The following is a 72,089-nucleotide window of genomic DNA, read 5'->3' on the forward strand; positions in this document are numbered from 1 at the left end:
GTTCAGCTCATCATTTTCGGCTTGAAATACCGAAGGAGTGTTTCTCTCAAAATCTTGGTCCATTCTCTTGAAGATTCATCATTTTAGCTTTGTGTTATCATCTTGAATTGTTCCCAATCATGAGAATATCTTTCTTTCTATCCGGTGCATTTCCGAGTTCTTCTTTTTTTTGATCCTCCGAAGACCATCATTTCAGAAGATTTCTTCATTCTCAGCTTTCAGCTTTCGTTCTCAAATTTTTCTCAATTGTTGTCTCTTCGTTCGTCTCTCAATTATTCCGGTGCCTCATTCAAGTTCTCTATTCTTCTCAGATCTAGTTTCTATTCTCTTCTTCCGGAGTTGGGGTGATGTTGCTCTCTTCTATCTATCATCTTGTTCTATCAAGATCATGTTCTCTCCTTGCTTATTCAATTTAATTAGTTTGTTGTGAATCTTCTCAAGATATTTCCATTGTTGGGGCATAGTTTATGCCTAAGTAATTTTGGTGATTGATGACAGTACCGCAAAGGACTAACGTGTGTGTTAAGATTTCAGATAACACACGTCAACGGCACAAGACGACCCGCCCCCTCTTTCGTGGAACAGAAGCACGGTGTTCTCTACGATTCTCTTTATTTGAGTCATAGGAAAGTCGTACTATTAAGAGGGGAACCGTAGTGGAAAGGTTTGGGTGGAATCAATCTTGCACGCACACACTTCACCTCTTTTCCCCCTTGCCGGCAACTTTGGAGTGGCTCCCGCCTTGGTGTTTCTTTCTTGTTTGCAAATGGTCCCCCAGCGGTAGTACCACTGGCCCTAGCGGTAGTACCGCTCGCCCTAGCGGTAGTACCGCTGGAGTGCTAGCGGTAGTACCGCTGCAACCAGCGGTAGTACCGTTAGCTGGCGGTAGTACCGCCCCTGGTCAGCGGTAGTACCACTCCAGGAGCTTAGTACCGCCTGCCTAGCGGTTGTACATGAACAGACCTTTTTGCGAAGACTTTCTCGGCGGTGGTAGTGCTTATGCACTACCAGGGGCCCATCGGTAGTACCGCTGCAGCCAGCGGTAGTACCGCTGGAGTGCCAGCGGTAGTACCGCTAGGCACGGGCTGTGAGTGGGAAAACGGTTGGATTCCCCCCCACTATATAAGGGGTTCTTCTAGCTGTGGAACCCTATCTCTCACCCTCCCAAGCTCCATTGTTGCTCCCTAAGCTCAAAAGTGCCCGATCTCTCTCCCTAGCCAATCAAACTTGTTGATTCTTTAGGGATTGGTTGAGAAGGCCTAGATCTACACTTCCACCAAGAGAAAAGTTGATTCCCCCACCAATCCCTTGCGGATCTTGTTACTCTTGGGTGTTTGAGCATCCTAGACGGTTGAGGTCACCTCGAAGCCACACTCCATTGCGGTGAAGCTTCGTGGTCTTGTTGGGAGCCTCCAAGCTTTGTGTGGAGTTTGCCCAACCTCGTTTGTAAAGGTTCGGTCGCCGCCTTCAAGGGCACCTATAGTGGAATCATGGTACCTTGCATCGTGCGAGGGTGTGAGGAGAACACGGTGGCCTTAGTGGCTTATTGGGGAGCATTGTGCCTCCACACCGCTCCAACGGAGACGTACTTCCTGTCAAAGGGAAGGAACTTCGGTAACACATCCTCGTCTTCGTTGGTTCCACTTGTGGTTATCTCTAACCTTTACTTTGTGTATGCTTATGTTGTTGTCTATCTCTTACTTGTCTTAGTAGCTCTCGTTGTTAGCTTCATTACATTCACCCCATTGTTGTTATATTTGTGAACTTGTATGTTGTTTACCCTAACTTGCTAAGATTAATTAAAAAGTGGTCGTTGCCTATTCACCCCCCCTCTAGTCAACCATATCGATCATTTCAATTGGTATCAGAGCCACGTCTCTTTATTAAGGGTTTCACCACCCGAAGAGTATGGAAGGCGAAGAGGGAATTAACCATGGGCAACCCGATGCCATGGACTTGACTTCGGTCACAAGGGACGACTTGAATACGGCTATGGCCGCCCTCAAGACGTCCTTGACGAACGAAGTCAAGACCATGCTTAAAGAGTTAATTGAGGGATTTAAAAGTCCACCCGAACCGGCGTTAGTGGTTAAACCCACCATCACCGATTCGGAGGCCAATTCCTCTAAGGAAGCGGCTAAAGGTATGCGACCTTCCTCATCTCACGAAAAGGATGGGACTGGAACCTATGCCTGAGTTCCACCTCCCATGGTCTATGGAGGATCCGTTCCCACACCGCGTCTTAACCCTATTGGTCCTCCTCCTAAGCTTGTGAAAGGTGACTTTGCTAACTCGGTATTTTCTATTAAGTCTCATTTGAATCACAGCTCAACAAATTTGTGGAGAATCATCGAGCAAGGATATTATCCCCATGATCCAAGCAACCTCACTCCAAGAGAAGATGTAGACAATCAATACAATCACTCCGCTTTGTTCATTCTCCAGTCCGCAGTGCCACCTGAAGATCTTCCTCACCTGCGTCCCTTCACTTTGGTCAAGGGTTGTTGGGAGCATATTATGGTGTTGTACAAGGGAAGATCAAGCATTCAATGATCCAACTATGAAGTGATACTTGATAAGGCCGATGAGTTTGTGATGAAGGAAGACGAGGACCCTCGTGATCTCTATCGGAGGGTGACTGCTATTGTTGTGGCACTCAAGAATCATGGGAGCAAGGATGTGGATGATACATGGGTCAAGCGCAAGTTCCTCAAAGCCATCATGCCTTTAAACAAAGCCATGTCATCTGTCATTCGTCAGCGGCCAAACTTCCACTCCTTGTCTTCCAATGAGGTGTTGGATGAATTTATTGCTATGTCAATTATGAATGAAACAGCCGACAATGCACTTGCTCGTGTTCGCTCAAATACAACTTCACCCAACCTTGCGTTAAAAGCAAAAGCAATGTTTGAAGAAGAAGAGGATGAGGAAGAGGAGAGCTGCCCTGAAGACACAAAGTATGCCTATCATGAGCACATGGCTCTTGCGTCAAGGCAATTCTAGGGCAACAAGAGGAACTCAAGACCCACCTTCACCAAGAACAACTCGAGTGGATTCAAACCCAAGCAACGAGTGAGGACATGTTATAACTGTGGTAACGTGAGCCACTTCATGGCCGAATGTCCTTATGAGAAAAGGGAAGACAATGGGGGCAAGCTCATTCGCAAAGACAAAACCAAATCATTTCCAATCAAGAACAACTTTGTGAAGAAACCCCACCCAAAAGGGATGGTGGCCCTTGAAGAGTACCCTTCCGATGATGATGATGATGATGATACAGTGGCAACGGCAACTGTTGCCATTGCCACTACCTCTCCCCAGAAGGTGTCTCTCTTCAATGCCCCCAACGAGAACCACATCACCAAGTGCCTCATGGCAAAAGGTATCAATCAGGTAACCCCCATCATTAAGACCAACATCGCTACTGCTCCTTCATTGTTAAATTGTGTTGATGATAGTGATGTTGGGGAACTTAATGAGCATGATATTGACAAGTTTCTATGCACTATTAAGGGAGAATCCAAGAAGCACTTTGTTGCTCTCTTGGAACAACTGGGTGAGGCCACTGACCTCATTGAGTCTCATGAGGATACCATCTCCGAGCTTCAGGGACACAGTCGTGACTATGCCGATGAAATTGCTGAATTATCTATTGCTCTAGAAAAGGAGCGCACTCTTCGTTTGGCTCTTGAGGAGTCATATAACGATGACAGCGCTAAAATGCAAAAGAAACTAGATCATAATGTTGTTCTTACTCGTATGCTTAAGTCTGAAAAGTATGCTCTTGGGGTTGGCCATGACAGACTCAAAGTGGAGTTTGACACACTTGACAAGGCCCACAAGGTCTTGAAAGGTGTTCATTTCTCTCTGAAAGAGTCTCATGATCAACTCCAAGCAAAGCTTACCAAGGAGATCTCTACTTGTCCTCTCTTTGTGTTAATTGATAATGCTTGTGCAACTAATCCCTGTTGTGAGCATGTACATCTTGTGGAGGAAAATGCCAAGTTAAAGGAGAAACTTGAGAAGGGCCTTGTGGCATGCATACAAGGTGAGAAGAGCCTGAACGACCTCTTGAGCACTCAAAAAGGTGTTGTAGGAAAGGAGGGACTTGGACTTACATCCAAGTCAAAAGGTAAAAGGAGGAACAGGAACAAACGATCTCCTACCCTCATGGACATCTTTGTCAAAGAGGGTGAGGGAACTCAGAAGGTGAACAGGAACAAGGTGGACTATGGAAACCTCAAGAAGGGCAAAACCATTCCCACTAACACAGCCGACAAACTCAATTCTTCTTATGTCTTATGTCGTGCTAGTGATGGGCATGTTTATGCCAAATTTGTTGGTTCCTACGATGAGTACATTGAATGGGCTATCTGGGTTCCTAAGACCCTTGTCTCTAACATGAAAGGACCCATTAAAAATGGGTACCTAAAACCAAGCCTTGATCTATTGCAGGAGTTTGCTTCCGATGGGGTGTCATGGTTGCTCAATAGTGGAGCAACAAATCATATGACCGGAAGCAAGGACCTAGTGGTGGATGTGCATCCTTCTCCATCTATGCCCACCCATGTCCAATTCGCCAATGCATCCTCGTCAAAGGTATTGGGATTTGGTAAGGTGGTCGTCTCTCAAGAGTTATCTATTGAGAAGGTCATGCTTGTTGAGTCACTTGCCTACAATTTACTTTCGGTTCGTCAACTTGCAATTATGGGGTTTTCCACATTCTTTAATCTTGATACCATGGTCCTCCTGTGGAGCAAGACTCTTAAAGTAGCCTATGTTGGATATGTCGAAAATGGTCTTTATGTGGTGAACTTCTCAAAGCGACCCACTAAGACCGCGATGTGTTTAATGGCTAAAGTTGATGTGGGCTGGCTTTGGCATCGCCGTTTAGCTCATGTCAATATGAGATCTTTGCAAAGTCTTCTAACAGGGGACCATATTCGTGGACTAACAAATGTGAGTTTTGCTAAAGATTGTTCTTGCAGTGCCTGCATTGAAGGAAAGATTCATGAAACTGCTCATCGTCCATCGACTCTCATCTACACTAAGAGACCATTGGAGCTCCTCCATATGGATCTGTTTGGTCCTCCATCTTTTGATAGTCTTGGAGGCAGAAAGTACTGCTTGGTGATTGTTGACGACAACTCAAGATACACCTGGGTATATTTCTTCAAAAGGAAGAGTGAAACTCAACAAACTATCATCAACTTTGCTAATGAAGCTCAATGTCAACATGAAGTAAAGATCTTGATGATTAGAAGTGACAACGGCACCGAGTTCAAGAACTACACCTTGGATGAGTTTCTAGGTGATGAGGGAATAAAACATCAATATTCAGCACCATATACCCCTCAACAAAACGGCGTGGAAGAAAGGAAGAACCGGACCTTGATAGACGTTGCAAGAACAATGATGGCAGAATTCAAATCTCCATACAACTTTTGGGCAGAGGCCATCAACACAGCATGCCATGCGTCCAATCGGCTCTATATCCGCAAAGGCTTGAACAAGACTCCATATGAGATTCTAACTGGAAACAAACCCAATCTCAAGTACTTCTGGGTATTCGGTTGTAAGTGTTTCATCCTCAAGAAAGGTGCACGTTTAGCTAAATTTGATTCTAGAGCACATGAGGGCATCTTTGTTGGTTATGCTACAAACTCTCATGCTTACCGTGTCCTCAACAAGTCCACCGGACTCATTGAGGAGACGTGTAACGTGGAGTTTGATGAAAATAATGGCTCCCAAGTGGAGCAAAGTGGTCTTTGTGATGTAGGTGATGAAATTCCTCCCCAAGCCATAAGAAGAATGGGGATTGGTCAAATACTCCCCATTGAGGAACCCCTTGTGGCCGAAGGAGAAGGACAATGCTCTACTCAAATGGAGCCATCACCTCCACAAGCCCCACACGCTTCCGATGAACAAAGAGAAGACTCTCAACAAAATGAACAAGCTCAAGGTCAAGATAAATTGCCCAACAATGATGATGTGTCCCATGATATTCAAGCACTCACCCAAGGCTCCGAACCTGCTCATGATCAAGATCAAGTGCAACCACGAGATCCAGACCAAGTAGAAGCACAAGATCAAGATCAAGAGCAACCACAAATACAGGAACAAACAAGTGAACGTGCTCAAGTCGAAAGTCACGATGATCAGGATACTGTCTCACAATTCCCTTCTGCAGGACCAACAGCCGGTGCCAAGGGAGGCTCAAGACGCAAGGGAAAGCAAAGTAAACAAGTCGATGCTCCCCAGTTATCTAATGAAGAAATCTTGGAGCGTCGAGCAGCCAAGATTGCGAACAAGCTGAGAGTCAAGTCACATCTTATGAAGAATGTACTTGGCAATTTAAAAAGGGGAGTATCCACCCGTCAACAGATTTGGAATTATTGTGAGCATCACGCGTTTGTTTAGTATTGTGAACCTCAATAGGTACAGGAAGCGCTCGATGATGAGGATTGGCTTATGGCCATGCATGAAGAACTTAACAACTTCGAGCGCAACCCTGTCTGGGATTTAGTGCCAAGGCCAACGGAGGAACATAATGTCATCGGGACCAAATGTATATTCAAGAACAAGCAAGATGCCAATGGGATTGTGATTCGAAACAAGGCAAGACTGGTGGCTCAAGGCTACTCCCAAGTTGAGGGTATCGACTACAGTGAAACCTTTTCCCCCGTTGCTCGTCTAGAATCTATTCGCATGTTGCTTGCATTTGCTTCTCATCATAACTTCAAATTACAACAAATGGATGTGAAAAGTGCCTTTCTTAATGGTCCTTTAAATGAGTTGGTCTATGTCAAACAACCCCCGGGATTCGAACATCCTAAGCTCCCCAATCATGTGTACAAACTTAATAAGGCACTCTATGGCCTTAAACAAGCCCCACGTGCGTGGTATGAGTATCTTACTGAGTTGTTACAAGATCGTGGGTTTGAAATTGGGAAGATAGATCCCACTCTTTTTACTAAGAGGGTTAAGGGGGATTTGTTCATATGCCAACTATATGTTGATGATATTATCTTTGGCTCTCCTAACATTTCCTTCAATGAAGAATTTGCCGCACTAATGATTGAGAAATTTGAGATGTCCATGATGGGAGAGTTGAAGTTCTTCCTCGGGTTCGAGATTAAACAAGGCCTAGAAGGGACCTTCATCAAACAAGCCAAGTACACTCAAGACATGCTCAAACGGTTCGAGCTTGAAGATGTCAAACCGGTCAAGTTCCCCATGCCAACAAGATGCAAGCTTGACAGTGATCCAATGGTAACGCAGTGGATCAAAAGGTATATCGCTCCATGATTGGATCCCTCCTTTACCTTTGTGCATCTAGACCAGATATTATGTTGAGTGTAGGGATATGTGCATGGTTTCAATCCGCACCAAAAGAAAGTCATTATATGGCTGTTAAGCGAATCTTTCGATATTTGGCTCATACCCCAAACTTTGGCCTATGGTATCACAAAGGAGCAAACTTCAACCTAGTTGGCTATTCTGACTCAGATTGGGTAGGAGATTGTGTGGAGAGGAAGTCAACTTCTGGAGGATGCCAATTCCTTGGTCGCTCACTTGTAAGTTGGTCTTTAAAGAAGCAGAATTGAGTCTCTCTATCATCCACCGAAGCTGAGTATGTGGCAGCTGCAAGTTGTTGTGCACAATTGCTATGGATGAGGCAAACTTTAAAGGATTACGGTGTCACTTGTGACAAAGTGCCTCTTCTATGTGACAATCAAAGTGCTATCAAGATTTCCCTCAACCCAGTGCAACATAGCAAAACCAAGCATATTGATATTCGCCATCACTTCATTCGTGAACATATCAAGCTAGGTGATATTGAGGTTCACTTCATTCACACTGAAGAGCAACTTGTAGAGATTTTCACTAAGCCCCTAGATGAAGAAAGGTCCCGGGAGTTAAGGCATGAGCTAAATATCATTGATTCAAGTAATGTGGATTGAAGCTAGGCACGTTGCACCTTACTATGCATTCTATCTTGTTCTAGATGTAGGCATGGACATAGGGGGAGTGTTGTTCTCTCAATGAACTCTTCCTCCCCCCATTATGCATAAATCGATCTAGTCTTTCACTTTTGCCATTACCAAATGGCACTTGTGCTTCAAAGACGAGCGTTGGTCATGAACCCAAGGATAATTCTTCGCGGTGTCATACCTTTGTCTCACACATAGGTGGCCTCGGCCACCGCCCCCACCTTTCTCTCATATGGAAGAAATGATACAAAATGACAAGTCAATATATCTTGCTGGTGCTATCTTCTTATTTTCACTATACTTGTCATTTGCCCATGTTCTTCTCATCTCCTAGGTCCCATTCTGACATTTGCAGCGGTACTACCGCCAGGACCCCAGCGGTACTACCGCCAGGGGTAGCGGTACTACCGCCAGGACCCCAGCGGTACTACCGCTAGGGATAGCGGTACTACCGCCAGGACCCCAATCTACCACGACCTAACTAGGACATTTTTTTAGGGCTGTCTCGGGGGGAGCGGTACTACCGCCAGGGGGAGCGGTACTACCGCCAGGACCCCAGTGGTACTATCGTTGCAACCAGCGGTACTATCGCCAGGTAGCGGTACTACTGCCAGGACCATAGCGGTACTACCGCTGGCCCGTACCCCTTGGGCTATATAAAGGAGGGGGAGCCCGTTTTCCTGCCTCTTTCTTCTTCCTCGTGGCTCCTCCCTCCCCAACCCCGAACTCCCCCTATTTCGATCTCTATCTGTGAAGGCCCGTCTCTCCATTGAGTTGGAGGGTTTGCTCCACTTCTCCTTCCTCCTCCAAGTGCCATGGACCCCGGTAAAGCTCCTTCCCTTCTTCTCTTGGTTGATGTTCTTGTTCTAGGGTTAGGAGCATTGGTGGTTTGGATCCATGTCTTTGATATTTTGCCTTGTTCTTGGATGGCATGAAGGAGATATTCGAGGGGAGTGTAGGTCCTATGAATCTTTGCTTTTATATTGCCATGCCCTAGGATTTACATGTTTTAAATCAAGCACTTGGACTATGTTTGGATTAGATCTAAAACTTGCATTCTCTTGACTAGGCATGTCCTTATTTAGATGGTACTTGTGATCCTCATGTGGTTAGGGCTGTGGTGGAGTTCTTAGTGATTATACACAGCCCATGGCCCTCGTAAAATCCATGTAGCCATCTCTATGGGTTCTCTTCATATTCAGATCTGAAAATCAAACCCCAGCGGTACTACCGCCAGGGGTAGCGGTACTACCGCCAGGACCCCAGCGGTACTACCGCCAGGGGTAGCGGTACTACCGCCAGGAGGATTCTGTGTGTATTCTTTTCATTTGCTTGGCAATGAGTGTTTACTTTTCTGCCTTTTCTTGTTCATTGCCTTGACTCCTTTTGTCGCTCTTTTTCGGTGTGTGTTTTGTGTCACAAGTGGTGCTCGCCGCTCGAACCCCCCACGGGACACACAGTCAAAGCATTATCACAATCCAGAGACTCCAGAGGGCTCCGGCACTTCAGGTCTGCAACCCAAAAAGCAGGCCTTCAAGAAGACCGCTCACAAGGACAAGGGGGTCAACGTTCGCACCATGCCCCCTAAGGATTTTCTGCAGTTCCACAACCAAAACCACTATCTCCAAGAGAGGGCTGTGATCAAGAATGTCGAGCACGTTTGGGCAAAGGATCACTGCAGGATCTATTGTGATATCATCAACCATTTCAAGAAGAGTTTTGTTCCCGTTCAGTGGATTGACCTAGCTCACCTTCAGCGGAACCTGGATTACTTTGGTGACGCTCTCTCTCTGATTGACAAGCTGGGCATTAAGGATATCATCTCCTTCAAGATAGACTTTGATACCGATGTTGTTGCCCAGTTCTATGTCACGGTTCACTTCTCGCCTGATGACGAGCGCTCCCTGGTTTGGATGACCGGGACTCAGAAGATGACAGGTTTCTGGCGTGAATTCATGGCATTCCTCAAGGTTGATTTTCAGGGAGCTGACACTCCACTTGGGTCGCGTCCTCATGCTGCAGCTCCCACTGATAGGGCCTCCGCCAAGGACAGGTTGGAGCAACTCTATGTGAAGAAAGGTGTGCTCCCAAGGCATCTGGACATCATGCATCGGATCTTCCACAACACCCTCTTTCCTCGCATTGGCAACTTTGACGAGGTACATGGCTCTCTGGCTGAGATGCTACTGCTCTGTGAGGAGGCTATGACTAAGGAGTCTGCCCCTCTTGATATTTCTGATGTGATGTTCACTGAGCTCTGGAACTGCTTCATGATGCGCAAGGTTCCCATCTACGGCCCCTACTTGTTTGCTTATATCCGTCAGAAGTGGCAAGACACCTATCCGCTTGAGGAGTTATACATTCAGGCTGACTACTTTGTGCACGATCATGTCAAGCTTCGCATCAAGGACAAATGGGCCAACCCATCAACTTCATCTCAGCACATGGACACTGACACAGAGACTGCTGCTGACAGAGGAACCGCTTCTCAGTCCCGCTCTTCTGCCATGCCATCTTGGGCCATGAAACTACAGGATAAGATGAAGGCTCTCTTCTGTATGCAGGCTAAGGGCCAGTATCAGACGCACATGGCTCAGAAGGAGAACCGTCAGCGGCACAAGCGTGTCCTCAGGACACTTGATGTTGACATCTCCACGGATCAGAGAACGACATCACTCCAGAGTCTGCTTGGATGCGGGCTCAAGGTTACCAGTGGTCTGGCGCAGAGGAGGAAGAGGACAATGAAGAGGAGCAGGACGATCCGGGTGCTACGGACGAGTCTGGGGATGATGAGGATGAGGAGTTACCACCTGTGTCATTAGGTGTGCCCCTTTTTGGTGTCTTATGCCAAAGGGGGAGAGAGTCTAGGAGCTGGATTTGGATTTGAGAGTTGAACTTTGCTTAGCTTTGCTTATCTTTCGTGTTTGCTTCGAACTTGGTTTGCTTCTATTTTGCTATCTTTTGCTTTGTGTGACGTGAGACATGAACTAGTGTGAGATTTATTTCCATCATATTCTGTGAGTCATATGCTCCTTATTTTCATATATCTCTATCTTCTTGTTCACATATTATTCACTGTGCAAATCCGGTATTGTCATCAATCCACCAAAAAGGGGGAGATTGTTGGGGCATAGTTTATGCCTAAGTAATTTTGGTGATTGATGATAGTACCGCAAAGGACTAACCGTGTGTGTTAAGATTTCAGATAACACACGTCAACGGCACAAGACGACTCGCCCCCTCTTTCGTGGAACAAAAGCACGGTGTTCTCTACGATTCTCTTTATTTGAGTCATAGGAAAGCCGTACTATTAAGAGGGGAACCGTAGTGGAAAGGTTTGGGTGGAATCAATCTTGCACGCGCACACTTCACCTCTTTTCCCCCTTGCCGGCAACTTTGGAGTGGCTCCCGCCTTGGTGTTTCTTTCTTGTTTGCAAATGGTCCCCCAGCGGTAGTACCGCTGGGCCTAGCGGTAGTACCGCTCACCCTAGCGGTAGTACCGCTGGAGTGCTAGCGGTAGTACCGCTGCAGCCACCGATAGTACCACTAGCTGGCAGTAGTACCGTCCCTGGTCAGCGGTAGTACCGCCCCAGGAGCTTAGTACCGCCTGCCTAGCGGTTGTACGTGGACGGACCTTTTTGCGAAGACTTTCTTGGCGGTGCTAGTGCTTATGCACTACCACGGGCCCAGCGGTAGTACCGCTGTAGCCAACAGTAGTACCGCTGGAGTGCTAGTGGTAGTACCGCTGCATCCACCGGTAGTACCGCTAGGCACAGGCTATGAGTGGGAAAACGGTTGGATACCCCCCACTATATAAGGGGTTCTTCTAGCTGTGGAGCCCTATCTCTCACCCTCCCAAGCTCCATTGTTGCTCCCTAAGCTCAAAAGTGCCCGATCTCTCTCCCTAGCCAATCAAACTTGTTGATTCTTTAGGGATTGGTTGAGAAGGCCTAGATCTACACTTCCACCAAGAGAAAAGTTGATTCCCCCACCAATCCCTTGCGGATCTTGTTACTCTTGGGTGTTTGAGCATCCTAGACGGTTGAGGTCACCTCGAAGCCACATTCCATTGTGGTGAAGCTTCGTGGTCTTGTTGGGAGCCTCCAAGCTTTGTGTGGAGTTTGCCCCAACCTCGTTTGTAAAGGTTCGGTCGCCGCCTTCAAGGGTAGCTATAGTGGAATCACGGTACCTTGCATCGTGCGAGGGCGTGAGGAGAATACGGTGGCCTTATTGGCTTATTGGGGAGCATTTTGCCTCCACACCGCTCCAACGGAGACGTACTTCCTGTCAAAGGGAAGGAACTTCGGTAACACATCCTCGTCTTCATTGGTTCCACTTGTGGTTATCTCTAACCTTTACTTTGTGTATGCTTATGTTATTGTCTATCTCTTACTTGTCTTAGTAGCTCTCGTTGTTAGCTTCATTACGGTTCACCCCATTGTTGTTATATTTGTGAACCCGTATGTTGTTTACCCTAACTTGCTAAGATTTATTAAAAAGTGGTCGTTGCCTATTCACCCCCCCTCTAGTCAACCATATCGATCCTTTCACCATTGTATCGAATTTTTGTCCCCCTTTTCCTATCGAAGTGCTGCCGAATTTTTGTGTGAATTCTTGCTTGTTTCTCATGTCATTCTTCATCTCTTTGCAACCTTCAAGAGTCATTTGTTTCACTCGTTTGTCAAAGAAGCAACTAAGTTTTACCTCCTCCTCTTTCTCATCCTCTTCCCATTTCATTCTTGGATCTCGGGTCGAGATCCTCTTGTAGTGTAGGAGAGTTGTGACACCCCGAGACCGACGCTCCAGAAAATTCCCCCTTTATTTCATTTTCGTTGTGTGGCTTATTTGTTTGTCGCACTCATCATCGCATCATCAACATTGCATCGTCATCCCATCGCTGCCAGTTTTCAACTTGCATCCAATTAGTTGCCGGTTCTCCCCGTTCTCATCGTTGACCATGTTGAGCCCGACCACACACGCACGTGCCCGCGGCATCGTTAAAATATTTGGTTTTAAAAGTGTGTATAAAACTTCCTCTGGTTGGGTTGAAACTTGGCGTGCGGTCTTATTTTAATATAGGTAGGCCGCCTGCCAATTTTTGTCGCAATCGGAGTCCGTCTGGTACCCGAACGACCGACCGTAGCGGCATCGTATTCGGTTATAGTTCGACGTTTTTCGGTGTTTAAAAAATACGTTGCCGGGTGCCCGTTTTCCCTCTCATCTCCGGCTAGCCACTCGACACAGCCCACCTAGCCATTTCCGCGTCAGTGACCGTTCGATCGCGATCCCGTGGTCGAAAACGGAGCCAGATTCGGATAACCCTAGCCCCGTGTCTATAAATAGACAGCAAATTCCCTCTCATCCTCGATTTTCGTGCCTAACCCTAGCCAGTCGCTGCTCTCTCTCCTCCCCAGCGTCCTCTCTCCCCTCAGCGCCGCTGGGCCCGCCAAAGCCCATCGCAGGCCTGCCCCGGGCCCGAAACCCTAACCCTAGCGGCGCCCACGAGCTCTCCTCTCGAGCTCCTCCCATGCGTGTCGTTGCTCGCGTCGCCGCTGGCTGCAGCCATCGCCCCGCTGCCGAGCTCTCGCAGCACGGAGCGCCCCCGTGCCCTGACGCCGCGCCGCCGTGCACCTCGATGCCTCCCGCCCCCGTCTTGATCTGCAGCCTGCCGGCCGTCGCGCCAACCGCCACCGCCCCGTCACGGGTTTTGGATCGGGATCCAGATCCGCATCACGTGACACTCGGCTGCCGTCGTGGGCCTCGCCAGATCCGACCGACGCCGGAGCGCCGCCTGCCTCCAAGTCCCGTCGTCGCCTCCCATAGCTCGCTGCCTTGTTGCGGCAGGAGGGCGACGACCGGCTCGTAGCCTCGCTCGCCCGTCAGCGCTTCGCCCCGTCTCGCGTTGGGCCGCGCCTGGCCTCGCTCCGCCACGCCTGCCAAGCCCCGAGCAGCCCAGCTCCGGCCCAAGCCGAGCCACCCCCAAGCCAGCCTCTCCGACCTGGGCTAGGCCCACGAGTTGAGGACCCGCGCAACCCTATTCCCCACCGCCGACGACATTTATTTAAGTTGCGCTCGCTGCGTGTTTAGGCCCGTTAGTCAATAAGGCCCGGTAGTATCTTTTTAGGATTTTCGGATTTAATATTTTTAGGAGATGTCATATTTCAAACACCCGTAGATAATTAACCGTGCGTCGGATTGCAACGAGTTGTACATGTAACTTGTGTAGTTTTTCGCGTATAATAATATTTTGCAACTTGCATGCATAATTTGAGTAGTTTTAACAATGTTTGCCTAGATTTGCGTGTTGTCCTAATATAGTAATATTCCGTAGATATTTTTGTGCGCGTCCGGTTTGTTCAAACCCCGTAGATAAAATGTTCATGTTGTTCGGGACCCTTTGCCATGTATTTTAGAGTAGTTGTTTGTTTTTGCATCTAGATTCCGTCGCTTGTTTGTTATGTCGTGTTTAGGACATATTCTCGCATAGATGTGTGGCGCAAGTTTATTATTCGAACCCACATATTATAGATGTTTTCGGGGTAGAAAAATCCATAGAACTTACTGTGCATTTAGTTTTGTCTTTTGAGTAAGTTAGCATGCATGATATTTCTGTCATGTTGCCCTCTTGTCTATTTTGTGGGATATATTCCGTGCATGATATGGATTAGTTTTGAACTAGAGGTGTGCTCTTGGATGTGTAGGCTAGCCCATGGTATTTTTTGGTTTCCTTAGAAATCCATGTTTAGGTGTTGTTTGCTTGTTGTCAACATGCTAGAGAATAGTGCTGATTTGGAGATGCTAAAATATTTCTAAGTCTGAAATCTGTTATATTTTGTTGCTGTCTTGCCATGAGTTTTGCTAGTGATCTACAACTCCTTTGGGGTTGGTGCAATGGAGTTAGTTGTAGTCCTTAAGATTCTTTAGCATGCTGTAAATTTTCATGCCACTCGATGCCCTGTAGCATATAGTTTTGCTGCTGCCAATATGCCTTCGGATTGAAAACTACACTATCAAAGTGTGATTTTCACTAAGTCTGAAACTGTGTGTGACATGCCATTTTGTGAGTTCTTTTCCTAGTGATCCATGCTGCTATGCTATATGTTATTAGCAGGGGGTGAAGTGAATCTGGACTACTACTGTCTCATGTCTTGTGTGAGCATTTTAGAATTATGTAGCTTGTTGTTTTGGGGTGTAGAAAATGTCATGTTGCTGTTTTTGGCAGATTATGACCATTTCTTGTGTAGCTTGTATTTGTTGAACGGTTGCTCCATTTTGATCGTGTCCTATATGAAAATTGTTTAGAATCTTGTGTAGGTTCATATTATCTTGATGGTTGTATGTTTTGGGATGCTTGTGAATGTCATTGCATACATATTGCATTCATGACATCATATCTTGCGGTGATTATATCTTTTGAACCGTAGCTCCGTTGGAGATGTTCCATATGTGTAAATTGATTGGAACGACGCGTAGAATCATGTGAACCTATTTATTTTGCTATTTAAGAAATATTAAAATGTGTTAGTTCAGATCTACATAGAATTAGAAATTAACGTATGAGGTCAGTTCGGAGATGCTATATGTCGTTTCCGACCTTATTTAAAATATCTAGATAGGTAGCTTAATTACGCTTCACATCTTGCCATGTTTAACCAACATTTATTATTGTCATGTACCTAATCGGGATAGAACTAAATAATTCATATGTGGAATTTTGTCAATATGCAACTAGTTGCATATTGAACTTCACTTAATGTGTAGTGTTTGATTGGAGTGAATTACCATGTCATGCCTTGCATTAGACCGATCATGCATCATACGTGTTGAGCATTATGTCATGCATGTGTCGTGGTGAATATCGTGTGTTGATTCTTGTTTTCGGTTTGCTTCGTCTCGATAGAGTTCGGCAAGCGTGTTGAAAAGTGAGGACCTGTTCAACTACATCGGTTCGTCTGCTTCACGGAGTTTCTCTTCTTCCAAGTGGGATCTCAGGCAAGATGACCATTTCCCTAGATACCATTACTAGCATTGCCATGCTAGTTGTTTTCGATTCTATCGTTATGTCTCACTGCCTACCACCTCTTAAATATCAGCCTCTCAACATTGCTATGAAAACCTTCAACCTATTCACAACCTAGCAAACCACTGATTGGCTATGTTACCGCTTGCTTAACCATGTGTTAGCGTTGCTAGTTTTAGGTGTAGTTGCTTCCATGTGATAACATGGGTTCCTTGTTATATCACCATATAATTGCTAATTAATTTAATGCACCTATATACTTGGTAAAAGGTGGAAGGCTCGGCCTTCTAGCCCGGTGTTTTGTTCCACCTTTGCCCCCTGGCTATCGGTGTTATGTTCCATAAATGAGCGCTCCTAACATGCTTGGGGTTGTTATGGGGACCCTCTAGATTCTCGTTATAGGATAAAACTCGTCTGGCAAGGCCCAACATTGGTACTATATTTGACCAACATAATAAGTCTGTTAATACTGAAAAACATAGGGAGTTAGCGCTACCCGAGGAGTAATTCAACATAATACAGGGAGGGGCAGTGCTGAGGGTGCTGGTCCAAAACAGAGCAGCTTATTAACGCTACCCGGGGCAACTCGGTGTTTGGCGTGGTAACCATCGCTCATCCATCGTGTCCTGAGAACAAGATACGCGGCTCCTATCGGGATTGTCGGCACGTCGGGTGGCCTTGCCGGACTTGTTTTACCTTTGTCGAGCATCTTGTGCGAGGGATTCCGAGGATGCTTTGAGCTAACTCGAGGTTGAGGTTTTCCAATAGGAACCCGAGGAGATCACGGGTTTGCCTCATCGAGGTCATTCCGTCGCAGCATGTGGTAGTTTGTGATGGACTAGTTGGAGCACCCATGTAGGGTTAAATCTTTAGGAAAGTCGTGCCCGCAGTTATGTGGCAACGTGAAAACTTTGTTTAATATCCGGTTCTAGATAATTTGAATTTAACCTAATGAAAATATGCCAACTGAGTGTGTAACCGTAACTATCTCTTTTGTGAGCTCCTTCTCCGATCGAGGACACGATGGGGTTATGTTTGACGTAAGTAGGTGTTCATGATCATTCATTTGATCATCATTAATTCACGTCCATTATGCGTAGATCATTCCCCCTCTTATTTCTTGTACTCGTAAGTTAGCCACCTCACATATGCTTAGTCGCTTGCTGCAACCTCACCACTTAACCATACCTCACCCATTAAGCTTTGCTAGTCTTGATACCTTTGGAAATGAGATTGCAGAGTCCCATCTGGCTCACAGATTACTACAACACTAGTTGCAGGTACAGGTAAAGGATATTAAGATGTGAGCGCGATGATTGTTCATTTGGAATTTCTTCTTCTTCCTCTTCGTCGATCTAGGATGGGTTCCAGGCCAGCAGTCTAGGATAGCAAGGATGGGCGTCGTTCTTTTCTCGTTTGTTTTCGTTCGCAGTCGGACCCTGCTGTTTTTCGTGATATTTATGTGTTGTACTGATGTGACTCTGATGTAGCTTGTGGCGAGTGTGAGCCAATTTCATATACTCTTCTCTTCAGCACATGTACTTGTAACGATATTCATTCTTGCGAAATGACGAGATGCGGTTCTATCCCTGTCGAGGCCCTCATGCCAAAATAAGGATAGGGTCGCATCTTGGGCGTTACACCATATCCCCCACTACAAATTCTCTTTCCTTTCTCTTCTTATCAGCAAACCATTTCATCCTTGCCTGGGCCTTGATAAGGTTTTGCTTGATCACTTACAAAGCTAATTCTCTGTTTAGGAGTAAATTGTCAGAATCCACAGAAATAGTATCAGGCAATGCAGACTCGACTACCATGGGAGGAGGAAAACCATAAAGAGCTTGAAAATGTGTCATCTGGAAGGAAGTATGGAAGCTAGTGTTGTACCACCACTTAGCTAAAGCCAACCATCCATGCCACTTCTTTGGCTGCTGAAAGCACATACATCTCTGGTAATTTTCCAGGCATTGATTCACCCTTTCAGTTTGCCCATCAGATTGAGGATGGTAACTAGTACTTATGTCCAGCTTAATCTTCAGAGACTTAAATAATTGCTGGCATAAGTTGCTAGTAAAGATTTTGTCTCTATCAGTGACAATTACTACTCGCATACGATGCAACTTAAAAACTGTTTCAGAGAAAGCCCTTGGCACAGATTCCACTATGATAGGATGTTTCATGGCAATGAATAGATCATACATAGTAAATCTGTCCACAACCACCAAGATTATATCCTTGTTCTCAGAGAGAGGTTGACCTTCCACAAAATCCATACTAACATGGGCCCAAGCAAAATCACGAACAGGAAGTGGTTCCAACATGCCTGGATAAGGACAGTGTTCAGCCTTATTAATTTGATAGACTGGGCAAGCCTTGACAAATGCAGTGACATCCTGTTTTAATCCTGGCAAATTAAACACTAATTTCCCCTTTATAAGTAGCTCTTTCTCTAGAATGACCCCCTAATTCAGAGCTATGGAAGGTTTTCAATAGGTCTTGCCTTAGAGCAGTTGCATTCCCCACTACTACCTTGTTCTTGAACCTTAGTATACCATTCCTATATGAGTATGAAGTAGTGTTATCCTTGTTCACAGTGCACTGAGCAATCAACTCTTTAATCTTTCCATCTTGAGTATAACTTTTAACCACTTCTACTACCCAAGTGGGAGTAGTGCTGCTAGCAATAAGCATGGAAGCTAAATGCTTCACTCTGGACAGTGCATCTGCTGCTTTGTTTTCTTTGCCCTTCTTGTATTCAATAGTGAAATTGTATCCTAGCAATTTGAGTAGCAACTTTTGCTGAATTCCCTGAGTGAGTTTCTGCTCTTGTATGTATTTCAGGATTTCTTGATCTATTTTGATAATTAGAGAAGTTGCTAGGAAATAATGCTTCCATTTCTTTACGACCTCAATGATTGCCATAGGTTCTTTATCATAGGTGGACAAGGCAGAATCTCTAGGCCCAATTGTCTTACTGAAATAAGAAATGGGTCTTCCTTCTTGCATCAATATAGCTCCCAAACCATATCCACAGGCATCAGCCTCTAAAATGAATGGTTTGGAAAAATGAGGTAAGATCAAGACTAGAGAGTGAGTGAGCTTGTCCTTAACTTCAGCAAATGCCTTGTCCTGATCATTGCCCCAATGGAAGGCATCTTTCTTTAAGCAGTCAAATAGGGTCCCGCATATTAAGCCATAACCCTGAATGATTCTTCTATAGTAACCACTCAGGCCCAAGAAACTCCTCAATTTAGTAATGTTGGTAGGAGCTGGCCAGTCCAAGATTACCTTGATCTTGGATGGATTAGTAGCTACTCCCTCTTGGTTAATAATGTGGCCCAAATATTCAACTTTGTTTGACCAAAAGAACATTTTTTCAATCTTGCATATAAATTGTTCTCTTGCAGAATATCAAACACCTAAGTCAGATGTTGCTTATGTTCTTCCAAAGAAGTGTTGAACACTAGGATATCATCAAAGAATGTTACTACAAATTTTAGCATGCCAAAGAGAAAATTCATTAAGGCTTGGAAGCTAGGAGGGCCATTGGTAAGACCACAAGACATGACCATATACTCAAACAAGCCCATATGAGTGATAATGGTTGTTTTGTAGATATCCTCTTCTGCCATTCTAATTTGGTGGTAACCATTTCTGAGATCGATTTTGCAGATATACTTGGCTCCTTTCAGCTGATCCAATAAGTCTTCTATGATTGGAATTGGGTACTTGTTCTTGATGTAATAGAGTTCAGCTTCCTATAATCAGTGCACAATCTCCAAGATCCATCTTTCTTTTTGACTAGAAACACAGGAGAAGAAAAGGGATTGGTACTGGGCCTAATCACCCAATATTTTAACAATTCCTTGATGATCTTCTCCAATATTTCCTTCTGGTGATGGGGCATTCTGTAAGGTCTCTGATTCACTACATTTGCTCCCTCCACTAATGGAATTCTGTGATCACATGGTCTGCTGGGAGGTAGCTCAGTTGGTTATTGAAAAACTGCTCATACTTTTGTAGTAGAGTTTGTAATTATGCAGGCAGTTCCTTAGTTGTGCTTCCCATGTCAACAGCACAAGCAGTAAACAAGACAAACCCACACACTGCTTGCTCCATCAATTTACCAGTACAATCTTTAGCTTCTTCAGGTTGTGCCCCTGGCACTGTTTCATTAGAAAATGTGACTAACTGGCCATCCAAAGCAGATACCTTCATTTCCATTTTGATGAAATCCATGTGTATTGGGTTGTACTTCTATAACTAGTCAACTCCCAATATCATGTCATACCCTTTCAGTTGCTGAATTCTAAAACTGTGAGTAGACTGTTGACCTTGTATTTCATAGAGGCAATCATGTACCATGAACTCACTCCATAGTATCTCTCCACTTGCCACCGCCACTCTAACTTTAGGGGTGGGCTTGGGTTTTACTTGTAGTTGGGTTGCCATCTCTGGTGAAACAAAAGTAGAGGTACTACCACTATCCACTAATGTTGTCGCAGAAGTGTTGCGCACCTTAACTGTCAGAACAAAAGTATTTTTGATTGCTCCAATTCCCATAGCTGCATGCATAGATACTTGAAGCATTGCATTAGCTGGAAGTTGGTCAATGTTCTCCAAGTTCGGGTCAGCAAAATCAGTAACATAGATGGTCTCAGGTACTTCTTCTTCTTGTGCTTGTAGAGCTTGAATCTGTGCTCTTTGACTCATCTTACATACTTGCCTATGCCCTCGGACCCAAGGTTCCCTACACTTGTAGCAGACTTGATTTTGTTTTGCTTGATGTATCACCACATTTCTGTTCTGTACTGCAGGACTCCCTTCTACCTTTGGTTGTTCAAAAGTTACTTGCCTCTTTGGTTGTGGCACATAAGCCTTAGTCTGCACCATATGCACTGGTGGTTGTGCTTTTTCCATTCTCCTGGCATACCATATAGCAGTTTGCATATCCTTAGGCTTGAAACATTCCACATGGCTCTTAATGTAAGTGTTAAGGCCAGACACAAAGCTAGTCACTTCTACATGGCTTGATCTGTAATGTAAGTGTTATCACCACATTTCTGTTCTGTACTGCAGGACTCCCTTCTACCTTTGGTTGTTCAAAAGTTACTTGCCTCTTTGGTTGTGGCACATAAGCCTTAGTCTGCACCATATGCACTGGTGGTTGTGCTTTTTCCATTCTCCTGGCATACCATATAGCAGTTTGCATATCCTTAGGCTTGAAACATTCCACATGGCTCTTAATGTAAGTGTTAAGGCCAGACACAAAGCTAGTCACATAGTAGCTATTTGGAATACCATGGTTTTCCCTTCTCAAGGTGTTCATTAACTGCTCAAACTGTTCCACATAAGCTGACAAGGTAGAAGTTTGATGAATTGCATGGAATCAACTCACTATATCACAGGATGAGTCAATAGCAAATCTTCCAGATAAGTAAGAACAAAATTTGTGCCAGGGTACATTGCTAGGTGCATAACCAGTTCCTCTCCACCATTGAACAACATGCCCCTTTAAATAAGATATTGCCAACTTAGTTCTATGCTCAATTGTTGTTCCGGCAACAACAAAATACTGGTCCAAATTCCGAATCCAGGCCTCGGGATCCTGTCCATCAAATTCAGAAATGTTCAGTTTTGCAGGTTTCACTGTGAGAACAGACCTTCTATTGTCTGAAGGAGAATACTGACTTTGCTTCTGCCCATCTGGACACTCTTGCATAGTGCCCATATCAACTGGGGGTAACTACAGTTGATGTTGTTGCTATGTTGCTTGATTTCCCTCATGCCGGTTGCTGGTGAAGTTAGGATGCCTGTATGGGACCTTGTGTAATGCCCCAAGAGTGTATCTTTCCCTTTTTGGAACCTTCTCCATGTGGGTCCAACTTGTCATTGATATGAGAGCTCAATGCATATGATTTCATGTGATATCACCTTGTTTATTCTTCCTTTGCATGCATGCATCACCATCATTTCATCCTTGCCTATTGTGTTTGATGCCTTGTGGTCCTATGTGTTGGAGTGATCCATGTGATGTGGTGATGTGATGTGTTAGCTTGTGTGGGGTGTGCATGTGTTAGTAGGAACCATGTTGGTTTGCACTAGGGTTTTGGAAAACTCCCCCCCTCTCTATTTCATCTCAAGGTCAAGTTTCACTTGATCCTTTTCTATTTCAAAAATGTCCTTGATTTAGCTTATTTTGTGGTGGAGATGAACATGTGATTTTGCTGTTTTGAAACTTTGTAGTGAGGGTGCAAATATTCACAAAACAGCCCAACATATTCTGTTTTGTAAATATTTAGTGGCTCCTAAAATTCCTTTTCTATTTTTTTTAAATAGGTGGTATTATCTTATGACCAGGGGTGTGCTAGTTTTATTTTTAGCATCTATAGATTCGTCTGTGCTTTCTTTTCTTCTCTGGTCATTTTTGTAAATGGAAAACCCGAGGGAATTGTTTTTCATTCTATCTGGCGCTACTAGTGGGCTCCCTCCCACTAGCAGGCCCACTCCTCCTCTCCACCGCGTGGCAGCCCACCTGCGCGTCCCTCTTTCTCCTTCCTAACACCGTTCCCTCCCCTGCATGCTTTCCGTTAGACAACCAAGAGAGAGCGAGCGCCGTGAGGGATCACAGACGTCGAGGCCCCCTCATAAAGCGTTGGCGTCCGTGCCCCTCCTTTCCCTAGGGTTCCGCGTCCCCCTTTGCGCCGCCGCCACCTCTCTCCATCTCCCCCATCTCTCCTTCCCCCTGAGGTGAGTGCTGTGTAGCTAGGTTGCAGAGAGAGAGAGAGGTAGTTCCCCGCGACGTCCTCAACGCCTCCGTCGTCTCCGGCGCCGCCCGCCATGTCCACGGGCTTGGGGCTGCACCCCGCGCTCCATTCCCATCCTCGGTGAGGCCGGGGAGCGACCTCACCGACGGGCAGATCCTCGTCAACCGCGTGCACCCGGTGTCTTCTTCCCCTGCTTTGGACTGCAGCAGGCCGTCTTCTTTAGAACAACTACTTCCTCTCCAGCCTGCCTCCTCCTCCGATCGGTGCCCCCTCCTCCTTCCCTAGGTGAGCTAGTGATTCCTCCTCCCTTCTCCCTCGAGTAGATCGGCCTAGAGATCGTCAGCACACCTCTGTCCCGAGAGGAGTTCTTGCATGTGTTGCTGTGTGTTGTGTGTGGTGTGCTCGGTAGTTGGTAGATGCAGAGTAGTGCAAATGTTTCCCTCGCAGTAGGTGTACTCCCCCTTCCCTGCGGGCGTGGCAGTAGCGTCAGTAGAGTAGCGTCCATCTCCGGCGACCTCTCTGTCGTCGACTAGCAGGTGCAGAGCATAGCATGGCGTTGTGTTAGTATACCTTGTTCACTAGCTTGGTTCTGTCAAGTCTTCGAGCGTAGCGTAGTGGCACATGATGTGTGTGTCTGTCTGTTAGTTGCAGGTGGCCGTGGGTTCGAGTCCCAGGGGTAGCACCCCCCCTTCTTGATTTGTTTTCGGCAGTAGTATAACAGTGCAGAGACAGATCAGCTTGGTTGCAACCCCTGTTCTGTCGAGCAAGGGCACCTAGCAGGGTGGTGTGTAGCTGAGTTGTGATACACGGGGTCTGGGGTTCCACTCCTCCCGTGTCCTTTATTTTTGTTGTTGTTGTGTTTACTTCCTGTTTTGCTTGATTGCTGCATACATACATGAGGTAGCCTTGGCACCTTGTAGTATTTATTTTCCTTGCTCTCCATAGTAGGTGTTCTTGGCATTTGCAGCTAGCATGGTAGAAGAGCACGGTAGTGATATTGTATATGTGGTGTAGTGGTGAGATAGATCTTGTGATGTTAGTTATGCACTAGGTTTTTTATGTGGAGAAGTGTGGCTCCATCCATATATAAGTGAGGGTTTTTTCACTAGCCTAGTGATGCTTATGTGTGTGCTTCTTATCCCCTTGTGTGATGAACTCATGCACCATGTTGTGCAAGTGAGTGCTTGTGTGTGTGTGTGTGTGTAGGTGCACATGTGTGTGAGTGGTAGTTGTTCTTGTGGAATTGTGAGTGCTTGCGTGTGTGTGTCATACACATGCCAAGGCAAGTTGTGCCTTGGGAGCACATGTGCATGTTATATGTATAGGTGAATAAGTGCTTATGTGAGTGCAAACTAGTAGTGTATTCCATTTAGCATGTGTAGGGGGCTTTTATGCTTGTGCTTCTTGAATGTGTGTGGGAATGGGAATGTGCTATGGCACACATACATGAGGTCAAAACCCTCATGTCACCATTGGAGTTGTGAGAGTGTGCATAAGCTTGTGTAGTTGTTGATCTAGTGAATTGCACATGTGATGATGCACTATTCACTATATGTGATTCTATGTAGGTTTTCTTTTCTAGTTTGTGCCCTTTTGTTCTATGCAAGTACACTTTCATTGGCGAAGTCAGTTTTGCCTTTGGAACACTTTCTCGAGATGACTTATTTCATATTTGTTCTATGTTTGGAGCTTGGTTCCATGAGATGTGGTGAGCCCAAGAGGTTGATTCCTTGTTGTGGCATTAGAGGGTGACCCCCTCTATGGCATGTAGGTTTTGATTCATTCTTAGTAGTTCATATGTGCAAGTGGTGCTTAGTCAAAGTAGGCATGTGGCTGAAATTCCACTTTAGTGAAAATATGTGATTTTCCCTAAGTCTGAGAATCTGTTTATATTTTCCTCTCCTGTTGTTGAGCTTGTAGAGATCCATGTGTTGTGAATCAACCTTAGCTATCAACTGGGAAGTTGTAGCTTTTGTATTTGTCTAGCTCCTTGTAAATTTTCATTCCATTTGGTGTCCTGTAGATATTGTTTTGGGAGCTGTCAAAATGCCTCACAGCATAAACAGCTAGTGAGAATCTGGAATTTTCACTAAGTCCCCGAAAACTGATATTTTTGGCCAAGTTAGCAGTTGTGTAACTTTCTGTGTGAAACTCCTTTGCATTATCTTTTTGCTTGTGCTTGTATTACTTTAGAATAGCTTTTTACACATATCCTATTTGGCATGGTTAGGTGGCTGTAGGTGCTTTGCATGTAGCTCTCAAAAGGCTATGATGCTGTTTATGGCAGATTGTATAGTTTTGATGTTTTGATGCTTTTGAGTGCATAGATGATGGTGTGGTGATATTCCTTGCACCACCCCATCCATGTTGGTTTGTTTTATGTCTTGGCAACCTGGAAATACCAGAAGTAAGTCATTGGTGTGTGTTGTGATGATTTTGACACGTAGGACGTCATTTCTTGTTTTGTTGTTTCCCGTTGATCCGTAGCTCCATTTCTAATGTTCTTTATGTATTCTTGCATCGTTTTCACGTGAAGCATATGATCATGTCATCCTCATGCATGTCAAGATAGCTTAGAGTGCAGTTATGTCGAGGAACTTGTATTATCTTCTTATGCTTGTGCTAGTGAGTAGAATTGGGATGCATGTTCATATTCATCTCATGCATCATGTGTTTGTTGCATCTTGAGGTGCTGTTCATTGGATGTTATTTTTATGTTGGGTAGTACCGGGATCGGAGAACGAGTACGTGGATCCGGGAGAGTACGTGCAGGACGAACAAGAGAAGTTCCAAGCTAAGGACATCACATGCAAGATGATATGACCTTGATTCCATCTCTAGACTTGTTATGCTAGATTACGTTTCCTCGTCATATGCTCCCTCCCTACCATTGAAATAATGGCCTCCTGATCTTGCCATGAAACCAAACACTTATCCCTTCCTAGCAAATCTTGAATGGCTAAGTAGGCTTTGCTCAGCTACTAATGTTAGCGTTGCTAGTTGCAGGTGCTTTATCTCATGTGATAACATGAGCTTGATATCATTATGTTAAATGTGTTATTTAATTAATGCACCTATATACTTGGTAAATAACGGAAGGCCTAGCCTTTTGCCGGGTGCTTTGTTCCATTATTGCCGCCATAGTTACCGGCTACCGGTGTTTGATTCCAAAATGATCGCTCCTAACATGTTCGGGGTTGTTATGGGGACCCCCTTAATAAATTGTGTAGTGTTAAGACTTGTCCGGTAGGACCCAACATTGGTGTTAATTTGCTAATCACTTTATAATAATCTGCATAGGGAATAGCTACCCCGAGGAATTTAATCAACAACCCGGGCCAGTGCTCCTCATGAGTGTTGGTCCAAATTGAGCAGACTATGGGGCCACCACAGGGCAACCTGAGGTTTGGTATACCTGTAGTGTGACTCATCCGTCGTGTCGTGAGACTGAGATACACGACTCTTATCGGGGTCGTCGACACGACGGGAGGTCCTGCTAGTCTTGTCTTACCTTAGCGATATATCTTGCGTATATGAATCTCGGTGAAGCTTTGGTTCTCCCGAGAGTTGAGGTTTTCCTCTAAGGAATCCGATGAGATCACGAGATTCGTGATAGAGGATTACTTTGCGGCCCGTGACCGTTTGTGATGGACTAGTTGGAGCACCCCTGCAGGGTTTAATATTTTGGAAAGCCGTGCCCGCGGTTATGTGGCAACTTGGAATATTTGTTAACATCCGGTTATAGATAACTTAAACATAAGCTAATAAAAATTGCCAACTGTGTGCGTAACCGTGACTGTCCCCTTCGAAGACCTCTCTTCGATCGGGAACGCGGTGGGGTTATGATTGACGTAAGTAGGTGTTCAGGATCACTTAGTGATCAGTTAAACATTGATCGCTAGTATAGACCACCTTCAAATCATGTTCTACGTTAGTTAGCCACTATAAAGCTTAGGATGCTGCAACCTAAATACTCCACCTTCCTTACCTAATAATTTGACTAGTTCTGGCACCGAGGTCATAGATTGCTGAGTCCCCGTGGCTCACAGGTTCCTTCAAAACACCAACAGGTTCAGGTACCCCCGAGGCAGGTGATCCCGACGGCACACAGCTGGCGTGGCAGTACGATGAGGAGAACGACTGCCTGTACGTGAACTATCCAGAAGACTGAGGCGTGGTCGTCATCATGGGCAAGCATGCAGGGTAGCATAGTCATTTCTCATGTTTTGTAGTACGTAGCGGAACTACCTTGTTTGGATGCGTGATGTAACTCTGATATATTTATGAGATGGCAGTTGAAACCCTTATTGTCATTCTTCTATTATTATGTATGTGCTATGTTACCGTGCTTGCGAAACGCTTAGATGCGCTTCTTTCCAATTTGGGGCCTCGTTCCCTAAATCGGAAAGGACCGCATCTTAGTTGTTACAAGTTGGTAATCAGAGCCTTACGACCATAGGAGCCTTTGTGTGATCGTACTTGGCCGAGTCGAGTCTAGTAAATGTTTTGAGTCTTAGTTATATCGGAGAGTAGGATTGTTTTTTCTCCTCTTCCATGCTTTGGTGAGGTTCCCGACTTAGGAAATCTTAATTCTACTCCTCTTCTCCCTCAAATTTCTTTTTAGGATCACGCGGGTATTTGTGAAATCTATATGATTACGATGTGACAGAGTTCTATCTTGGTGCCTCCTGTCTGCCTTGATTTCTTCCGGGGAGTTGAGCTCCACGGGATTCTTGCGCACATCGCCATCATTCAGATTTCTGAGTATCTAAGAACGTAGGATGTTCGTAATTGCTTCAATACTAGTAGTGGCGAGATAACCCCGATGTCCCCAATACTGGTGCAGATTGTTCGGGAGTACTGCCATACCTTGTATCGTTGTGATCACGAGGGTCTGTTGTAGATGAAGGTCCGAGATTCTGGTTGTGTGTTGACGGATGTGATACAGGTGACGTGTTAGTATAGGAGTTGTGTGAATATTACTCCTTGTATCCGTGTACCAGATTGCATGACCAAATATTTCGGGAATTCATAGGTGGGACATCAAGTAGTAACTTATAGGACAATCTTCCTACAGATGCATGATGTTCAGTGGGTGTGTTTGTTCATGGTCGTCTGATAGCGGTTCTCGTTGTGTCTTAAAGAGTCCTTGTAGTTCGCTACGACTCAGGGATACTTTGTAAGTCGTGTGCACTACCTTGCACATGATGGCTACTGTAAATTCGAGCCCGTGCGATCTTATCCACGAAGATATCGGATGAAATCTCGATCATATGTTTGTTCCGAGCAGTTCTAGCTCATACTTATTTGCAAGTGGTCTTAATCAGAATTTTGACGACCATCACTTTGAGGAAGCATTCTTACTATTTTGTTCGAGTGCAATTACTATATTCCTGTTCAGATATTCCTGTCATTTTGATTCAGCTATTCAGTCAATTTATTCTGTGGGCTAATGTGTTGTCCATCTTCAGGATGGCTCCACCAACACGTCAGAATCCAGGGCGTGAGGATGTGCTGCCACCACCTCCTCCTCCGCCGCCTCCTCCTGCAGAGGCCTGGCAAGCGGTGATGGCTGCTACAAATGCAAACACTCAGATGGTGCTTCAGTTGTTGCAAGAGAGGGCTAATCAGCAGCAAGGAAATTTCCAGCATGGTGGCAATCAATTTGCTAATCTGAGTCAGTTCCTGTCGAATCAACCGAAGACTTTCACTTCCTCTGACCAGCGTTTGAAGCCGAGGATTGGATCCGCGACATGAACAAGCATTTTGAGTGCAGCAATGTTTGTCCTGAGGATTTCGTTAAGTTTGCTACATTCCAGCTGAAGGGGCAAACATCTATCTGGTGGCAACAGTTGAAGGATTCCAAAGGCACTAGAGTGATCACTTAGGATGAGTTCTGCCGTGACTTTAGATGCCACTACATTCCATCCAGTTTCGTGGAGGAAATGCGTGATAAGTTCAGGCGCTTGAAGCAGGGTGGTAACTCCGTGTACAAGTACAACATCGAGTTCCACGATCTAGCCCGTTACGCCTTGCAGGATATCCTTGATCAGAAGAGCAAGATTTATCAGTTCAGAGGTGGCTTGAAAGAAGATTTGCAGGTAGATCTTGCTTTGCATGATCCCGAGGAGTTTGACAAGTTCTACAACTTAGCTCTCAGGGCAGAGGCAGCCTTGCTCAGGGTGGAGAATTCTAAGAAGCGCTTCAGAGATTCCAGCTCTTCCTCTACTCAGGTAGTTCAGAAGCAACATAAGTTTTGGGTGTCTCCTCCTCCTCCTCGGCACTCGCAGCAGCTCAAGCATTCTGGTGGCCGTGGTTCTTCCCACCCACCCAACCTAGTCTTTCAGCACAGATTCCACCATCAGAAGCAAGGGCCTCCTCAGACACAGTACCGTCAGCCAACAGAGGTTACTTGTCACAAGTGTGGACAGAAAGGTCACTATGCCAACAAGTGCACTTCTCAGCTTCGTCTGCCGCCTCCTCCTCGAGGCAAACCTCCTAGCAATGCTCTCGTGAAGTTCAACCCCACGTAAGCTCGAGTCAACATGGTGAATGCGGTTGAGGCAGAAAACTCGTCAGATGTGATCATGGGTAACCTCCTCGTTAGTGATATTGCTGCTAAAGTGTTGTTTGATTCTGGTGCATCGCATTCTTTCTTGTCATATCCTTTTCCGACAAAGCATGATTTCCATCTTCAAGAGTTGGCTAAGTCTTTGGACATTGTTTCTCCGGGTATAGTTATGAGTTCTCGTTGGGTTGTTCCGAATGCTTCTGTAAAGATAGGCAGTTATTCATTTCTAGATTCTCCGTATGTCTTAGGAAATTCCGACATTGATTTGATCCTTGGTATGGACTGGTTGGCCATGAACAAGGCATTGATTGATTGTGAACCTAAAGAAGTGAAGCTTACCCACTCTTCGGAGGACGTGATTATATTCGCGGCGCGCGATGATACAATCCATCTGTTCTCTTTGAATGAAAAGGGTGAGATTAATCCTATTTCGCAAGTCCCAGTGGTCTGCGAATATGAAGATGTGTTTCCAGAAGAGCTGCTAGGCATGCCTCCGCACCGACAAGTTGAATTTGTCATTGAGCTTGAACTAGGTACTGAGCCTGTGTCCAAACGGCCATACAAATTGGGTCCAAAAGAGTTGAAGGAACTTAAGAGGCAACTCGATGAGCTGGAGCATTTGGGTTTGATCAGACCGAGCTCGTCTCCGTGGGGCTGTGGAGTTCTGTTTGTCAAGAAGAAGGATGGCACGAACCGCTTGTGTGTCGATTACCGTCCATTGAACAAGAAGACAATCAGGAACAAATATCCACTTCCGAACATAACTGAGTTGTTCGAACAGTTGAAAGGGGCTAAGATCTTCTCCAAGCTCGATCTCAGAATGGGCTATCATCAAATTCGCATTCGCGAAGAAGATATTCCGAAGACTGCTTTCAGGACTAGTTTTGGCTCGTATGAGTATACGGTCATGTCTTTTGGTCTGGCAAATGCTCCTCCGACATTTTGTCGATTGATGAACTACATATTCTCTCCGTTCAAGAATGACTTCGTCTTGCTTTATCTCGACGACATTCTGGTCTTTTCTGAAATTGAGGAAGAACATGAAGAACATCTCAGATTGGTGCTTGATAAGTTGAGAGAGTACAAACTGTATGCCAAGTTTTCCAAGTGCGAGTTCTGGTTGAAAGAAGTCGTCTATCTTGGGCACATTATCTCTGCTGAGGGCATCAAAGTTGATCCGTCGAAGGTGCATGCCATTGTTGAATGGGAGCCTCCGCAGAATGTGAAGCAGCTTTGAAGCTTTCTCGGGCTCGCAAGCTATTGCAGAAGGTTCACTGAGAACTTCTCCAATATTGCTAAGCCGCTCTCAAGTCTTCTTCAGAAAGGTGTGAAGTATGCTTGGTCTCCAGAGTGTCAGTTGGCCTTCGACACACTCAAAGAGAAGCTCACCTCTACTCCAGTCTTGGTTCCTCCGAATGATTCCAAGCCTTACCAGGTGTTCTGCGACGCTTCTATCCAGAGTCTTGGTACAGTTTTGATGCAAGAGAAGAAAGTGGTTGCTTATACCTCCAGGTAGTTGAAGCCAGCGGAGAAGAATTATCCTGTGCATGATCTTGAGCTAGCAGCTGTGGTACACGCTTTGATGACTTGGAGCCACCTCTTGTTGGAACGAAAGGTTGAAGTGTTCACCGATCGCAAGAGTCTCAAGTACATCTTCACTCAGCCTAACCTAAATATTCGGCAAACTCGTTGGGTCGAAATGCTCCAAGATTTTAATCTGAGTGTTGAGTAGACGCTAGGCAAAGGTAATGTCGTGGCAGATGCCTTGAGCAGGAAGGCGTACTGCAACAATCTCATTCTACAACCTCTCCAGCCTGAGCTTTGTGAATCTTTCAGGAAGGTCAACCTTCAGTTAGTACCTCAGGGTTTTCTTGCAAACCTTTAGATCTCTCCTACCTTGGAAGATCAGGTCCGAGAAGCACAACTTCTTGATGCAATGGTGAAGAAAGTCAAGATTGGCGTGGCAAAGAGTCTTCCCAAGTATAAGTGCTTCAGTGTTGATGCCAGAGACATGTTGTTCTTTGAGGATCGTCTTGTCGTTCCGAAAGGTGATCTCAGAAAGGTAATCATGGCAGAAGCTCATAACTCTCTGCTCTCTATTCATCCTGGAAGCTCCAAGATGTAACAGGACTTGAAAGAAACCATTTGGTGGACTCGCATGAAGCGTGAGATTTCTCAGTTTGTAAATGAATGTGATGTATGTCGAAGGGTGAAAGCAGAGCATCAACGTCCAACAGGTCTTTTGCATCCTTTGCCCATTCCCGAGTGGAAGTTCGATCACATTGAGATGGATTTCGTCACCGGGTTTCCGAAGTCCAAGAAGGGTAATGATGCCATCTTCGTTGTCATCGACAAGTTGAGTAAAGTGGCTCATGTTCTTCCTGTCAAGGAATCCAATTCGGCAACTCAGCTTGCAGAGTTGTACACTTCCAGGATAGTGTCTTTGCACGGCGTGCCTATGATGATTTCTTCGGATCGCGGAAGTATCTTCACTTCCAAGTTCTGGGACTCTTTTCAGTCTGCGATGGGCATGAAGATACGCTTCAGCACAACTTTTCATCCTCAGACTAGTGGTCAAGTGGAGCGAGTCAATCAAGTTCTTGAGGATTTGCTGAGAGCTTGTGTTATCTCTTTTGGCATGAAGTGGGAGGATTGTCTGCCTTTTGCTAAGTTCTCGTATAACAACAGTTATCAAGCTAGTTCGGGCAAGGCTCCGTTTGAAATTCTCTATGGCAGGAAGTGTCGTACCCCGCTCAACTAGTCCGAGACCGGCGAGCGTCAGATTCTTGGGAATGACTTGATAGAAGAAGGTGAGGAGATGTGTCGCGTCATTCGTGACAACCTCAGAGCAGCTCAGTCCTGTCAGAAGAGCTATTATGATAGCAAGCATCATGACATGTCTTATGAGCTTGATGACTTCGTCTATCTCAAGGTGTCGCCTATGAAGGATACGCATCTCTTTGGCATCAAAGGCAAGCTTGCGCCTCGTTTCGTTGGTCCGTTCAGAGTGGTTGGCAAGAGAGGCGACCTTGCGTACCAGCTTGAGCTTCCGTCAAACTTAGCAAATGTGCATGATGTGTTCCATGTTTCTCAGCTCCAGAGGTGCTTCAAGATCCCCGAGCACACTGTTCATCTTCAAGACATCGACCTTCAGCCTGACCTATCTTATCGTGAGCATCCAGTTGCGGTTCTCGAGGCGACTGAGCACAAGACCCGCAACAATACTGTCAAATTTCTCAAAGTGCAGTGGTCACACCATTCGGATAAAGAGGCTACTTGGGAACGCGAGGATCACCTCTGTTCTGAATTTCCGGAGTTCCTTCAGGCGTAGATCTTGGGGCGAGATTATTTTGTAGTGTGGGAGAGTTTGTAATGCCCCAAGAGTGTATCTTTCCCTTTTTGGAACCTTCTACATGTGGGTCCAACTTGTCATTGATATGAGAGCTCAATGCATATGATTTCATGTGATGTCACCTTGTTTATTCTTCCTTTGCATGCATGCATCACCATCATTTCATCCTTGCCTATTGTGTTTGATGCCTTGTGGTCCTGTGTGTTGGAGTGATCCATGTGATGTGGTGATGTGATGTGTTAGCTTGTGTGGGGGTGTGCATGTGTTAGTAGGAACCATGTTGGTTTGCACTAGGGTTTTGGAAAACTCCCCCCTCTCTATTTCATCTCAAGGTCAAGTTTCACTTGATCCTTTTCTGTTTTAAAAATGTCCTTGATTTAGCTTATTTTGTGGTGGAGATGACATGTGATTTTGCTGTTTTGAAACTTTGTAGTGAGGGTGCAAATATTCACAAAACAGCCCAACATATTCTGTTTTGTAAATATTTAGTGGCTCCTAAAGTTCCTTTTCTATTTTTCTTAAACAGGTGGTATTATCTTATGACCAGGGGTGTGCTAGTTTTATTTTTAGCATCTATAGATTTGTCTGTGCTTTATTTTCTTATGTGGTCATTTTTGTAAATTTAAAACCCTAGGGAATTGTTTTTCATTCTATCTGGCGCTACTAGTGGGCTCCCTCCCACTAGCAGGCCCACTCCTCCTCTCCACCGTGCGACAACCCACCTGCGCGTCCCTCTTTCTCCTTCGTGACGCCGTTCCCTCCCGTGAACGCTTTCCGTCAGACAACCGAGAGAGAGCGAGCACTGTGAGGGCTCACAGACGTTGAGGCCCCCCATAAAGCGTTGGCGTCCGTGCCCCTCCTTTCCCTAGGGTTCCACGTCCCTCTTTGCAGCGCCGCCACCTCTCTCCATCTCCCCCATCTCTCCTTCCCCCTCAGGTGAGTGCTCTGTAGCTAGGTTGCAGAGAGAGAGAGAGAGGTAGTGCCCCGCGACGTCCTTGATACGTCCATTTTGCATCATGCTTTCATGTTGATATTTATCGCTTTATGGACGGTTATTATACTTTGTGGAACCTTACTTATGCCTTTTCTCTCTTATTTTGCAAGGTTTATTTGAAGAGGGAGAATACCGGCAGCTGGAATTCTGGACTGGAAAAGGAGCAAGTCCGAGTCCTCTATTCTGTGCAACTCCAAATGCCGTGAAAATCAACATGGATTTTTTGAGAATATATAAAAAATACTGGGCGAAAGAAGTGTCAGAGGGGAGCAACCAGGGGCCCACAAGCCTGGTTGCCATGGCCTACCCCCCTGGCTGCGGCAACAGGGCTTGTGGGCACCCTGGTGGCCCACTGGCCCCCTCTTTTGCTATATGAAGGGTTTCGTCCGGAAAAAAATCAGGGTGAAGCTTTTTCGTGGATTCTCTGCCGCCACGAGGCGGAACTTGAGCAGATCCAATCTAGAGCTCCGGCAGGACGATCCTGCCGGGGAAACTTCCCTCCCGGAGGGGTAAATCATTGCCATCCTCATCACCAACACTCCTCTCGTCGGAGGGGAGTCATCTCAATCAACATCTTCATCAACACCATCTCCTCTCCAAACCCTAGTTCATCGCTTGTAACCAATCTCCGTCTCGCGACTCCGATTGGTACTTGTAAGGTTGCTAGTAGTGTTTATTACTCTTTGTAGTTGATGCTAGTTGGATTACTTGGTGGAACAGTTTATGTTCAGATCCTTGATGCTATTCATTACACCTCTGATCATGATTATGATTATGCTTTGTGAGTAGTTACTTTTGTTCCCGAGGACATGGGATAAGTCATGCTAATAATAGTCATGTGAATTTGGTATTCGTTCGGTATTTTGATATGCTGTATGTTGTTTTTCCTCTAGTGGTGTTATGTGAACATCGACTACATAACACTTCACCATATTTGGGCCTAGAGGAAGGCATTGGGGAGTAGTAAGTAGATGATGGGTTGCTAGAGTGACAGAAGCTTAAACCCTGGTCTATGCGTTGCTTTTTTTTGATCGGCTACTGTAGGGAAAACACCCCACAACCTTTTTTTTCTTTTATTCCCATATACAAGAGTTATATGTACAAGAAGAGGTTAGGATGTACAAAGGGGTTGGGGAGCTATGAATACAAACCTCAAGGAGGCAGAAAGGAAATCCATTTAAGGAGATCATCCCTGAAACTAGCCTTAATCTTATGAGCTAGAGGGAAATGTCATGAGTAAAGCTGGATCTCCATTTTCTGAACCTCGGCTACTCCTGGTTGAACACCTTGGCATTTCTGACAGTCCAGATGTTCCAACATGCAGTGAACAGTACCTCAGCAAAAAAGGGGTTGTGGAAATCTCCCTTAGCAGCCAAAGCAGAGCTCCACATGGATTGACCCTGCCATGTGATGTGCAGGTAGGTCCAAACCCTAGTTCTAAAAAGACAGTTGAAGAATAAGTGATCTCTGTCCTCTTTAACTCTGGCATGGCATAAAACACAGAGATTGGAGTCTGAAACATTCCAGTGGCGCTGTTCAAGCATGTCTTGGGTATTGAGCCTATCCATGATTAGCATCCAGGCAAACATCTTGATCTTCATTGTACAACAACTCTTCCAGATCCAGTTCAGTAAAGGGTTTGGGGTAATAGTGCTGTGGATATGAGTATAGTATCTCTTGGCCGTGTAGGCCTTAGCATCCTTACCCCATACCCATATATCAGAAGCCTGGGGATTGAGCACCAGGTCTTGAAACAGGGAGTTGACAGAAAGTAGTTTCTAGTAAGCCTGAGCAGAGAGTGGTAAATGGAACATATTGAGCATACTTTCATAATGAAAGGCTTTAAAAACCTCCTCAGCTGTGTAGAAAGGATCTGTAACAAAGGAGAATAGCCTTTGGAATCTAGCAGCCAAAGGCCTAGTAGAATTTCCAACCAACCAGGAGTTAGCCCAAAACAGGAAAGTGTCTCCCTTGTTAGGCTGAACATATGTAATAGATCTGAACTTGTCAAGTCTTTTGCAGATATCCTTCCACCAAAATGAGCCACAAAGAGCAGTCCCTGAGGGACTGTGTTATGGTAGTAAGTGTTCCAGATTAAGTGAACCCATGGGATATCAGCCTGATTCAGGAATTTGTCTACATTCTTGAGCAGCAGGGCTTCATTCTGGATTGCTAGATTCATAATGCCTAAACCCCCTTTATGTTTGGGTCTGCACACCAGGTTCCACGCAACAAGGGAGGGTGCATGATCTTGACCATTTTTCCTCCAGAGGCATTGTCTTTGAATTCTTTCAAGCTGTTTTAGTATGCCTGGTGGGATATCCAAACTGCATAGAAAGAAGATTGGAACAGAGGACAGTGCTGAGTTTAAATATTGTAACCTTCCCCCTGGGCCAGGAAAGATGAACTAGCACTTAGTCTTCTCTCCAAGTTGTCCACTAGTGGCATGAGATCAATGATTCTTGGTTTAGTTGTCCCAGCTGGAAGCCCAAGGTATGTGAAGGGTAATGATCCTACTTTACAGCCAATGGAGTCAGCAAGGGCTTGGAGATGCTCTGGAGAAATGTTGACAGGAAGAAAGGTAGACTTACGATAATTCACTTGTAGTCCAGTGGATTGGGAGAAGAGCAAGAGCATTTTCTTGAACTGCAACAGTTGGGTTTCTTCAGCAGGGAGGATGATAAGGGTATCATCAGCATATTGGACTATAGGAAAATCCTTATCATGGCAAGGGATGGGCAGCCGAATCAGTCCATCCACTAACAGCTTGTTAACCAATGTCTGCAAAAAATCTGCAGCAATTGCAAAAAGCAGTGGGTACATGGGATCTCCCTGCCTGACCCCTTTATTGCACATGAATTTCCTTCCACACACACCATTGACCAGGACAGAGGAAGAGCCAGAAGTTAGGAGCTGCTGTACCCAAAGTATCCATTTATCATTGAATCCTTTGTGTTTGAGAATCTGAAAGATAAACTCATGATCCACAGAATCAAAATCCGTTTCAAAGTGCAGCTTGAGAATAACTATAGGTTTTTTGGATTGATGACATTGATGCAGGTATTAAAGAGTCCAGCCAACACAATCTTGTATGGTTCTAGACTTGATAAAGCCATACTGATTCTTGTGAATACACTTCATGATCTGCAACTGCAATCTGTTGGCTATCATTTTAGACAGAAACTTAAGGCCCATCCCAGCGAGGGAGATAGGTTTGCAGTCTCCCACTTGCTCAGGTGATCTCTTTTTGGGAATCAGAGTAATATAAGAAGAATTCATGTTCTCCAGTTTAGCAGTACCAGCATGGAAGGCAGCAACAAGTTGATAAAACTCAGGACAAATAATAGACCAACATTTCTTAAAGAAAAGGCCATTGAAGCCATCAGGTCCAGGAGCTTTGTCAATTGGCATTTCCTGAACAGTTTTATCCATTTCAGACTTAGAAAAAGGCTGTGTGAGGACATCAAGACCATCCACCTTATGGATCAGAGACTGTAGATCAAAGGCCATGTTAATTCCAAGGGAAGTTTCCATTCTGTCTTTGAAGGTTGCCCAAAAACACCCAGCAATTTGGTCATGGTCAGATATGATGGATCCATCATTTAACTTGAGAGAGGCAATGGAGTTCCTCCTATATCTCTCAATTGCCATAGCATGGAAAAATTTGGTGTTTTCCTCACCTACTTTGACAAATCTGATAGTGGCTCTCTTTTTCCAGTATAGGAACTGAAGATGTAGGAGGTGATCCAGGTGCAGCTTAACAATGCTCCTGAAGTTAGCTTCAGGTCTGAAAAGGGGCCTTAATTCCTCAAGTTCATCCAAACATAACACAACTTGGTTGCAACGAGAGATGAAAATCTTCAGCTGGGATAAATTTGTCTGCCTTCTCTTCAGAGCCTGCCTGAGATGTTTCATCTTATTCATAATGACAGCAGTAATATGAGCCTTCTTAGAAGGAATGACCCAGGACTTTTGGACACAGTCCATGAAGCCCTCCATTTCAACCCAGTAGTTTTCAAATCGAAAGAGGTTGCACTTAGGGATGGAAGTGTTGATAGTGACCACACATGGAACATGATCAGAAGCTGTTCTTGCAAGGGGGAGCACTTGTGTAAGAGGGTATGAAGAGATCCAGTTGGCAGATGTGAAGAACCAGTCAAGTTGCTCAAGAAGGGGGGAATCTTGCATATTGGACCAAGTGAATGATCTGCCCATAATGGGTAGTTCCAGTAAACCCAGATGACCAATGATTTCATTGAAGATGAATATATCATTTACATCAGCCCCAGGGAGGTTTCTGTTATCAGGTGATCTAATGAAATTAAAGTCTCCAAGAAGCAACCAGTTAGCATCAGCAGGTATATGAAGATTATACAGCCAGCTAACAAAGAGATCTCTAGCTTCACCCTGACAAGGACCATAGACATTCACTAAAGTCTAGGATTCTCTAGTATGATTTGATGTGAATGAGATGATCAATCCAAAAGGTGTGCATTCCACTAAATCACCAGTAAGAATGGATGAGTTCCAGAGTGTTATAAGGCACCCAGATGCTCCCCGGGAAGGGGAGTAAGCAAATTGATCAAAACGTTTAGGACAGAAACACCTGACTGTCCAGAAATCAATGGACTGCATTTTAGTTTCCTGCAAGCACACTACAGGAGCCAGGCTCTCATCAATCTTGTTACGAACCATGCGTTGCCTATGATCAGAATTTAGGCCACGAACATTCCAGCACAGAACACGCCAACTTCTCGTAGAACGACTATCCATTGGAAGATATATATAAAGCAAAAGCAGGGATATGTAATAGCCCTTGCAATCGAGGTTCAGTTAACCATAAAACAGAGCAAATAGTAGTCTAACGAAACATGGAGCCAGTACAGCAACAATTTAACATAAATTGACTAAACATCTACAGATCATGGCTTGGAATCAGCTGGATATTCCATAAGACGATCCGTGGTCAGCTTCTCAGGGGCGATGCCAAGCTGGTGGCCGACAGCCTGAATCACCGGGATAGGAGTGGCAGGAGGAATCTGTTCCTCTCGATCAACAGACTCATGCGTCGGAGAAGGCATGGGCTTGGCTTTGGGCTTCCGCTTCTTTGGGACGTGCGCTGGCAGCTCCTGCAACACAGGTTTGAAACCATCCCTCTTGATGAAGCCTCGTGTGCATCGTCAAATAGAGGAGTCGACAACAGGCGTGGCCTTCTTACGGGCCCCTTTCTTCATCACAACTGGTGATTGGAAGGAAAATGATTCCTTAGCAGATGAAGAGGGGCTGATAGGGATTACCTCTGTCGAAGAAAGCGGGGTGCATTCTGGCGCTGTTGGGCGCCAGCTCTGGGTCAGAGCTATCAAAGGCCACCGTCCAAGACCGCTTGGGGATTAGAATGGGCGTCGCCATTGGCATCTATAGCTGGCGAGGGACATGCATGGTGCTGGCTGCTCCCATGAGTGCTTCAAAAGATCGGGACTAGGAAAGTACCGGCGGTAGAGGAGGCCCATAAAAAACCCTAACCGCCCCAACAAAAAGATTCTGAGACTAAACCTGCGGGGGCTTGTACGGGACGATCGCCAGAGGATTGTTGTTAGGCGCCTCATCCTCCACCTGCACTTCTTCCTCCGGCTGAGCAGCATGAGCTTGGACATCAGCTGCCTCCTCAGCATCAGGGGCGACAGGGTCAGCGGCCACCATCACAACCATATTGGGAACTGAGGAGCAGGGTCAGTGGCGGCCTCCTCAATGTCACCCTGGGGTTGTGGGTCTAAGGCCACTAGCTCATGAACCTAGTCCGAAGAAGAAGGACTGGGCTGATCGATCACCATGGACTCCTGGTCTTGTGCAGGAGCAGCAGGTTGTGCTTCTAGGGCCGCCTCGGGCTCCCGTCCTCCTCCATCAGCAGCAGCCGGCTGCCCCAAACCCCCTCCATCAGCAGCATCACGTACTATTGGTTCAGGTTCAGGGGGGGTGGCACTGCATTCCAGCCCAAAGCAGGGTACAGGGGCAGGGCAAACAGGAGGTTGTCGTTGACAAGGTGGCCGGGAAGCGGATGGGGGTTGCCATTGAGGGGCATTTGATCTTCATCGTTGGGCAGCAGCTCAGCAGGCGCCGCCCCCAGGATGTAAAGAGGTGCAGACCAGGACACCTTCGCACCACCCCAAGCAGCATACTCTAAAAAGTTGATACTGCGAGGTACTAGACGATCATCTGGGAAAGATGCAAACACGATGGAGCGAACCAAGTAGGTATCATCGCTGACCCAATGATGGAACTCTCCGAAAGTGTTGAGTGCAGCCCGGAGGTCGTCGGTGTTGCGGAAATCCAGAGGGACTCCCAGGAGCATCAGACACCCCTGTCGAAAACCCTCTTGGCCTCTGAAGCCAACTCCTTCATTGTGACGCATGAAACGAACTACAGTGTTGTGCGCCAATGCCTGTGGAACCATCTGAACAACAGCAAAACTTTCGGCCGCATCTCGAAGTTCAACCAACCCCACGCCCTCGATCCATGGCTGTGCTGATCGAACATGAAGCCCCCTATGATGAAGAAGAGCGACCATCTCTTGCCGTACCTGGACCATGATATCTGCCGGAGGTGCAGGGACCACCTCAGCGATGACGTACTGCTCATGACGCCTGGTGATTGGGACAGCAGGCGTGGTGTAGGTCCGAGGGAGCCGGTCAGGACCGACATCGATGATGTTGTGGCCCAGTGGGAGGAAGCACTCCGGATCAAGCTCAAAGTTTGCCAATGTGGGCGGCGGCGTGGTAGGCGGTGTCTCGGAGGGAGTTCGAGGGTGTGACGGCTATGAGACAGGGAGGAACTGTGCTGCATGCGGTGCGGTTTCTCCAAGAGTATCGGCAGTTCCCGAGATATCAGCGACATGGGAGGTCATGGGTCTCTTGTAGTTCCAAGTAAGACAATTATTACGCATAAAGGAAGCACATTTAGATCGTGCGTGGCCCACATCTCTGTCAGCGCATCCAGGCGAAGCCATGCAGTTGGCAGCTAGATGTCCCCGAGGGTTGCAAATAGAGCAAGAGAAGATCTCTTCAACCATGCCATTAATAAGCTCATCAAAGGCCAGATGGGCTTCTTGTGAGGAGGGAATATCCATCTTAGTATTGGACTCGGGCCTAGGTGAGGAAGTAACCTCGGAAGGCTCATTAATGAGTGTAGAAGTCGGCCCAGAATCCAAACTCTCCACTGAAATTTGATTCTCAGAATTCAAAACCCCATGAATCTCGGCGGGATCAGCTGCAGCTCCGTCAGACAAGGACGAATTTCCGTTACACTTGGTAATTCAAAAATCAGGCCCGGGTGATCCGGTGGATGTCTCCTGTCGAGAAACAGTACCAAACGTAATATGCGGTGCGACCGTTGTCCACCGGAGTTGAGCCGGCGGTGGCGCAGAGAGGATGACACGTTCGGGAGAAGGCACTGCATAACCGGCCTGTTCAAGCATGAGAAGCTCCTCATGAGAAACCGGACATCTATAACCCTTGAAAACCTCATATTGCTGGAGGGATGCGAATGTTAGCTTCTTACGAACAGATGATCCAGATTTAAGAGAGGATTTGAGAGGTCTGGAATGCATTGCCATCAGACCTAGTGTGGCTCTCCTCTTGGATGGACTCACAATAATCCATTCAGCATCACATTGTTTCTTCCATATAGAAAATTCCCGACGCCAATTAGGACCACCATTACCCCATAGATGGAAGAAGCACTTAATATTTGAGCACTTATATGAACGTAAATCCAGAATATGTAAGCCAACTTGCATGCAGGACACTTTGAAAGAGAAAACCGAGTCTATAATTTGAGAGACGCGAAACTCAATGGCAGAACCCCCAATCGCAAATTCCAGCGCTGCAGCGACAATATCCTCAAAGAGACGGAAAACATAGCGACCAAAGGAAACCACCATGATGAAAGGGCGGTGGTGCTTCATAGGATGCACCAGAACGCCAGAATGACGATAAACATCATCGGCGAAGGCCAAACCAGGAGAAAAGTCCAAATCCAACGTGGAACCACCCATCCAAGCCATGCACGACCACGTGAGGGGGGGGGGGTCGGGAGGGTTCACCTGAGAAGATGAGCGGCGAGGAAGGAGTAAACGCCGGCTAGAACTCCAGATCGCCATGGGGTCGCCGAGGTGGGAGGTGGGAGGTGGGAGTCGCCATCCCCGTGTATAGAATACATCGTGTCTCGTAAGGGGCTGATTTGGATCCACTAGTTTAATGATATGGTTAGACGTTGTCTTAATTCTTCTTTCGTAGTTGCGGATGCTTGCGAGAGGGGTTAATCATAAGTGGGATGCTTGTCCAAGTAAGGGCAGTACCCAAGCGCCGGTCCACCCACATATCAAACTATCAAAGTAACGAACGCGAATCATATGAACATCATGAAACTAGCATGACAGAAATTCCCGTGTGTCCTCGGGAGCGTTTTTCCTCTTATAAGACTTTGTTCAGGCTTGTCCCTTGCTACAAAAGGGATTGGGCCACTTGCTGCACAGTTGCTACTACTTGTTACTTGTTACTTTTCACTTGCTACGTTTCACCTCACTACACCATCACTTGTTACCGCTACTTTCAGTGCTTGCAGTTATTACCTTGCTGAAAACCGTTTATCAGAGCCTTGTACTCCTCGTTGGGTTCGACATTCTTACCTATCGAAAGGACTACGATTGATCCCCTATACTTGTGGGTCATAAAGACTCTTTTCTGGCGCCGTTGCCGGGGAGGGAAGCGCCTTTTGTAAGGAAACATTTATATACCGTGCTCACATTTATTGTCACTTGTCACTATGGAAACTGTTCCTTTGAGGAGTTTGTTCGGGGTATCTTCACCACGAACAAAAGCACGAGGAGTTGTTCCTCAACCTGAGGTACCTACTGAAAATATCTTTTATGAAATTCCTTCGGGTATGCTTGAGAAACTGCTGACTAATCCTTTTACAGGAGATGGATCATCACATCCAGACTTGCATCTAATCTATGTAGATGAAGTTTGTGGTTCATTTAAGCTTGCAGGTTTGCCCGAGGATGAGGTAAAGAAGAAAGTATTTCCTTTATCTTTGAAGGATAAGGCGTTGGCATGGTATAGGCTATGTGATGATACTGGATCATGGGACTACAATGAGTTGAAATTGGAATTTCATGAAAAGTTTTATCCTATGCATTTAGTACATCGTGATCAGAATTATATTTATAACTTTTGGCCTCGTGACAGGGAAAGCATAGATCAAGCTTGGGGGAGGCTTAAATCAGTGCTATATTCATGCCCCAATCATGAGCTCTCGAGAGAAATTATCACTCAAAACTTTTATGCTCGGTTTTCTCATGAAGATTGCACCATGCTTGACACTTCTTGTACCGGTTCTTTTATGAAGAAGGATATTGACCACAAGTGGAATTTATTGGAAAGAATCAAACGTAATTCTGAAGATTGGGAGCTTGAAGGTAAGGAGTCAGGTATGAATTCCAGTTTGATTGCGTTAAATCTTTTGTTGAAACAAACACTTCTAGAGATTTTAGCTCTAAGTATGGACTTGACTCTGAGATAGTAGCTTCTCTATGTGAATCTTTTGCTGCTCATGTTGATGTTTCCAAAGAAAACTGGTTTAAGTATCATCCTCCTCTAGAAGTCAACATAGTTAGACCCAATCTAGTTGAAGAGAAAGTCATTGCCTTTAGTGATCCTATTGTTCCTTGTGCCTACACTGAGAAACAACCTTACGCTGCTAGGAAAAAGGATTATTCTAAAGCTCCAACTGTGATACGTAGGGGTTACATTAGACCACTTGCACCCCCTGAGGAAATTAGAGTTGAACCTAGTGTTGCTATTATCAAAGATCTCTTAGCCAAATACATAGATGGGCATGTTATCAAATTCTGTGAGGACTCCGCTAGAATAGCTTAACCTCACGGAAAGACAAATATAGACCTGTAGTTGGCTTGCCCGTTGTTTCTGTCAAGATAGGAGATCACTGTTATCATGGTTTATGTGATATGGGTGCTAGTGTTAGTGCAATACCCCGGTCCCTATATGATGAAAGCAAATATGAGATTGCACCTGCTGAGTTAGAACCCATTGATGTCACTATTACGCTAGCTAATAGAGACACTATTTGCCCTCTCGGAATTGTAAGAGACGTAGAAGTCCTGTGTGGTAAGACTAAGTATCCTACTGATTTCCTCGTCTCATCTACTGCACAAGATAGCTTCTGCCCCATCATATTTGGTAGACCCTTTCTCAACACTGTCAATGCTCACATTGATTGCATTAAACAGACTGTCACTGTTAGTTTCGAGGGTGTGTCTCATGAATTTAACTTCTCCATGTTTGGAAGACAACCCCATGAAAAAGAGTCGTCTGGTAGGGATGAAATCATTGCTCTTGCCTCTATTGCCGTACCTCCTACGGATCCTTTAGAGCAATATCTGCTAGAGCATGAAAATGATATGCATATGGATGAAAGAGATGAGATAGATAAAATTGTCTTAGAACAATATCCTATTCTCAAGAATAATCTGCCTGTTGAACTGCTTGGGGATCCTCCCCCACGAAACGGTGATCCTGTGTTCGAGCCAAAATAGTTACCAGATACTCTTAAGTATGCCTATCTTGATGAGAAGGAGATATATCCTGTTATTATTAGTGCTCACCTCTCGAATCACGAAGATAAGAAGTTATTAAAAACTTTGAGGAAGCACCGTGCTGCTATTGGATATACTCTTGATGATCTAAAAGGTATTAGTCCCACTCTATGTCAGCACAAGATTAAAACCGATCCTGATTCTAAACCAGTTGCTGATCATCAACAGAGACAAAATCCGAGGATGAAAGAGGTCATGAGAAAAGAAATATTAAAGCTTCTGGAAGCAGGAATCATCTATCTTGTTGCTCATAGTGATTGGGTAAGTCCAGTACATTGCGTACCTAAGAAGGGAGGTATCACCTTCGTTCCTAATGATAAGAATGAACTAATCCCACAGAGGATTATTACTGGCTATAGGATGGTGATAGACTTCCGGAAATTGAACAAGGCAACTAGGAAATACCATTATCCTTTGCCGTTTATCGACCGGATGCTAGAAAGGCTATCTAAACACACACACTTCTGCTTTCTAGACGATTACTCAGGTTTCTCGCAAATACCTGTTGCACAATCTGATCAAGATAAAACCACCTTCACATGCCCCTTCGGTACCTTTGCTTATAGACGTATGCCTTTTGGCTTGTGCAATGCACCTGCCACCTTTCAAAGATGTATGATGACTATATTCTCTGACTTTTGTGAAAAGATTGTTGAGGTTTTGATGGATGATTTCTCCGTCTATGGTTCTTCCTTTGACGATTGCCTTAGCCACCTTGATCGAGTCTTATAGAGATGCAAAGATACCAACCTCGTCTTGAACTGGGAGAAGTGCCACTTCATGGTTAATGAAGGCATCGTCTTAGGACACAAAATCTCTGAGAAAGGCATTGAAGTTGATAAGGCTAAGGTAGATGCAATTGAGAAAATGCCTTGCCCCACAAATATCAGAGGTATACGAAGTTTCCTAGGTCATGCTGGTTTCTATAGAAGGTTCATTAAAGACTTCTCTAATATTTCTAGGCCTCTTACCAACCTCTTGCAGAAGGATGTTCCTTTTGTTCTTGATGAGGATTGTGAGGAAGCTTTCGAAATACTTAAGAAGGCCTTGATAACCGCACCTATTGTTCAACCACGTGATTGGAACTTGCCCTTTGAAATCATGTGCGATGCTAGTGATTATGCCGTTGGTGCTGTTCTAGGACAAAGAGTTGACAAGAAGTTGAATGTCATTCACTACCTAGTAAAACTTTAGACAGTGCCCAAAAAAACTATGCCACTACGGAGAAGGGAGTTTTTAGCAGTCGTGTTTGCATGTGAAAAGTTCAGATCTTATATAGTTGACTCCAAAGTCACTATTCACTCTGATCAAGCTGCTATAAGTACCTCATGGAGAAGAAGGACGCTAAGCCTAGGCTAATCAGATGGGTTCTCCTGCTACAGGAATTTGATTTGCACGTTGTTGACCGAAAGGGTGTTGATAACCCTGTAGCAGATAACTTGTCTAGGCTAGAGAATGTCCTTGATGACCCACGACCTATTGATGACAGCTTTCCTGATGAGCAATTGAATGTCATCCGCACTTCACAGAGTGCACCGTGGTATGCTGATTACGCAAACTATATCGTAGCCAAATACATACCACCCAGTTTCACCTACCAGCAAAAGAAGAAATTCTTCTTTGATTTGAGACACTACTTCTAGGATGATCCTCACCTTTATAAGGAAGGAGTAGATGGTGTTATTAGACGTTGTGTGCCTGAACATGAACAGGGACAGATCCTGCATAAGTGTCATTCCGAGGCCTACGGAGGACACCATGCTGGAGACAGAACTGCTCATAAGGTATTGCAATCAGGTTTCTATTGGCCCACTCTCTTCAAGGATGCCCGTAAGTTTGTCTTGTCTTGTGACGAATGCCAAAGAATAGGGAATATCAGTAAGCGTCAGGAAATGCCTATGAACTATTCACTTGTCATTGAACCATTTGATGTCTGGGGCTTTGATTATATGGGACCTTTCCCGAGTTCCAATGGGTATACTCACATCTTAGTTGCTGTGGATTATATCACTAAGTGGGTAGAGGCTATCCCCACTAAAAATGCTGATCACCACACCTCTATTAAGATGCTTAAAGAAGTCATTTTCCCAAGATTTGGAGTCCCCAGATATCTGATGACTAATGGCGGTTCACACTTCATTCATGGTGTTTTCCGCAAGATGCTCGCTAAGTATGATGTCAACCATAGAGTTGCATCTCCTTATCATCCTCAGTATAGTGGTCAAGTAGAGTTGACTAATAGGGAGATCAAATTGATCTTACAAAAGACCGTCAATAGGTCTCGAAAGAATTGGTCTAGCAAACTTGACGATGCACTATGGGCCTATAGGACTGCTTATAAGAATCCCATGGGCATGTCGCCATATAAAATGGTTTACGGTAAGGCCTGTCATTTACCCCTTGAGCTGGAACACAAAGCTTATTGGGCAATCAAAGAGCTCAACTTCGATTTCAAACTTGTCGGTGAGAAGCGGTTGTTTGATATTAGCTCATTAGATGAATGGAGGGCCCAGGCATATGAGAATGCAAAGTTGTTCAAGGAAAAGGTTAAGAGATGGCACGAGAAAAGAATACAAAAACGAGAGTTCCATGTAGGTGATTATGTCCTGCTATACAATTCTCATTTAAGATTCTTCGTAGGCAAGCTTCTCTCTAAATGGGAAGTTCCCTACGTTGTCGAGGAAGTATATCGTTCCGGTGCCATGAAAATCAATAACACGAAAGGTAATTTTCCTAGAGTGGTAAATGGGCAAAGAATCAAGCATTACATCTCTGGTACTCCCATAAATGTTGAGACCAATATCATCAATATCATAACTCTAGAGGAGTACCTAAGGGATGTTTATCAGCCTGTTTCAGACCTTGAAAACGAAGAGGTATCTGTTTCGATAAGTAATTGGACTTCGAAACTTTTCCAATAGGAAATTTTCTCCGTTTTGGAATTTTTGGAAAATTAGAAAAATAAAAAGCAGTCCGGAGAGCGCACGAGGCGGCCACAAGCTTGGTTGCCGCGGCCTCCCCCTGGCCGCGGCAATAGGGCTTGTGGGCACCTCGTGTGCCTCCCGGACTCCGTTTTCTTGCGGAGCACTCCTTCTGGTCCAGAAAAAATCATTATATATACGCACGAGGGTTCTGATCTCCGTATCGCACAGTTTTCCTATGTTTTTGTTTCGAGCTTGTTTCTGTCGCAGATCTAGACCACCATGACTTCCCCAAAAGCTCCTAAGGACAAGATCTTCGAGAAGGTCATCAATCCCTACCTCACGGAAGTGCTGAAACGCCCTCAATCTATTAAGATGAGTGAGGGGATGTTGCACATCCGTGATGTTGAGGGGCCTAAGAAGACCGGAAGCATGGAGACGAGGCTCGAAGCAATGGAGCAACCAGTCTTCAAGTGCCAAGGGATGGTGGAGCGTGGACTCAACGCCAACCACATGATGATCACGGAGTTCACCAGCAATCACAAGATGGATGCCATTGACACTGGGAAGCACCTCTCCAGGCTCTATGACAGGGTTGATCAACTCCAGGGCCAGATCTATGACCTGCGGAACCAAAACTGTGAGTATGAGTATAGATTTAAATCAATACGGTTGGCTGCAGATTTCAGGATTCCGGCGACTCGTTCATCCTGCCATGATGGAGCACCTATGCCTTGGAAGACGGAGGATTAGACTACTTCAACAACACCACCACCATCACCACCAAAGGAAGACAACTAAGCATTGGTATGGGCAACTCCCTTGGCTTATGACAAGCTTGGGGGAGTTGCCCTGGTAACGTATCACCTTTATATCTTTTGCTTTTACCTTTGTTTTAGTTCTTTCCTTTTCAGTTTTATTTCTTCTCTTAGTGGAATAAGTCTTTAGTGTTTAGTTTGAGTCTTTTGCCTTGTGTCTCCCCCGATGTATTCGAGCTTGCGAGCTATATAATAAAGAGTATCTTAGTCAAGGGCTTTGTTTTGTGCCGTGATCAAAAGTATGAAAAGAACGATAGCATGAAAGATCATGAGATGATCTTATGGAAAGTGATAGCTTCACATATAACAAGTATGATGATTGAAACTCGTTGAGAATAGACCAACATAGACCCCAGTCATTGTTGCAATTAATAAGAAGTAATAAGGAAAGAGAGGTTCACATATAAATATATCATCTTAGACACTTTCTATAATTGTGAGCACTCACCAAACTATTACATGCTTAGAAGTAGATGTTGGACAAGGAAGACAACATAATGAATTGTATTTTCTTAGTTCCAAACAATGTTATATGATTAGAGATCCCGTAGCATGTGACGATTGCTTCCACCTCATATTAGCCAAAATTCCCGCACCAAGTAGAGATACTACTTGTGCATCCATAAACCTTCAACCCAGTTTTGCCTTGAGTGTACACCATACCTACCTATGGATTGAATAAGATCCCTCAAGTAAGTTGTGATCTGTGCAAGCAATAAAAATTGCTTTCTAATATGTATGATCTATTAGTGTGTGGAAAATAAGCTTTGTACGAACCTGTGATGAGGAAGACATAAAAGCGACGGACTGCATAATAAAGTTCTTTATCACAGGAGGCAATATAAAGTGACGTTCCTCCGCACTAAGAGGACACACATCCAAACCTCAAAAGCGCATGACAACCTCTGCTTCCCTCTGCGAAGGGCCTATCTCGTACTTTTACTTTTTGCCCTTGTAAGAGTCATGGTGATGTTCACCAATTCCTTATTTAGCCTTTTTCTTGGTGAACGTCATATGCCTGGGAAAGATCTATATTCATAGGTCAACTTGGAGCTGAGTACTTATGCTTTATTATTGTTGACTTTACCCTTGAGGTAAATGGTTGGGAGGCAAAATTATAAGCCCCTATGTTTCGATGTGTCCAACTGAAACTCTGATATCATGAGTACCACGTGAGTTGTAACAATTGTGGAAAACAAAAGAGATGATTGAGTATGAGGATTTGCCTTACAAGCTCTTATTTGAATCTTTCTGATGTAATGATAAATTGCAATTGCTTCAATGACTATGTACTGTTGTTGGCTACTTCTCGGTAAGGTTTTTGTTTCAAACTTTGCTTTGTGAAGGAATTGTTACTTTCCCATAAGAATCTCTATGATGTATTGTTGTTCTATGTGTGATCATGATGCCCTCATGTCCGTATTATGTTTTATCGACACCTTCATCCCTAAACATGTGGACATGTTTTGGGTCTTGGTTTTCGCTTGAGGACAAGCGAGGTCTAAGCTTGGGGGAGTTGATACGTCCATTTTGCATCATGCTTTCATGTTGATAATTATCGCTTTATGGACTGTTATTATACTTTGTGGAACCTTACTTATGCCTTTTCTCTCTTATTTTGCAAGGTTTATTTGAAGAGGGAGAATACCGGCAGCTGGAATTATGGACTGGAAAAGGAGCAAGTCTGAGTCCTCTATTCTGCGCAACTCCAAATGCCTTGAAAATGAACGTGGACTTTTTTGGGAATATATAAAAAATACTGGGCGAAAGAAGTGTGAGAGCGGAGCAACCAGGGGCCCACAAGCCTGGTTGCCGCGGCCTACCCCCCTGGCCGCGACAATAGGGCTTGTGGGCACCCTGGTGGCCCACTACCCCCTCTTTTGCTATATGAAGGGTTTCGTCCGGAAAAAATCAGGGTGGAGCTTTTTCGTGGATTCTCTGCCGCCACGAGGCGGAACTTGAGCAGATCCAATCTTGAGCTCCGGCAGGACGATCCTGCCGGGAAAACTTCCCTCCCGGAGGGGGTAATCGTTGCCATCATCATCACCAACACTCCTCTCGTCGGAGGGGAGTCATCTCCATCAACATCTTCATCAACACCATCTCCTCTCCAAACCCTAGTTCATCTCTTGTAACCAATCTCCGTCTCGCGACTCCGATTGGTACTTTTAAGGTTGCTAGTAGTGTTGATTACTCTTTGTAGTTGATGCCAGTTGGATTACTTGGTGGAAGAGTTAATGTTCAGATCCTAGATGCTATTCATTACACCTCTAATCATGATTATGATTATGCTTTGTGAGTAGTTACTTTTGTTCCTGAGTACATGGGATAAGTCATGCTATTAATAGTCATGTGAATTTGGTATTCGTTCGGTATTTTGATATGCTGCATTGTTTTTCCTCTAGTGGTGTTATGTGAACGTCGACTACATAACACTTCACCATATTTGGGCCTAGAGGAAGGCATTGGGGAGTAGTAAGTAGATGATGGGTTGCTAGAGTGACAAAATCTTAAACCCCAATCTATGCGTTGCTTCGTAAGGGGCTGATTTGGATCCACTAGTTTAATGCTATGGTTAGACGTTGTCTTAATTCTTCTTTCGTAGTTGCGGATGCTTGCGAGAGGGGTTAATCATAAGTGGGATGCTTGTCCAAGTAAGGGCAGTACCCAAGCGCCGGTCCACCCACATATCAAACTATCAAAGTAACGGATGCGAATCATATGAACATCATGAAACTAGCATGACAGAAATTACCGTGTGTCCTCGGGAGCGTTTTTCCTCTTATAAGACTTTGTTCAGGCTTGTCCCTTGCTACAAAAGGGATTGGGCCACTTGCTGCACCGTTGCTACTACTTGTTACTTGTTACTTTTCGCTTGCTACGTTTCACCTCACTACACCATCACTTGTTACCGCTACTTTCAGTGCTTGCAGTTATTACCTTGCTGAAAACCGTTTATCAGAGCCTACTCCACCTCGTTGGGTTCGACACTCTTACTTATCGAAAGGACTACGATTGATACCCTATACTTGTGGGTCATCAGTCCTCAGTGCCTCCGTCGTCTCCGGTACCGCCCGACATGTCCAAGGGCTCGGGGCTGCACCCCGCGCTCCATTCCCGTCCTCGATGAGGCCAGAGAGCGACCTCACCGATGGGCAGATCCTCGTCAACCGCGTGCACCCGGTGTCTTCTTCCCCTGCTTCGGACTGCAGCAGGCCGTCTTCTTCAGAACAACTACTTCCTCTCCAGCCTGCCTCCTCCTCCGATCGGCGCCCCTCCTCCTTCCGTAGGTGAGCTAGTGATTCCTCCTCCCGTCTCCCTTGAGTAGATTGGCCTAGAGATCGTCGGCACACCTCTGTCCCGAGAAGAGTTCTTGCATGTGTTGCTATGTGTTGTGTGTGGTGTGCTCGGTAGTTGGTAGATGCAGAGTAGTGCAGATGTTTCCCTCGCAGTAGGTGTACTCCCCCTTCCCTGCGGGCGTGGCAGTAGCATCTATAGAGTAGCATCCATCTCCGACGACCTCTATGTCGTTGGCTCGCAGGTGCAGAGCAGAGCATGGCGTTGTGTTAGTATACCTTGTTCACTTGCTTGGTTGTGTCAAGTCTTCGAGCGGAGCGTAGTGGCACATGCTGTGTGTGTCTGTCTGTTAGTTGCAGGTGGGCGTGGGTTCGAGTCCCAGGGGTAGCACCCCCCCTTTTTGATTTGTTTTCGGCAGTAGTATAACAGTGCAGAGACAGACCAGCTTGGTTGCAACACCTGTTCTGTCGAGCAAGGGCACCTAACAGGGTGGTGTGTAGCTGAGTTGTGATACAGGGGGTCTGGGGTTCGACTCCTCCCCCGTCCTTTATTTTTGTTGTTGTATTTACTTCCTGTTTTGCTTGCTTGCTGCATACATACATGAAGTAGGCTTGGCACCTTGTAGTATTTGTTTTCCTTGCTCTCTACAGTAGGTGTTCTTGGCATTTGCTGCTAGCATGGTAGTGATATTGTATATGTGGTGTAGTGGTGAGATAGATCTTGTGATGTTGTTTATGCACCAGGTTTTAATGTGGAGAAGTGTGGCTCCATCCATATATAAGTGTGGGTTTTGCACTAGCCTAGTGATGCTTATGTGTGTGCTTCTTATCCCCTTGTGTGATGAACTCATGCACCATGTTGTGCAAGTGAGTGCTTTTCTGTGTGTGTGTAGGTGCACATGTGTGTGAGTGGTAGTTGTTCTTGTGGAATTGTGAGTGCTTGTGTGTGTGTGTCACACACATGCCAAGGCAAGTTGTACCTTGGGAGCACATGTGCAAGTTATATGTATAGGTGAAGAAGTGCTTATGTGAGTGCAAACTAGTAATGTATTCCATTTAGCATGTGTAGGGGGCTTTTATGCTTGTGCTTGTTGAATGTGTGTGGGAATGGGAATGTGCTATGGCACACATACGTGAGGTCAAAACCCTCATGTCACCATTGGACTTGTGAGAGTGTGCATAAGCTTGTGTAGTTGTTGATTTAGTGAATTGCACATGTGATGATGCACTATTCACTATATGTGATTCTATGTAGGTTTTCTATTCTAGTTTGTGCCCTTTTGTTCTATGCAAGTACATAGTTGTTATATATGTTTTTGGGGGTAGAATCATCCCAGGAATCCATTGATGAAGTCAGTTTTTCCTTTGGAACACTTTCTGGAGATGACTTATTTCAGATTTGTTCTATGTTTGGAGCTTGGTTCCATGAGATGTGGTGAGCCCAAGAGGTTGATTCCTTGTTGTGGCATTAGAGGGTGACCCCCTCTATGGCATGTAGGTTTTGATTCATGCTTAGTAGTTCATATGTGCAAGTGGTGCTTAGTCAAAGTAGGCATGTGGCTGAAATTCCAGTTCAGTGAAAATCTGTGATTTTCACTAAGTCTGAGAATCTGTTTATATTTTCCTCTCGTGTTGTTGAGCTTGTAGAGATCCATTTATTGTGAATCAGCCTTAGCTATCAACTGGGAAGTTGTGGCTTTTGTATTTGTCTAGCTCCTTGTAAATTTTCATTCCATTTGGAGTCCTGTAGATATTGTTTTGGGAGCTTTCAAAATGCCTCAGAGCATAAATAGCTAGTGAGAATCTGAAATTTTCACTAAGTCCCTAAAAACTGATATTTTTGGCCAAGTTAGCAGCTGTGTAACTTTTGTGTGAAATTCCTTTGCATTATCTTTTTTACTTGTGCTTGTAGTACTTTAGAATAGCTTCTGCCACATATCCTATTTGGCATGTTTGGGTGGCTGTAGGTGCTTTGCATGTAGCTCTCAAAAGGCTATGATGCTGTTTATGGCAGATTGTATAGTTTTGATGTTTTGATGCTTGTGAGTGCATAGATGATGGTGTGGTGATATTCCTTGCACCACCCCATGCATGTTGGTTTGTTTTATGTCTTGGCAACCTGGAAATACCAGAAGTAAGCCATTGGTGTGTGTTGTGATGATTTTGACACGTAGGACGTCATTTCTTGTTTTGTTGTTTCTCGTTGATCCGTAGCTCCGTTTCTAATGTTCTTTATATGTTTTTTGCATCGTTTTCACGTGACGCATATGATCATGTCATCCTCATTCATGTCAAGATAGCTTAGAGCGCAGTTATGTCTAGGAACTTGTATTATCTTCTTATGCTTGTGCTAGTGAGTAGAATAGGTATGCATGTTCATATTCATCTCATGCATCATGTGTTTGTTGCATCTTGAGGTGCTGTTCATTGGATGTTATTTTTATGTTGGGTAGTACCGGGATCGGAGAACGAGTACGTGGATCCGGGAGAGTACGTGCAGGACGAACAAGAGAAGTTCCAAGCTAAGGACATCACATGCAAGATGATATGACCTTGATTCCATCTCTAGACTTGTTATGCTAGATTACGTTTCCTCGTCATATGCTCCCTCCCTACCATTGAAATAATGGCCTCCTGATCTTGCCATGAAACCAAACACTTATCCCTTCCTAGCAAATCTTGAATGGCTAAGTAGGCTTTGCTCAGCTACTAATGTTAGCGTTGCTAGTTGCAGGTGCTTTATCTCATGTGATAACATGAGCTTGATATCATTACGTTAAATGTGTTATTTAGTTAATGCACCTATATACTTGGTAAATAACGGAAGGCCTAGCCTTTTTCCAGGTGTTTTGTTCCATTATTGCCGCCATAGTTACCGGCTACCGGTGTTTGATTCTATAATGATCGCTCCTCACACGTTCGGGGTTGTTATGGGGACCCCCTTAATAAATCGTGTAGTGTTAAGACTTGTCCGGCAGGACCCAACATTGGTGTTAATTTGCTAATCACTTAATAATAATCTGCATAGGGAATAGCTACTCCGAGGAATTTAATCAACAACCCGGGCTAGTGGTCGTCATGAGTGTTGGTCCAAATTGAGCAGACTATGGGGCCACCACAGGGCAACCTGAGGTTTGGTATACCTGTAGTGTGACTCATCCGTCGTGTCCTGAGACTGAGATACGCGGCTCTTATCGGGGTCGTCGACACGACGGGAGGTCCTGCTAGTCTTGTCTTACCTTAGCGATATATCTTGCGTATAGGAATCCCGGTGAAGCTTTGGTTCTCCCCAGAGTTGAGGTTTTCCTCTAAGGAATCCGACGAGATCACGAGATTCGTTGGATCACTTAGTGATGGACTAGTTGGAGCACCCCTGCAGGGTTTAATATTTTGGAAAGCCATGCCCGCGGTTATGTGGCAACTTGGAATATTTGTTAACATCCGGTTATAGATAACTTAAACATAAGCTAATAAAAATTGCGAACTGTGTGCGTAACCGTGACTGTCCCCTTCGAAGACCTCTCTTCGATCGGGAACACGGTGGGGTTATGATTGACGTAAGTAGGTGTTCAGGATCACTTAGTGATTAGTTAAACATCGATCGCTAGTATAGACCACCTTCAAATCATGTTCTACGTAAGTTAGCCACTATAAAGCTTAGGATGCTGCAACCTAAATACTCCACCTTCCTCACCTAATAACTTGACTAGTTCTGGCACCGAGGTCATAGATTGCTGAGTCCCCGTGGCTCACAGATTCCTTCAAAACACCAACAGGTTCAGGTACCCCCGAGGCAGGTGATCCCGACGGCACGTAGCTGGCGTGGCAGTACGATGAGGAGAACGACCGCCTGTACGTGAACTATCCAGAAGACTGAGGCATGGTCGTGATCATGGGCAAGCATGTAGGGTAGCATAGTCATTTCTCATGTTTTGTAGTCCGTAGCAGAACTACCTTGTTTGGATGCGTGATGTAACTCTGATATATTTATGAGATGGAAGTTGAAACCCTTATTATTATTCTTCTATTATTATGTATGTGCTATGTTACCGTGCTTGCAAAACGCTTAGATGCGCTTCTTTCCAATTTGGGGCCTCGTTCCCTAAATCGTAAAGGACCGCATCTTAGTCGTTACACCTTGTTAGTACCATCCAAATTCAGCTCCTTTCCTATGTGATCCCTCAACATTGCAGATCCTATTACCACTGGTGCTTCTTTCTCCTTTCCATGAACTGATGGTGGTGTGTAGTTGTTCAAGTGCTTCGGCCTACCTTTAGGTACAACAAGTGAGTGGACCTCATTAATTTTCATCTGGGCACTACCTTGCTCAGAGCGCTCAATTTGTCCATCCTCAGAGCCAGGGTCCAGCAACAACTTTCCGAAGTTCTCTTGGATCTTGTCAAAATTGCTTTCCATCCTGACAAATTTTTGTTCACCATGGCGCGGAATTCATGAAATTCCTTCGAATCCTCTTCTCTGTTGTTCTGCAGAGCTTTAATATCCAACTCCAATGATGCCAGCTGCAGATCGGCTGTCACTTCTGAGGCTGCTTGCCCTGTCATGGTAATGCTAGAATAGGGGTGGGTGGTGGGATTTGATTCGAGTACCTTGGATTGTCGATCTACCGCCGCCAACACCTCCCCTGATCTCGATCTCACAGAGGACTCTCCTGCTCGCTTCTCCTCTACGCGCCACCTCCAGCCGAGGATCGACTGGCTCTGATACCAATTGTCAGGATCTAGCTAACCGACGGAGGAACACTCTTTTTAACCAAATTCAGAGATCAAAATCAGCTAACAAAAGGATTGTATTGCTCTCAAAATGGGGAAAGTAGCTAGAGCACGCCACCGACGGCATAGGATTTTACCTACACATCTATTACATGCCCAAATGGACTGGAAAGAGAGGCATTTATAAGCCAACTCGCATAAAGCAACTAAAGTAAGGAAAATGAAGGTAGCGCGCCTTGTCGGAAAGCCAACAGCGACGCGGGAGCTGAGTTGGGCCATTGGATGCAGGATCGATGGATGACGATGCCCTCTTCACCTAATCGGTATCTTCCTCCCTTAGCCGTTGGATGCATGATCAACCCTTCAGGGCACTTCCGACACACGGGAACAGGGGAGGTTCATGTTCCTGACAACTAGTATAGAAATCTGGGGTTCTCGTAGAAAAATACTCACTCTGTTTCCTAAATATAAATATTTTTAGAAATTTCATTAGGGACCACTCCCTCCGTTTCTAAATATAAGTATTTTTACAGATTTCATGACGGAACTACATACGGAGCAAAATGAGTGAATCTATACTCTAAAATATGTCTATATACATATGTAGTCTTTTAGTGCAACCTCTAAAAAGATTTATATTTAGAAACGGAGGGAGTACATACGGAGCAAAAGAAATGAATCTACACTCTAAAGTGTGTCTATATACATTCGTGTATAGTCACCTAGTAAAGCATCTAAAAAGACTTATATTTAGAAACGAAGAGAGTAGAAAAAGTCGATATGGATCATCACATCAACGAGGGACGGTAGAGATTCTAGAGGAGGCATCCCAGATCACTTAATGTACTCCCTTCGTAATCTAATATAAAAGCGTTTAGATCAGTAAAATAGTGCTTCGGACGCGTTTATATTAGTTTGGGAGACGTTAGGCATCAACCACTGATCCTAACGCTTTTGTCAAAATAGTGGAGCATCGTTAGATTAGGTTACTTCTGTATGTTGGATTAAAGATGTGAGTCTGTTTTCATGTGTTTGTTTCTTATAGCCAATTACAGTCTAAAGTCACGTTGAATTAATATGGATCCACTAAATTTTCACATAATCTGCTCCTCACACTAATTGCACCATAAAGTCACAGAAGGATGAAAACGTAATCATATTTACTTAATATAAATACTTCCTTTTCTTCCGTATTTTGGTACTTCAGACTATGTTTGTTTGTGCGGATACTAAATTTTGTTTTTATCGATACTAAAATGTGCTTCCAGTAAAGGTTAAATTTGCTTTGATCTAACAAAAAATATCGAGTGTAATAATTTTGTTTGGTTCTTATAAAGTGAAAATATTCAACAACCAGATTTTCCTATTTGTAACTAAAATTTGCTTGGATCTATCAAAACACAAAAAGAAAAGATCCGTATACTTTTCTTTGAGTGAAAATGACATTCGTGTCTATGTAAGAATATTTGTCCAGTATGCCGAGGTCATATTTGCTTCATCGGGAGAATATATGATTCACATAGTCTTGAAATGTGCTTCAGTATGGCATATATTTGCATCCAATGTATTGGTATTTCTGTTATCTCCTTCCAACATGAATTTCCTCTTCCATGTGGTTTTCTTAGTCAAAAAAGGTTTTTCCCATATGTGTTGCCAATGTTTGCAAAAAAAAGATGCCAATGCAATTAAAATTTTGAATTGCATTTTCACATAAAAAATAATCAAATACTCACCCTGTAAAGAAATATAAGAGTGTTTAGATCACTAAAGTAGTGATCTAAACGCTCTTATATTTATTTACGGAGGGAGTACTTATTTGGCTAGACTAGAGAATTTCTTCTAAGAAAATAAGACCTTCTTTCCATTAAAACAAGAGTCATTATTCTGCATGCACATGCTTCAAGAACAATAGGGAGGTGTTTCCAAGTAATACAAATTTGTTCGGTTTGCTTCCATGATTAGCAGGTGATGCTTCTAACACTACAAACCATGCATTGATAACCTCCTTTTCTTCCACAAACTACGAATGTCAACGTCGGTGAGCTACATGAGAGATTAGGCAATGATCGACGAGGGTAGCACCATTGAGTAGCCGATGTTACTGACATGTGGCCACCGAGTGCGGTCCTTACTAGTTTGCTTCCAAGCTGATGACAAGAACACATGACACTAAGATGCTCAATCTCATGATGCACACGATGCCCAACATCAACCAAAGGCATGTCCGTCTCACTGTCACAAAGCATGTTCTTCGATTCCCATTGGGTTTGCAACAATGTATGATGCATGAGTTGATTAATTTGAATACAACACGACACCTACAAAACAATATGAAGCACGAAAATGGAGCAAACTGGACACAATGTAGATACAGAAGTACAAAACAAACAAAGCAAACTGTAACAGCCTGGAACCGCCGCTCCAGAAGATTCCCCTTTTGTTCCCTTGTCGTCATGTGATTTGTTTGTTTGTCGCATTCATCATCGCATCATGCGCATCATACGCATTGCATCGGCACTCCGTTGTTGTAAATTTTCAAAACTAGCATCCTTATTAGTTGGCGGTTATCTCCTTTTTTGTCGTTGACCGTTCCGAGACCAACCACACTCGCACGCGCCCGCAACATTGGTAAAATATCGTTTTGAAAAGTGTGTATTAAACCTTCTCGGATTTGGTTGAAAGTTGGCGTGTGATCTAGTTATCGTGTAGGTGGACCCCCTGCCAAATTTCATCGCAATTGGAGTTCGTTTGATACCCGAACCGTTAAATCTATAGTGGAAATAGAGGGTTTATTCGTCGGATGTTTTCGGTGTTTAAAAACCTGATGTCGGGCTCCCTGTTTTCCCTCTCTTCTATGACTAGCCCCACTACACAGTGCACAGACCCTACACACAACCTACCCCGAAGACCTGCCGGAACCCTAAACATACGGTCGTGACCGTTGTGTCCGGATCAACCCCGTAATACCCCAAACCTTCATCGGTTTTCCAATTGGGCTCCCTAACCTAATGATCTCTGTCCGTCCGATCAAATCAAAGGGTCCAGATCTACCCCTAAATCCTCCCTAACCTATTTAAACCAGACCAAAGCCTAAAATCTAGGAGATGTGTCCCGTCGTCTCCGCCACTTCTTCCACCTTGAGTTTTCCCCAACCCACCAACCAGAGAGCCACATCCACCTCTCCTTGCGAGCCCGGTAAGAGAAACCCCGTGAAGCAACTCCATGACGCTCGAGCGCCTGACCCTCCCATGGATCCAGGGAGAGGAGCTCCTCCCATGCCCCCCGTGCCCTCGTCCCCGAGATACGGCCCGACCCTGCGCTCGTCTCCTTGCTGGAGCGCGCCACCAACGACCTCCCTCAACTGAGCTATGTTGCCCTACCCCTTATCTACTCCTTTCCTTCTACTCCCCCTCTCAGATCTCTCCTTCTCTCTCTGTTTTTGCAGCAACATGAGACCCCATGGATGAAAACTGGATCTCCCTCATTGCCCGAGCCTCCCCTCGAGAGCGCGCTGCAGTTAGAGCCCGAGTGATGACGAGTTGATGGATATACTTCTCGCCCCTCCTTGGTTACCCCAAGTAGAAGGTGGAGATGTAGTCAGCAAAAGATTTCCCTTACACGGGGACTGTAAGGTTTATCGAACCAGGAGGACTCCAAGGATCAACAAGTCAGTGTACGCTGCTCTGGCGCTAGCAGAAGATATGGACCTGCACACACAACAAATAACTATACTCCCAATGAGTACAGAGAGGTTGTCAATCTCTCTGGCCTTGTAGTTTGCAAAGGATCAAAACACAAGCGGGAATAGTGATAGTGATTGCAACAGAAAAGTAAATAAAAGCAGTAAATGGTGGAGGCGTAAACAATGGTGGTAATTGTCACGCCCAAGATGTGACCCTATCTTCAATTTGGCACGAAGGCCTCGTCAGGGATAGAAGCGCATCTCGTCGTGTCGCAAGAATGGATATCATCACAAGTACATGTACTAAAAAGAAGACATATATATAGAGTTGGCTTACACTCGCCACAAGTTACATCAGAGTCACATCAGTACATTACATAATCATCAAGAGTAAGAGCAAGGTACGACTACGGACGAAGACAAACGAGAAAAATAAGAACAACATCCATCCTTGCTATCCCAAGCTGCCGGCCTGGAACCCATCCTAGATCGATGAAGAAGAAGAAGAAGAAGAAGCAACTCCAAATGAACAATCAACGCGCTCGCGTCAAGTAACCTTTACCTGTACCTGCAACTGGTGTTGTAGTAATCTGTGAGCCACATGGGACTCAGCAATCTCATTTCCAAAGGTATCAAGACTAGCAAAGCTTAATGGGTGAGGTATGGTTAAGTGGTGAGGTTGCAGGAGCGACTAAGCATATATTTGGTGGCTAAACTTACGAGTACCAGAAATAAGAGGGGGAAGATCTACGCATAGCGGACGTGAACTACAGATGATCAAATGAATGATCCTAAACACCTACCTACGTCAGTCATAACCCCACCGTGTCCTTGATCGAAGAAAGAACTCACGAAAGAGACAGTCACGGTTACACACACAGTTGACATGTTTTAATTAAGTTAACTTCAAGTTATCTAGAACCAGTGTTAAACAAAGTTTCCACGTTGCCACATAACCGCGGGCACGGCTTTCCGAAAGATTTAACCCTGCAGGCGTGCTCCAACTAGTCCATCACAGATTACCACAAGCCGCATAGAAATCCTCAATCACGAAGCTCGCGATCTCGTCGGATTCCCTAGTGGAAAACCTCAACTCTGAGATTACCCAAAGCATCATCGGAATCCCGATGCACAAGATATCTCGTCAAAGGTAAACTAATCCAGCAAGGCCGCCCGACGTGTCGACGATCCCGATAGGAGTCGCGTACCTCGTTCTCAGGATACGACGGATGAGCGATGGTTACCACGCCAAACGCCGAGTTGCCCCGGGTAGCGTTAATAAGCTGCTCTGTTTTGGACCAACACTCATGAGGAGCACTGGCTCGGGGGTTAATTAACTACGTCCTAAACCGGTTTTAACACGTCGGCACACAAACCGATGCAAACAACACGCTAACAACCTTGAACATGCATGAGAGTTGGAAATTGTTAATCTACGCAAAATTCTAGTCAATTTACATCATTAAATCACTTCGATCCGATGCACGATTGAAACGTTATGGACGTTTTAAAACAGTGTCATCTACTCTAAATATGCACACACATATGCTGCAACAAAAGAGCATAAACACACTAATATATTGGGCTCGGTGCAGCAAAAGAAATGTGTGTAGCCAGGGATTCGAACCCTGGTCTACTGAGTAGAAATGTGTGGCGCTAGCCGCTAGGCTAGACATGTGATCGTGGCTATGTTACAGGTGCGGTCTAGGTGTAGCGTCTGCACCATGAAACTACCACAGACAAAATGAAATAAGGGTGCCTGGGACTCGAACCCAGGATCTCGTGGTGGCACAACAGGGCGGTGACTAGCTGGGCTACTATGGACTCATGGTAAAAAGGGATGCCTTCTCTAGATGAACATCAGCACACGCAGAATCTGAAACTACAAAACTGAATCTGAAACAGGGTATGTTTCTGTACCTTGCTGAAACTAGCACGTACAGGGGGCGACTTGGCTGCTCTCAACGCGGAACTAGGGCCGGCGGCGCGATGCTTCGGCGAAGACAGCGGGCTTGGAGGCCGGGAATGGAAGGAGCCGGCCGGATCCGGCTGTGTCGGAGTTCTCCCGTGAGATGGCGCGGGCGGAGTAGATGGGGAGCGAGGCGCTCATCGTCCCCTGCATCTGCAACTGTCAAAGTAGGACAACAGCTGCGCAGAGCTTCGACGGCGTCCAAGGGCATGGTGGGCCTCCGGTAGGGCTGACAGAAGTCGGGAACGGGCGTATCTAGCGAGCCTCGACCGGATCCGTTGGAGAACGACGGCGGACGGCGAGCTGCATGGCAGCAAGGCATCCATGGCGGGGCTGCAGCAACCTCTGTCATGATCCTGACAGGGGAAAACAAGTAGAGAAGAGAAGAGAAGAGAAGAATTAGATGAGGAAGGAGAGGGAAGGAGAAAGAAGAGGGGTTAGCATACGCGAGGTAACTGGCCTTGGCGCTGGTTCTGGCCGAGGAGATCCCGGACGGGAACGGCAGAGCTCCGGCGAGCGGTTTCTCCGGCGCGGTGCTGCTTGCTTGATGGCGCTGTAGCTGATGTTGGACGCATCCGCTTGGGACTGAGGGGGCCGCGTGTCCGCTCGGGCACAGGGGATGGGGTGGATCAGGAGGAACTCGTTTGTTGGGTTGCTGCTGAAATCAAGGAGAAAAAGTAGGCATCTCCGCTGGATCTGGATCGGGACGATCCCGAGGAGGGACAAAATGAGCGGCGGCGCTGCGGGTGATTGTTGGATGGGACAGGCTAGGGCTAAGGTTGGTTGCTTAAATAATTAGGTGGGCTAAGCTTAGGTCTATCTCAACCCTCTGATTTAGAGAGGATGGTCGAGATAACTAGGTTAAGGAGTCCAATGGACAAACCGATGATGGTTTGCGGTATTACGGGGTTGAACCGGATCCAACGGTCACAACCGTGTGTTTCGGGCACCGTGAGGTTTTCGGACCAGGTTGCGCGTAGGGGCAGTGCACTGTGCAGAGGCGCTAGGCGGAGATGACATGGAAAAACAGGCAACCCGGTGACAGATTTGAAAATACCGAAACGTCCGACAATTGACCGGCTATAGTGCCGCTATATAATAAACGGCACGGGTAACAAACGAGCTCCGATTGCGATGAAATTTGACGGACGGCCTACCTACACTAAATTAATACCGCACGCCAAGTTCCAGCTCAATCGGAGAAAGTTTTACGCACACTTTAAAACAAGGTTTCGACGATGCCGCGGGCGCGTAAGGGTGCGGTCGGGCTCAGAACGGACAATGACGTGAACCGGCAAATAACAACGGATGCAAGTTTTTGAAAACTGGCGGCAACGGGATGCCGATGCAATGCTGATGATGCACATGATGCGATGATGACGCGACAAATAAAAGTAGACACACGACGAAAACGGAAAGAAAAAGGGAATCTTGTGGAACGTCGGTCTCGGGCTGTCACAACTCTCCTACACTACAAGAGGATCTCGCCCCGAGATCCAAGAATGAAAGGGGGAGAGGATGAGAAAGCAAGAGGTAAAAATTTAGTCGCTTCTTTGACAACCGAGTGAAACCAACGATCCTTGAAGGTTGCGAAGAGATGAGGAATGGAATGAGAAAGAAGCAAGATTCATTGAAAATTTCGGCAGCACTTCGATAGGAAAATGGGACAAAAAAATCGATAAGATGAAAGAAATAGACAATATTCACAACAAACAAGTAAATAGAGAAAGGGAACACCAAGATCTTGATAGAACAAGATGATAGGCCCAAAAGAGCAACATCACAATGCCTTCAGAATAAGAGAATATGAACTAGCTCAAGCGGAAGAAGAGAATGAAGAAACGAATGACAACTAACATCACAATAGAATTGGAGAGCCTCCAGACAGAGAATTGACGTAGTAGTTGGAAAATCTACAACGCAAAGAACAAGATAGTAGTGGGCTTATGAAAATCAGCTCAACAAATATGAGGTGACCACCAACCACTCAAAGAAACAATGATAGATTGGGAGCAACAAGATATGAACACTTACTTACACCAAGAGGATACATTGAGAATTTGGATTAATGACAAGCACCATGATAGCACAATGCATAGGAAAAGCTTTAGCTGAAATCCAAACCAAGATAGCTCAATGAAGAAATCATGGGTTGAAAATATCTCATGATCATAGAATTGGTGGATTTAATTATCTCATACTTGAAAGGAAATCTCTTCGAGGCTCCTAAACTAACAAGAATGCTATAATACCACCTCAAAGGATAAAGGAAGAACAATTGCACATATAAATGCAAGAGAAATGATACTCAAGGTTCTCCAACAAGAATCTTGAAGAACTATTGAGAATGGATTGAAACCTTGATGAACCACCATGAAGGACCTCCGTATACAAATGAATGATGCAACGATATGAAGGAAGAAGAGAATAAGATTATGACCTTGCCAAGATTTAGATGAAACTTCGCAAAGAGATACTTGAGAAACTTGGAACTCCGCAAAAGAAAAGCTAAGAACACTTGAGAAAAAGGAATTGACATAATGAGCTGCTCCGAAGAAGAATTTAGATTACTATGAGCAAGAATAAGAATTATGTTATGCTTGTCCTTCATCAAGTTTAATTGATGACAAGCAGCGGATTTAGCATACCACTTATTCTTCTTGAAATGATCTTGACGAGACAGAGAGATAAGCACCACTTGAGGCATGATTGAAGGGCGCACTGGTAAGAATTCACAACTGAATGGGAATTCCAAGAGTGCATGGAAACACATGAGAATGAATAGATCATGATCCACCTAACAGAAAACTTGAATAAGGCACCGGAATAATTGAGAGATGAACGAAGAGGCAACAATTGAGAAGAATTGAGGATGAAGCTGAAAGCTGAGAACGAAGAATCTACTAAAATGATAGCCTTTGGAGGAACGAGAATGAAAACAACTCAGAAATGCACCGAATAGCAAGAAAGGGATACTCATGATTGGGAAAAAAATTCAAGATGATAACACGAAGCTGAAATGATGAATCTCCAAGAGAATGGACCAAGATTTGAGAGAAACGCTCCTTCGAATTTGCAAGCTGAGAATGATGACGAGGAACAATACGAAGAATAACTGAGACACTCCGGAATACAGAATAATGAAAGGTTGAGCCAAATATGAGAACTAATTTCTGATAGATCTTGGAGAAGTAATATGACTGATGAAATTCGTACTTACGTCATAGCTGAAAAGAATTAATGATCTCCGGGAAAAGATTAAAATAGCCAGGAAAGATCCTGGGAAGGAACCTGTGGGTTATGGGCCCACTCAAAGAAACCACCGTTAGAAAGGATTGCTAGAAGAGAGATATTGCACCGGTACAAATGAGGACTAGATGAGGTTAGCACCTCGAAATAATTAAAAGAATTGAAAACACAAAACTCAAAGATATCTTCAGCACTCCGGACAGAAAAGAGATGAATTAATAAACAAGATAGGCTAAAACGAATCTCCAACATAGGAAAGAATTACAAGCACGAAAAGGATATGATGAACACGGACAACTGAACTAAATTCGCCGGTAAGGATGACAAGAATGAACAAATATGACACGAATGTCCTAAGAATCTTCACGAATCACTGTCTACGAAAGGGAGAAGAGATAGCGGAAGCATCACTGAATATAAAGGCACTAGGATGATGACTGAAACATTGAAGAAAAGGGCGGGAGGGCGGGAAAAAGAAAGACAAGTTAAGACAGATGGGATGAACTCCGGAATAAAACGAGATAATGATCTTGCAAAAATTGGAGAGGATTGAATCCACTTGGAGAGAAACACACCGGTTGAAAAGAATTAACATGACGACTCCGGTTGATAGAATTGATAAGACAACTGATTGAGCAAAGAATTTGCATTCACATAAAAATTATGAGAACACCTCTTGGAAAGATCTGAAATCACCACTTGACATCGAAGCAACTTGAATTACCATATTCAACAAAACAAAGGATGAGGCTTATGAAACAAGCCAGAACAAACTCATGAGAAAGATTTCGTCCGATATTTTTGTGGACAGGATCGCACGGGCTCGATTTTACAGTAGCCATCAAGTGTAAGGCAGTGCACCCGACATATGAAGCGTCCCCGAGTCGTAGCAAGCTACAAGGACTCTTTAAGACACAACGTGTACCGCTGTAAGTTGACCGTGAACAAAGGAATCCACTAGATGTCGAACCCCAACCTAACATCATGCATTTGTTGGAAGATCGGCCTATAAGCAACTACTTGAATTCCCACCTAAGAATTCCCGAAATATCTGGTCATGCAATCTGGTACACGGATACAAGGAGTAATATTCACACGACTCCTATACTAACCGGTCACCTGTATCACATCCGTCAACACATAACCAGAATCTCGGACCTTCATCTACAACAGACCCTCGTGATCACAACGATACAAAGTATGGCAGTACTCCCGAACAATCTGCACCAGTACTGGGGACATCGGGGTTATCTCGCCACTACTAGTATTGAAGCAATTACGAACATCCTTCGTTCTGAGATACTAAGAAATCTGAATGATAACGATGTGCTCAAGAATCCCCCAGAGCTCAACTCCCCTGAGACTTAGAGCAGATAGGAGGCACCAAGACAGAACTCCGTCACATCGGCATCATATAGATTCCAAGAATATCCGCGTGATCCTAATTTTTTTTTGAGTGGGAAGAGAAGTAGAGTGAATTATTACGTCAAGATTCCTCACCAGAGCATAGAAGAGGAGAAAAAAGAATCCTACTCTCCGATATATAACTAGACTCAAAGCAGTTTTTCACTAGACTCGACTCGGCCAAGTTCGATCAATCAAGGGGGCTCCTAGGTCGGTACGGCTCTGATACCAACTTGTCACGCCCAAGATGCGACCCTTTCCTCAATTTGGCACGAAGGCCTCGTCAGGGATAGAAGCGCATCTCGTTGTGTCGCAAGAATGGATATCGTCACAAGTACATGTACTGAAAAGAAGAGATATATATAGAGTTGGCTTACACTCGCCACAAGTTACATCAGAGTCACATCAGTACATTACATAATCATCAAGAGTAAGAGCAAGGTCCGACTACGGACGAAGACAAACGAGAAAAATAAGAACGACGTCCATCCTTGCTATCCCAGGCTGCCGGCCTAGAACCCATCCTAGATCGATGAAGAAGAAGAAGAAGAAGCAACTCCAAATGAACAATCAACGCGCTCGCGTCAAGTAACCTTTACCTGTACCTACAACTGGTGTTGTAGTAATCTGTGAGCCACAGGGGACTCAGCAATCTCATTTCCAAAGGTATCAGGACTAGCAAAGCTTAATGGGTGAGGTATAATTAAGTGGTGAGGTTGCAGCTGCGACTAAGCATATATTTGGTGGCTAAACTTACGAGTACCAGAAATAAGAGGGGGAAGATCTACGCATAGCGGACGTGAACTACAGATGATCAAATGAATGATCCTAAACACCTACCTATGTCAGTCATAACCCCACCGTGTCCTTGATCGAAGAAAGAACTCACGAAAGAGACAGTCACGGTTACGCACACAGTTGACATGTTTCAATTAAGTTAACTTAAAGTTATCTAGAACCAGTGTTAAACAAAGTTTCCACGTTGCCACATAACCGCGGACACGGCTTTCCGAAAGATTTAACCCTGCACGGGTGCTCCAACTAGTCCATCACAAATTACCACAAGCCGCATAGAAATCCTCAATCACGAAGCTCGCGATCTCGTCGGATTCCCTAGTGGAAAACCTCAACTCTGAGATTACCCAAAGCATCATCGGAATCCCGATGCACAAGATATCTCGTCAAAGGTAAAACTAGTCCAACAAGGCCGCCCGACGTGTCGACGATCCCGATAGGAGTCGCGTACCTTGTTCTCAGGACACGACGAATGAGCGATGGTTACGACGCCAAACGCCGAGTTGCCCCGGGTAGCGTTAATAAGCTGCTCTGTTTTGGACCAACACTCATGAGGAGCACTGGCCCGGGGGTTGATTCAATTATCCTCGGGGCCCGGGAAGTCCCTATGCAATTTTATTAGATGATTAGGCAAATGTAGTACCAATGTTGGGCCTTGCCAGACCAGCTTTAATCTAAAACGAATTATCAAGGTGGTCCCCATAACAACCCCGATCGTGTTAGGAGCGCTCATTTATGGAACATAACACCGGTAGCCGGAAAAACTAAGGGGGAAAAGGTGGAACAAAACACCAGACTAGAAAGGCCGAGCCTTCCACCTTTTACCAAGTATATAGGTGCATTAAATTAAATAGCATTTAATATGGTGATATAACAAGGAACCCATGTTTTCACATGGAAGCAACTGCACCTGCAACTAGCAACGCTAACACAGGGTTAAGCAAGCAGTAACATAGCCAATCAGTGGTTTGCTAGGTTGAACAGGTTGAAGGTTTCATGGCATTGTTGAGAGGCTCATATATAACATGTGGTAGGCAACGAGACGTGAACGGTAGCAACGGTAAAACTAGCATGGCAATGATAGTGATGGTATCTCGGGAAATGGTCATCTTGCCTGAGATCCCGCTTGGAAGAAGAATGCCTCCGTGAAGCAGACGAACCGACGTAGTGGAACGGGTCCTCACAATCCGGCACGCTGCGGAACTCTATCGAGACGAAGCAAACCGGAAACACAAATCAACACACGGAATTCACCACACGATGCACAACACAAATGATGCATGAGCAGCTGAAAACATGCAAGTCACGACATGACAACCCACACAATCAAACACTACACATTAAGTGAAGTTGCATATCGACGAAACTCCACGTCTAATTATTTAGTTCACTCCCGTTCAGGTACACGAATATATTAAATGTTGTTAAACATGGCACGAGGGTGAAGCACAAATTAACCTACCTAGCTAGGCATTTAAAATGAGACTTGAAACGACATATAGCGTCTCCGAAACGACCCCACGTGTTAAATCTTAATTCTGTCCAGATTTGTCCTAATCAAATTTTAGGTTTGTTAAACGGCAAAACAAAGTGGTACACGTGATTCTACTCGTCGTTCTGGTCCATTTACATATATGGCACATCTCCATCGGTGCTTCGGTTAATTAACTACGTCCTAAACCGGTTTTAACACATCGGCACACAAACCGATGCAAACAACACGCTAACAACCTTGAACATGCATGAGAGTTGGAAATTGTTAATCTACGCAAAATTCTAGTCAATTTACATCTTTAAATCACTACGATCCGATGCACGGTTGAAACGTTATGAACGTTTTAAAACAGTGTCATCTACTCTAAATATGCAGACACATATGCTGCAGCAAAAGAGCAGAAACACACTAATATATTGGGCTCGGTGCAGCAAAAGAAATGTGTGTAGCCAGGGATTCGAACTCTGGTCTACTGAGTAGAAATGTGTGGCGCTAGCCGCTAGGCTAGACATGTGATCGTGGCTATGTTACAGGTGTGGTCTAGGTGTAGCGTCTGCACCATGAAACTACCACAGACAAAATGAAATAAGGGTGCCTGGGACTCGAACCGAGGATCTCGCGATGGCACAACAGGGCGGTGACCAGCTAGGCTACTATGGACTCGTGGTAAAAAGGGATGCCTTCTCTAGATGAACATCAGCACACGTTGAATCCGAAACTACAAAACTGAATCTGAAACAGGGTATGTTTCTGTACCTTGCTGAAACTAGCACGTACAGGGGGCGACTTGGCTGCTCTCAACGGGGAACTAGGGCCGGCGTCGCGATGCTCCGGCGAAGACAGCGGGCTGGGAGGCCGGGAATGGAAGGAGCTGGCCAGATCTGGCTGTGTCGGAGTTCTCCCGTGAGATGGTGCGGGCGGAGCAGATGGGGAGCGAGGCGCTCATCGTCCCCTGCATCTGCAACTGTCAAAGTAGGACAGTAGCTGCGCAGAGCTTCGACGGCGGCCCAGGGCATGGTGGGCCTCCGGTAGGGCTGACAGAAGTCGGGAACGGGCGTATCTAGCGAGCCTCGACCGGATCCGTTGGAGAACGACGGCGGACGGCGAACTGCATGGCAGCAAGGCATCCATGGCGGGGCTGCAACAACCTCTGTCATGATCCTGACAGGGGAAAACAAGCAGAGAAGAGAAGAGAGGAATTAGATGAGGAAGGAGAGGGAAGGAGAAAGAAGAGGGGTTAGCGTACGCGAGGTAACTGGCCTTGGCGCTGGTTCTGGCCGAGGAGATCCCGGACGGGAACGGCACAGCTCCGGCGAGCGGTGGCTCCGGCGCGGTGCTGCTTGCTTGCTGGCGCTGTAGCTGATGTTGGACGCATCCGCTCGGGACTGAGGGGGCTGCGTGTACGCTCGGGCACAGGGGATGGGGTGGATCAGGAAGAACTCGTTGGTTGGGTTGCTGCTGAAATCAAGGAGAAAAAGTAGGCATCTCCGCTGGATCTGGATCGGGACGATCCTGAGGAGGGACAAAATGAGCGGCGGCGCTGCGGGTGATTGTTGGATGGGATAGGATAGGGCTAGGGTTGGTTGCTTAAATAATTAGGTGGGCTAAGCATAGGTCTATCTCAACCCTCTGATTTAGAGCGGATGGTCGAGATAACTAGGTTAGGGATCCAACGGACAAACCGATGATGGTTTGCGGTATTACGGGGTTGAACCGGATCCAACGGTCACAACCGTGTGTTTCGGGCACCGGGAGGTTTTCGGACCAGGTTGCGCGTAGGGGCAGTGCACTGTGCAGAGGCGCTAGGCGGAGATGACACGAAAAAACAGGCAACCCGGTGACAGATTTGAAAATACTGAAACGTCCGACAATTGACCGGCTATAGTGCCGCTATATAATAAACGGCATGGGTAACAAACGAGCTCCGATCGCGATGAAATTTGACGGACGGCCTATCTACACTAAATTAATACCGCACGCCAAGTTCCAGCTCAATCGGAGAAAGTTTTACGCACACTTTAAAACAAGTTTTCGACGATGCCGCGGGCGCGTGCGGTCGGGCTCAGAACGGACAACGACGTGAACCGGCAAATAACAACGGATGCAAGTTTTTGAAAACTGGCGGCAACGGGATGCCGATGCAATGCTGATGATGCACATGATGTGATGATGACGCGACAAATAGAAGTAGACACACGACGAAAACGGAAAGAAAAGGGGAATCTTCTGGAATGTCGGTCTCGGGCTGTTACAGTAATATGGACCGGAGTCACATGATGTTCACTAGTGCTGTCTCTCTCCCAAAAGACGATAAACAACTATGCATGGGTAAACAAACTACAGCTGGGCAATTGACAAAATTATAAACGCACCGCAATGCTAATCATGCTACTATAAAGTTAGAGGCTCAAAAGTAATGGGCAGTACGACAAGACAAGTAGACCATTTATTCGTCAGCATCTACTTAGTAATCATCCACCTTGAGATATCTATCCATAACATCTCGCTGGTATTAAGTTGCGAGCCCCACCCAAAGTGTAAACTCAAAGCAACGGACAACTGTATTAATGACCTTTGTGTAAGGTAAACAATCGTTGCAACCGTGGTCACAAGCACCGTTGTTTTCTCCCTAGTGGGAACAACACATCCCCTAGTCTCATGTTTCTATCACTCAAGCTAGGCATCAGGGGGCATGAACCCACAATCATGCATAACGCTCCCTCTTGGAGTTACAAACTACTACTCGGCCAAAGCAATAAAGAGCAACGGAGAACATGCATGAATCACTAAAGAACATAATATAAAAGAATAACCAAATATATAACCCATCACAATCTGAACATAATCTCATAATCCATCGGATCCCAGCAAACCGAGCATAGCAACAACACGAAAATTACATAGATGCCTTGATCATGTAGGGCAGCTCACAAGAGCTAATCATTGAAGCACAAGATTGGAGAGAAGACATCACATAGCTACTGGTCATGGACTCATGGTCCAAGGAGGACTACTCACGACACGTCCGGGAAGCGTCCATGGTGGTGGAGAAGCTCCCGGAGGTCAATCCTCCCTCCGACAGGGTGCCAGGAAGAGGTCTTGTGACGCTCCCGATCTCGGAAGCGCTGCGGTGGCGGAACGATGGAGAAATTCACGATTCTGGATCTCCTCTAAAGGTTTCCTATCGGAGAGGTAAATATAGGCCGAAGGAGGGCACCAGAGGAGGTGGCCCCACTCAGGCGACCTGTGGGCGCGGCCAGGGGGTAGGCCGAACAGGGAGGTCGCCTAGGCAGGCCCTGGCTCCCATGTGGGCCATCTTCGTGCTTCGTGAAGCTTCTGTCACGTTCATTTATATATATA

Source organism: Hordeum vulgare, chromosome 3H, assembly GCF_904849725.1.
Source record: "Hordeum vulgare subsp. vulgare chromosome 3H, MorexV3_pseudomolecules_assembly, whole genome shotgun sequence".
Classification (NCBI taxonomy): Eukaryota; Viridiplantae; Streptophyta; class Magnoliopsida; order Poales; family Poaceae; genus Hordeum; species Hordeum vulgare.